This window comes from Gossypium raimondii, chromosome 12, assembly GCF_025698545.1.
Source record: "Gossypium raimondii isolate GPD5lz chromosome 12, ASM2569854v1, whole genome shotgun sequence".
Taxonomy (NCBI): Eukaryota; Viridiplantae; Streptophyta; class Magnoliopsida; order Malvales; family Malvaceae; genus Gossypium; species Gossypium raimondii.
The window spans coordinates 45446252-45518340 of record NC_068576.1 but is presented as its reverse complement, the minus strand read 5'-3'; the positions used below and the strand labels follow the sequence as shown (position 1 = coordinate 45518340).

Here is a 72089-nt window from a genome sequence, read left to right as displayed (position 1 = left end):
GTCTTTGCCTCCACCAGAGAAACAAACCAAAGCCAAGAACAAGTAGGCAGATGCAACCTAGGCTGGATCCGAAGGCTAAAACAATTTTGTGGCTCTTGGGTCTACCAGAGGGTTGCGAGTCTAACAAGAACAGAAAATTATTTCAGTAATCTTAAAGCAGGCTATAGCATAAACTTATAGAAATCGTAAATTCTACATGCTGACTCAAATAATGAATTTTACAGTAAAATCAAAAGGAAGGTGACCAATAGTTAGAAAAGTAACATTGAAGAGGGGAGAACTGTTCCAGAAATGTGTACGACGTAGCTGTGTCCGAAATTTTTCATATTTTCTATGCATTTAGAGGGTCAATCAATTAATCAACAAAAAAATTTCTAACTCAACAATACCACACCGGATAAAGGGACTTCTAGTGAACAAAAGGAACACTTGCAGTAGCTGAGTATATATTATGTCTTCCCATCATTTGTCAAATTGGGTCTTTACTTTTCATTGTTTAGCTCCATGAATTTACTATTATTAATCAGCAAAAGAAATTACCAAGTAGGGTTTGATGGGGATTAAAAGGCGAATTCACCAAATGATCCAAAAATGAAAAAGTTAAGCCCAAAATGAGTAGGAAATAGTTGTTCCTTTTTTTTCACTACTTAATTATGTTTTAATGGAGGACCTACAATTTTTGAACAACTGGTACACCAAAATGACCAAAGTCCTGGTTTTGTCCCTTAAAAGGCAAAAATGAAAGACATGATAAAGCTTCCAAATTTGGTCACACTCACACACTCTAATCTAACCCTACCTTGTCCCTTAAATTTCTCACTTTAGACCATTCATTTCTTTCAATTTAGTACTTTCAAATATATATATTTTTTATTTAATAAAATATGTAATTAAAAAGTGATTATTATTATAAAAATAAAAATATTTCGCATCATAATTTAAGTAACCCTACAATATTGAATAATTAAGTGTATTAATTGCATTTGCTTCTCTTGATTATTAGTTGGTTTTTTGCTTGTATTTTCATCTATTATTCATAAAAATATTATTTATAATTATAATACAATAATCTTGACTGAAATATCATAATACTCAAGATCCAAGAAGTTAATAGCAACAGGAGTAACACTTAACATAATTGGTCTGATTAAAAGATTTAATTGAAACTACAATTATTTCAATAAATAATAATCTTTTCTTTTTATTTTTAAAATATCCAAATTACCCTACATACTCAAAATAAATCTTAAAAATGTTTATATTCAAAAAGAAACTTAAAAATAGTACGTTATAAAAATAATTATTGAATTTAAAATTAAAACATTGATAATCCATTTTTTATTGAAATATTTTGAAATTAAATTTTACGTATAAGATTTAAAATTTTCATTTCCTAAAGAAATAATATTGAAAAACTAAAATTAAAATGGATCTCTTAAATTATATAATAATGTTTGTTAATGCTTATCGTACAATCTTAATTATTCTAATGTTACTATCAGCATTTAATATAAAATTTGTTGAATTAAATATGTAATAATAACATTATTAAGAAGGATAAAATATACTCAACTAACTTCCTAAAATACATCAAATTATCTCAATTTAATAAAAAAGTAGTTGAGGGTTTGATTCTCGTTTAAATATAAAGTAACTTTAAAACTTGTGACTAACGTTTACCTCTTAATAGATCTACTCATTGTACTTGCCCCAATGAATATATTAGACAACAACAAAAATTAATAAAAATATATTTGTCGGAATAGTCAACTAAACAATCACAACAAATAGCAATAAATATTAAATTTGGGCATTAATTGTCGGTTTAAATGCCTAACTAAAACATTGAATAAATATCCAATTTAGATATTTCCAAATAAAATATATTTTCGATATTCATGAGAATGTATCATATAGAATAATATTGCAATAAACAAATGATAATTAAATAGTGATTTTAAAATTTAATGCATGCAAGTAAAATTTTAAAACAAAGCATATTATAATTATATTATTTTAACAAATTATTTATTAAAACACGTAAATAAAATTTAAGTTTATTTGTATTTAGATTATCTAATTTCTCATCCTCATTGATCTCACAAAACATGACTTATATATATCAAATATCCCAAAAAATTCTACAAGAAGCCTAGAAAATATAGCTAGTAAAACGTGTTATCTATTTTATGAATACTTAACCAAAGATGAATATTACTATTTAATATCATTCAAATAAATAGGGCTTTTCTGTCTATCGAAGTTGCACGAGTTGTAAGCTTTCTATTAAAAAATTAGGGTTTTGTTTTGAAGGAAGGTAAAAGATCTCGTCGAAATGGCAACAATGGAAGAGGAATTGGCAAATCTCAACATTGTCGATGAAGAAGAAGAACCAGTACAAACACTAGAAGATGGGGACACAATAGAAGAAGAGTATAATCTCTGTCTAGTAGGAAGGGTATTAACGGATAGCGTAGTACACTTTCCTTCAATGAGAAACATACTAGCAAAATTATGGCATCCATTAGAAGGGATATCCATCATGGAGATTGAAGAAAAGAGAATTCTATTCCGATTTTACAATAAGATTGATCTGAAAAGGGTGTGGGATGGCGTGTCGTGGTTCTTTAACAGACATGTTATTGTTTTGCACCAATTGATAAAAGGTGAGGATCATGTGCAAGTTTCTCTTTTTCATACCACATTTTGGGTGCAAATTCATAATCTATCGTTAGGTCTCATGTATATAGGAGGGAATGGCGAGGCAATTTGGGAATTTCTTTGGGCAATTCATAGAATATGCCGTTGCATTAATAGCGAAGGGGGTTAGAAAATTCATGTGAATAAAAGTTTGGCTAGATGTTCGATTACCACTAAAGAGGAAGAAACATATTATATACGGGCAGGATAAATCTACATATACGTACTTCCAATATGAAAAACTATCATTATTTTGTTTTCTATGTGAAAGATTGGGGAATGGGGAAAGTTTCTGTCCAATCCAATTAACTTTGGGTTCACAGGAAGCGGTGTTTGGGTGGGATCTTTCCTTGAAAGCCCCACCACTGAGGGCAACGTCGGTTGCTAGTAAGTGGTTACGTGAGGATCCTATGGAAGGATGAAGGACAAAAATGGACTGGGATAAAGATGGGAGAGAGGGGAAGTTTGGAGATGCCCAATGTGATCAAAACTACCAAAGAAGGGAAGGGGGTTGAAGGGAGATCCAAACATAAGGATTAGAAACATGGGCCAGATAAGTAAAAGGTTGAGGCAGGGAGTAGAATGTAAGAGATGTGCTAAAAATAAGTTCTGTGAAATAAATAAGTTCTGTACGCAAATTCCAAAATAACATGTAATAGATTTGCTAAAAATTAATATTTTCAAATCACGTGATTACTAAAGTTAGAGAGAAATTTTTGAAAGTTTTCATTATTTTATAAGTAAATTATAACAACTCGATAGTCAAGGGTGTCGGAAAGTGCATTTTCGGGACTCCGTTTTCATAAATTAGACTTTTAGTCATGTAGCTAATTAGGTTTTGGTTAAGTGAATTTGCATAAATTAAGAGTAATTAGGTATAAGGACTAAATTGCATATAGGATGAAAGTTGAATTATAGATTAAAGAATAATTAAAGGGACTAAAGAAGCAATTATTCCATTGTTCTTTAATGAGGCCACATTAGGTAAGATATTTGTAAATTTAATATATATTATAATATAAAATCTTAAGTATTAAGTATATATATTATATCATTATAATAAAACAAGTAATAAAAAAGAAAAAAAAGAAAGAAAGAAGCCAAACGAAACAAAAAGAAAGAAAGAAGAAATGCAAGGCTTAAGGGTTTCAAATTTCCAAGTTCAATTGGTTAGTCAATTTAGTCCATTTTTCTTGTAATTTTTATGTTTTTGGAATCCTGGTGTTAAGTACTACCCGACCCATGTCAAAATTTTAGCAATTATTAAGTTTTTAAGTGTTGTTAATGTTGAATAATTTTAGTATTAGGGATTAAATTGATAGATTTTTAAGTTAGAAATGAAAAAGGTTTAAATTGTAGAATGAATTGTAAATTTTGAGTAATAGGGACTAAATTGTGAAAAATTCAAAATTTAGGGATTTAAGTGAAAATAGGGAGTTAAATTTAGTTTAAAGTGGAAATTGTATGAAAACATAGAATTAATTGTGAAGAATAAAAATTAGTCTCGGTTTAGGGACTAAATTGGAATTTAGGAAAATATTGAATAAAATTGAAATATTCGATATGAAATTGAATCGTGTTGTATTGATGAATTTTAATTGTTTTAATTCCGTAGCTAACGTCGTACCAGAATCCTCAACTAAAAAGGGGAAAGATAAAGTTAACGTGGAATAGCTCGGAATTCCTGGTTTGTATTTTTATAATCCAAAACTAGTTATTAATTGTTGTATTTTTTATTTAATGCATATGGTAAGTGTTGAGGTGAGTATTTGGCACTTTGACATTGAATTGAATTAAAAGTTGATTGAATGGATTGAATTGATATATATTTTGAATTTATTGATTATTTGAATTGAAATTAATATATATGTGCAAATATGATAATTGAATATTGGTTGTATTTGGAAAGTGAAATTAAACCCTATTAACTGTATCGGGCTGAGTAGGATATAGATGGCATGCCATAGGATTGGAAGAGTTCAGGGATTTCTTCGACTTCGAGTCGATGAGGCACTGGTTGCCAATTTACTTCGGTTTAACCGATGAGACGCTGGGTGTCAAATTTATATAGCGTTGGGCGCAGTTATTACTTCGGATTTATCCGATGAGGCACTGGGTGCCAAACTGGTGTGTTGGTTGGATCCGTGTATCCGTCCGAGTCTGAGTCATGTTAATAGGTGTAATTAAATAAAATAGTACTATGATTGATATTGGATGATATTGTATGTGAATGAAAATGGGATAGTGAATTGAAACATTAAAATGAGACACATGAATTACGTATTCATGAATTGGATATGGATTGAATAATATTATTGTTTAAATGATATATATATTAAATTGTGAAAAGCTATTATATAACAAGTGATGAGATTTGAGAATGGTATAAAATGATGTATTTATGAATTGAATATTGAATGGCTAATGCCATTGTATGAATAAATGTGGTCTTAAATATTCAAATGTGCTTATAATTAAAATATGCATATTATATTATCTTGCCTTTAAATATTCGGATTATAGAAATACCACTGAGTTTTACTCAGCGTATGGTTTTCTTTTCCGCGCGCGGATTAGGTACTTCAATTTTGATCGCCGATTCATCATCCAACAACGCTCCTGAACTCAAACGTGGTGATGGTTACTCTTTTGTGTCGACATGTACCTAGGGTGTCTAAATAATAGTTATTTTGTGAATTGAAAGTAAATGAGATTATAAGTTTAATATCGGTTGATTTTATACATATAAATATGTGCTTGTTTTTGAAGTCATATTATGGCATGGTAAATTGAACTAAATCTAGATAGGTGCACATGAATTTAATTATATGTTTAAGTGCTCATGAACTAGGAAAATTGATTTGGATTTGGTATGTTTATAATTTGGATTAAAATGATGCTTTGATGACTTGTTTTAATGATATGAAATGTTTGAGAATTCTACCTGTTTGATCGATAAACTTTGGTAATGCTTCGAAACCCTATATCGAAGACGCATATGGGTAAGGGGTGTTACAAAATTTTTAAGAGATTGTGTTGTGAAATAGATGTTGTCAAACTTGATGATTTTCATGAAACCCGTTTAAGCTTAGCTAAATTAAGATTTTGGATCATACGATTTCTAAGCTAGATTTTAAATTAGTGTATCTTTTTTATATGAGTTGAAGTAGCTTCTCCAGATTCGGCCATAATGTCTAGACTGGGTTTAGGGTATTACACAAAATCTTTCAATAAAACTAAAACAATTAAATTTTATTGAATTGCATTCATTATGAATTTAAGTTGGAGCAATTAAATGATAAAAATGTATATAATATTTTAACTGTATAGTATACATTATTTTTAAAAGTAAAATTTAAAATTGAATAACTAAAAATTGTTTTACCTTAAATTGGATATATAATACATAATCGAATTTAAATCAAAGTAAGAAATGATAGAAAATATATAGTAACTAAAGCTTACTAAATACATTAATTTGGAAATAAAATTTAAAATTAAATTAATCAAACAGGATTTGAAATATGTAAAACATTTTTCTTTTATAAAATCCTATTTTCACCTTTAATTTTTTTTCTAAAATATCAAATCTATCCTATTTTACTTCTAATAACTTCAAAAGGAGTTGGTTATATATATTGAGTATTTGGTACACTAACCGTATATATTTTATTTCACAAGCAGTCTTAAAAATTTGTATGTGCTTATTTTTAAAATTGTTTAAAATATTTTACTATACCCCTACTGAACACTTGTCAATCCCTTAACATTGTTTGTGGAGTTTAAAAACTCCAGTGGTTGTGTATCAAATAATATATATATGGTCAGATTTGGTACATGGATAGTGTATCTTTTTTTCTAAATATTTTTTAATATTATACTATACTCTTGTGGGATACTTATCAACCCCTAACCTGACTTGTAGAGTCTAAAAACTCTACTGACAATATACCAAATATTTTCTATAATGAAAAAAGTTCCTTGAAAGTTTTTTGTCTAATTATAATTTTATTCTTCCTATTATATTGAATATTTGAGAATTAATCTCTTTGTTTTAATTTTATATAAATTTGGTCTACTATTGTTAAAGTGATGAGGACTTGTTTTTTAAAACAATTTCAAGCATTTATTTGATACACATATTTATCTTCTTCCTTTTAGAACTTCACTTCGTGTAAACTAAGGCTTCCTTTGGTTTGGCTCTAAAAGCCAGTGAGGTGCAGTTGGGGGGGGGAAATGGTACCAATCTCACTGCTATGTTGTTTGGTTCAGCAAATCAGTGCAGTAAGATTGCATCTCCACCACACTGCTCAGCTGAAAATCAACTGGAGATTTTAGCTGCAATTGAAATCAACTAAACTGTTGGTATTTTTAGCAGACAAAAATACCCTGCTGCAACTAGAACCATGTCAATGGATAAGCTATCAAAATGGAGATAAAAGAGACAAAAAAAATATATACCCTAAAAAATGGTGACCCTTTCAACTCCACTCTCCCATAACTCTTTATGCTCTCCAGAATTATCAACGAAACGCCATGGTTGTCCTCTTCATCAACCCATGTACCTCTCAGAGTCACCTGTTCTTCTTCTGGTATGGGCCTTGCTTTTTTTTCTTTCTTTATTTCTTAAACTGCTTCCAAATTCTTTTTCCTTTTTTCCTCTTTTTGAATGTTTGGGATATGGATTCAAGCTTGAAAGTAATTCCCATTATGTGGGTAAATCTCAATTGTCGGTGATGTCTTCAGTTCAAGTCATGTTTTGGGGTTTATGTTGTTGAGTTATTGTCTGGAACTTTAATGGGGGAAGCCATGTTTAGCTTTGTGTTTTCTCTTTAATTACTACCGCTGATATGTTTTCTTCCATCGAAGCGACTAGCAAACGTGTTCCCAAATCGAGGAAAGCTCGTCTCCTTTAAGGAACCGAGGACGTAGCTTGTGGCCTTCTTCTTTGTATGCACCGTTGCCTTGCCTACTTTGTAATTCTTGCCAATCGGGTTGAAAACCTTCACCACTCCTTCTGGGTTAAGAATTGCCAAGAACACATAAATTGTTGCACGGTAGCTGTTTGTATCTTAGCCTGAAAGAAGAAATAATGGAATTCATACGTAAATTAGCCTAGTTAATTCAATCAAACTGTCTATCCAAGTTACCTTAGGTCATTTAGTAACTGGCTTGCTCGGGTAAGGATGACTATTGGGATTGGGGAATAAATGTTCCCATATCCATCTGACGATTCAAATTAACACTGTCAAAAGGCTACTAAAAAGGTCTAATTACTAAAGCATTGTCATGCAGAGGCTTCCTCCGTTGTCAACGGAGCTGAACCGATGCGAGCGTGCATTCGTTGGTAACACCATAGGTCAGGCAAATGGTGTGTACGATAAGCCGCTCAATCTACGCTTCTGCGATTACACTAACGAGAAATCGAACCTGAAGGGGAAATCTGTTGCGACTGCACTTATGTTGGATGCTAAGTTTGATGGTGCAGACATGTCTGAAGCTGTGATGTCAAAGGCTTATGCTGTTGGAGCTAGCTTCAAAGGTAAATCTTCTTTATGTTTTGCATTTTCTGCAATCATACATCTTATCGTAACTCAGTGTTTTTGAGACAATTATAATTTTGTGCAAATTATCTATTTGATAAACTTGGCACAATTACTCGTATATATTTAGATACAAATATATGAGTATGATCCTCAAAATACATGAAAACATTTAGAAAAAATTAAGCATACACGTACCGAGTACATGTGTGTATTCAACATACATCCAAGTTGAGTATTGGAAATCATGGTGAATAAGTTTAGCATAAAAATGGGAAATGATCCAAAATATAATGAACACAGGTACAGACTTCTCGAATGCGGTTTTGGATCGAGTTAATTTCGGAAAAGCGAATCTGCAAGGAGCTATATTCAAGAACACAGTGTTATCTGGTTCAACATTCGATAATGCGCAGCTTGAAGATGCAGTTTTCGAAGATACCATCATCGGTTACATTGATCTTCAGAAGCTTTGTACCAACACAAGCATCAGTGCTAAAGGAAGAGTTGAGTTGGGTTGCCGATGACTGATTTATATACACATATATATTCTATGTTCTTACTTTCTTTTTCTTTTTTAATTTTCATGTTGAGATTAAAAATGGTACTGGAAAACAGTTATTTCTGGTTTTGCTGTATCTTTTATCTGCTTTGGGCCTCAAATGAAACAGATCAAAAATTTGTGGAAAGGAATTTGGGTCAATCGGCGCTCAGGCTGATGTCTGATTTGAAAGCTTGCTTTATTATTTAAAGGCATAATGGCTATTTAAAAGAAATTTTCTATTTTTCATTTTTACTCCCTTAAACTTGCATTATTTGGTAAAATTTCAAAATTGATAGAAAATTTTACTTTTGTTGATGTGGCATGTACGTGGATGTAATACCAGTAATTAATTAAATTTTTAAATTTAAAAAATTCAAAACTATATTTAAAAAAATAAATACATTAAAAATTATAAAAAAAATATTTAATTACATTGAATCAAAGTTTATGTATTAAATTGCACATTGGATCAAAATTCGTGTATAAATTTGAAATTTATACCTATATAAACTATAGCAAATATAGCAATTTATACTTGCATCTTAGGAAATTTTGAGAAAAGGGATTAAAAGCCATCTAAAATAAACAAGTCGATTAAGGCATTATTGGCGTTAACTGCATAGGCTCCCTTTGGATAGGCGGTGCGTTTATCTAATAAATAATTTAAATTGATTATATAATTCATTAAAATATTAGAAGATACATTTCAAATATTTTATTAAATGAATTTATAAATTCACATATTTTAATAATTTTAAAAAAGTAAAATAATTTTAAAAAATTATATTATATATCAATTCTAATATGATGTCCTTAATAGTCATTTTTTATTCTCATCTCACCGTTACAGCTGCGTTTGAATCCAAACACACACTCCACCATTGTTTCTAATCTCACCGATACAGTATCTAATCTCACTGCTACAGTAACTAATCTCACCACCACCACTGTTTTTAACCTCACCGGAGGTAAACACAACGCTCATCCAAACTCACCCTAAGCCTACCTTATCCATACCATATTCTGGACGTTAGACTTTTCTGTCGCCAACTAATTATAGCAAAGAAAATTAATTGAAATACAGCTATGTTTTCAAGTTTTCAATTAACTTGCATTAATTTCATCAACCAAAACGATATAATTATAATGTAAATATTTTTAAATATTTTAAATAATAAAATAAAATCTTACACTCAAACAAATCTATACTAATATTTTTTTTAATTTAAATTGAGTTGACACTAACATTTTTTTAACCAAAATATTTTTCATAATTATTTTTATTAAGTTTTTTGAATTTGTAATTACTCTTCTCAAACTTCCAAAGAATATATATAGTCTTTAGTCGAAGGACTTAGTAATGGCAACTAACTAATTGGCAACTGATGGTTGAGTGGGGCATGAGCCACAAGGTTTTTCTTCATCTAGACTTAAATTTTTGCGACCATTTGTTTTGGTTACATTAGTTACGAATTACTGTAGTAGTTGACTCTGAGTTTCCCACTCCTACATATATAGTACTAGTTTTTACATTGATATAGTTCAGTTTTCCATTTGTAGAAGAGAAGTCTTAGCTGCAAATTGGACCTAAATTTATCAAATATTATAATTTGACAGATTAAGTTTGTATTATCAATTTCAGAGTTCTAGCATAGAAATGTTTCTTCTTTCAATTAAGTTTCTGATCGTTGCATTTTTCCTCTCCCAAAACATCCTACAAACTTGTCAACAACTTCCTATTTCAAAAAATTTCTTTCAAATCCAACTCACTCAAGCCACTGGTCCAGAAAGCATCGCTTTTGATTGTAAAAATGAAGGACCGTATGTTGGTGTATCTGACGGTAGAATACTCAAATGGCAGGGATCAAATCTTGGTTGGAAAGAGTTTGCAATTACTTCTCCAAACAGGTACTCTAATTACCCCTACGTTTCTTAAGCTCAGAGCAAGTGTTTACATCATAAAAGTGAAAATTCGACTAAATAGGTACTCAAATATTCATGTTAATTAATATATATAACAATTTTTTTTAAAAATGAAAAATTAGAGTAAATAGGTCTTATCTATCCCATGCATGAAATTTGTAAATTCTAGTTTTAACAAAAACAAACTCTCCATGTTTCTCCTTAAATGCATGCATCTACCTAAGCTTATCATTTGCTAGACGTCTCTTTCCTTAGTAAGTGGCAGTTTTAATAGTAGAACGCGAAACGTGAAATTTGGTCAGACTCTGATCGGTGGTCTCGGTTTGCCTTTATAAATGCAATTGTTAATTGTGAGGGCCATTGCTTCGGTGGATGATGTAAGATTTGTTAGCTCTTGTATAACAAAAATAATAATAATAATAATATTGAGTTTTAGTTCAAATGTAGGAGAATATAAATTTAAGTTTTTTGAAGCATATTATCTTTTTATTTATGGACTATGCATAATTTTAAGTATTTTATTAAAAACAAATATAATTAAAATTTATAATGAAATTATTAAAAATTTAATAAATAATAATCAACATACATATTATATAATATTCTATCAAAAATTATGCCAATATAAAGTAATCTAAAAATATTTATAGGACAACCAATATATACGCGGTTGGTACTATTACAATGATACTTTTGTTTTTTTAAAATAATAAAATATTATTCATTTCAAAATAATAATAAAATAAGATTTGAACCTGTATCATTAACATCCGTAGAATTTATTATTATTATTCCAATCAAAATTTTATTTTGATATTTTTATGCATTTTAATATTATTATACAAATTATTTCACCCATGATATTTGTCTATATTGATACATTGTTGATTGAGTTGGTGTCACAAATCAACTCGATACTAACTCAAGAAAATGACAATCTCATGAAAAATAATTGGAATGCATTTAATATTCTTAATTTGATGTATTTAGTTATTTAAATTTCATTTACTCACAACTAAAAATATTTTTATTTTAATTTCGTACATATTGCATACGTGTTATTATTAAATTTTATGTTTCATTATTTTTGTATTTTACTTGTGATTTTTTGTAAAAACACTTGTGATTTAAATACATAGTTTTCATATGCATACGCGTATAATATAATTTTAATATTTTAATAAATTTTTATTTAATATATATTCTATGATACCAAATATATATATTCTGTTTTCCAATAATTGCCATCCAACCATTAGTTAGTTAGAAACGCTTGTGCTTTTGTTTCACAAGAAAAATTGGATGAAAAAAATGAGAATTAATAATTTTAAAGACTCATACTAGTGTAACAAATATTTATCTATGAAGGAAACTAAAGAAAAGGATATTGTAGCACCATAAAGTAATATACCCACTCTACCAAATAGAAATCAACCAATTAACTGTTGCGGAACGTGTGACTAGGTCAGGACAGGTTGAACCAAAATTTTAGGCCTGCTTGTTAGACTTATGTTCGGTTTGGCCTAAAAAATGAGCTTAAAATTTTGTCCAAATTTGGCCCGAATAAAAATGTTAAAATTCGAGCCCGACCTGACCCGGTCCGTATTAATTTTTTATATTATTTAAAATATATATAATACATCAAAAATACTAAAAATATTAAAATAAATATTTCCCAACAAATTGAAAATAAATTTAAAAAGAATATGTATACTTAATTAACACTAAGATAAGTGCAACTACAAGACTATACATTTTCTTAATATTTTTATAAATACTAATTCATAATTTTATGTGTTTATTTTTAAATTTATTAGATAATATATTTTACAAACTTTTAAAAATATATGTGATAATTAAATGAGAATTGGTCTAATTTATAACAAAAATTTATTGAAAAACAGTTGAGAGAATAAAATAATATTTTAAAAGTAATGAAAATAAAATGGAAAATAATCAATGGTAAAATATTAAGAACTTAAATAAAATCATTTGTAGTACAAATTTCACCTACAAAGAATCATTACTTTAATATTTTATTGTCTTTGACATAATATTTCACAACATGATGGTAAACAACATTCACAATTATGTAAAAACTATTAAAATCAAATAATAATAATAATAATCATACTTTTTTTATGAAAACAAACCCTATTAAATAATGTTAGAATGTTATTTTTCCAACAATTCTTTATATATTATTTTGAATGAAAATGTCTTGCTAATAGATATATTTATAATACTGAATATTAACGTTAATTGGTATATAATTGTAACGTTAATTAAGAATTAATCTAAAATAAGTGTAATTTAATATGGATCTAAAATTTAATTAAGTGATAACAATTATTATATTGGTAATGAAAATATTATTAATAAATAAATTTATACATTATAAATTAAATTATCAATATATTGATATTATCCTTTTATATATAATGTTAATCTCATATCTTTAATTTTATTAATTATAAGAAAACAATTTAATATTATTAATTATTATCATAATTTAAAAAAAACAAAGATGAAATGTCTTTTAGTTTCTTAGAAAGAAGGAACAACCAATAAGCTTCTATGAGAAACTAACATTTAAAGGAATAAAATTAACATGTTTGTGATTTATTTTTATCACACAACCCAATTAAGTTATAAATAAAATTACAAAAAATTTAATATTTTGAGAAACTTAATTATATTTAATATATAATAAAAAGAATTACAGTTAATGGGGACCAATATAATTTATTTAAAATGTAAATATATAAAAATACAGATACTAAAAAAGGATATTCAAAATTGTTAACTAATATTTTGTTTGTGTTGTTAGGGATAGGAAGGTGTGTGATGGGTCAACAAATCCGGAATTTGAACCAACATGTGGAAGACCTTTGGGTTTAAAATTTAATTCTAAAACATGTGATCTTTACATTGCTGATGCTTATTTCGGTTTATTAGTAGTAGGTAGGAATGGAGGTAAAGCTCAACAACTTGCTACTTCCGCGGATGGAATCCCATTCAAATTAACAAATGCTTTAGACATTGATCCTAATACAGGGATGATTTATTTTACTGATAGTAGTAGAACTTTTCAAAGAAGGTACTTAATTTTAAAATTTAAATTTTCATTTTAGTTTCTCTTCTTCAATTCCTTCCCATGATGTTATGGTAGTAGTAAAAAGAAGTAACCAGCATTTTGGATTTGTTGTAGGCAGATATTGTTTTCTGCCATTACTTTTGACAGAAGTGGAAGGCTACTTAAATATGATCCTCGGACCAAGGAAGTAAGTGTGATGTACAAAGGGTTAGCATTTCCTAACGGAGTAGCTTTAAGCAAAGACCATTCGTTCCTTCTAGTTGCAGAATCGATTAAAATGAGAATATTGAAGTTCAAGGTGCAAGACGGAGGAAGGGGTTATGTTCCAGAACAGTTAGTGCAGTTATCAAGAATCCCGGATAATATCAAAAGCAATGAGAAAGGAGAATTTTGGGTTGCACTAAACACGGGAAGAGAAAGCATTCAAACTGATTGGCTTGGGTTTAGCATTGATCCCATTGGGGTAAAGTACGATCAAGATGGGAAGGTTTTGAAGCAGTTGGACGGGAATGGTGGGCTCACTTTTAATTCCGTAAGCGAAATTCTGGAATTCAATGGAACACTATACCTAGGTTCTGTGGTGAAACCTTATCTTGGGATATTTCATGCATAATTTATATTTCAATTTTTGTTGAAGAAAATACAAGTGTGCTTATTTTTTTTGTAACACCTTAACCCGTATGTTGACACCATTTTTTTGATGAAAAAAAAAGGGGTCGACTTGGGTTTAGAAAAATGAAAACAAAAACGGGAGCCGCCACCAATCTTTTTTATGAGGTGTGATTGGATCACCTCGAAGAGTGATTGTTTTTAATAAACGATTTGATTTTATTAAAACAACGGTTTTGGTCCACGAAATTCAGAAAAACAGGTTCGGGAGTCGATTACGTACGAGGAAGGATTAGCACCCTCGTAACGCCCAAAATTGGTACATAGTTGATTAGTTAATGTCTTAATGTCGAAAATTGAAAACTTTGAAGAATTTTAAAAAATACGATCATTGTATTGAAATGTTGAAAATTTTTGAGAAAAGGGGCATGTTTCATGTTAATCGAGAAAAAAGCATCATACCCAGTAAGTTAGGACACAATGTCTCAGATTCCCGATACGCGAATGAATGCCAAAATTTTACTTATTTAAAAGACATTTTAGCCATCTCGGACTTAAAAATGAGATCACGACCAATAAGTTAGGACGTGATTTTTTTTTTAAATCCCGAGATCATTTAAAATTTGAGTTTGAAAAGATTCGTGCATTTAGATTTATCGTGAAAATCGAAACCCAGTAAGTTAGGGTACGATCTTCTCGAATCTAAACACGAAATGCCATTTTTTTAAAAACAAATTTTGTTATTTCGAGTAAAATAAAACACAAAGTCATAGTAAAGAATGTGAAAACTAATTACATTGTTGATATGCATGGCAATATCATAACGAATACGAAAGTATAAAAATAATACAGCAATAATAACTAAAATAAAATAAAGAAAAATATAGATCGATAACATGCAAAATAATGAACCGTAACACATAAATAAGATGCATAAATACGTTTAAATATCATATCTAAAAATATATATATAAAAATGTACATGTGAGTTATAAAAAAGATAAATATATATATAGATATAGATATAAAAGAAACCGTATAAAATATATATATATAAATATGTATACATATATTCGTGAGAAAAAAAAGAAAAAGTTATATAGATATACATATAAAAGGTATTTATATATATTAAATAAGTCTTAAAAAAAGAAATAATGATATTATACATGTATGTATATTTAAACTATCGTATAATAATATGATAAATAAAATAATATAATAATAATAATAATAGAAATAGTAATAATAATAATAATAATAATAATAATAATAAATGATAATATATTAAAATAATGAAGAAAATAATGAAAATACTAAAAAGGGGACTAAATCAAAGTAAAAACCAAAAAGGGGGCGAAATCGAAATAAAAAACAAAAGGGACTAAATTATAACGTGCGCTGAAAGAGGGGGGACTAACAGGGTAAATAACCAAAGCCCCGAAACGCTGCGCTGAAATGGACCAAATTAAAACGAAAACAAAATTATGGGGCTAAATTAAAAATAAAAGAAAATAATGAAAAATGACCGAATTGTAACGCACCGAAAATAGGAGGGATTGCGCGTGCAAATAACCCATTTCATGAAAACGCGCGGACCCCCTGGAGCGGGTCGGATCGCGCGCGGATCGTGGGGGCTAAAACGGCGCCGTTTGGTAAAGGCTATAAAAGCCAAGTTTTTTTTAAAAAACCCATCATTTTTCTTTTCTCAGAAAAAAAAAACTAAAAACTCTTAAACCCCCTCCCCTTTTCTCTCAAATCTCTGGCCATGGTCCGGCCAGATGCGCCACCGTCGGCCCCGCCATGCGCGGTGGTCGGAGACGCCGAAAACGGGCTTTTCAGCCCTTTCCTCACGGTGTATCAAATGGTCAAACCCCTTTACTCCAGACGCCGAAAGAAATAAATGGAAAAGAAAAACTTTAGCTCCCTTTTCGAACCCAAATCCGACAACGGCGAAAGGGCCACTGCCGGTGATGGTGCGAGGCGATTCAGGTGAGGTTCTATCTCCTTTTTCCCTTTTTTATTTTCGTATATAAAAACAAGAAAATAAAATAAAAGTGAAATTTAAAATGAGACTATCAAGATAATCACATTGAAATTTTTATTTATTTCTATTGATTTGTTTTTGTGTTACAAAGTTTCGCTCAAAAAAAAGAAAAAAAATCCCATTTCTTCTCTGCTATGATCGGCTTTTATAGTCGAAAGAAAAAAGAAATCCCCCCTTCCTTGCTTTGGTCTGTTTCTGTTTGTCATATGTTTGCAGGTGACGGCGCAAGTGGGCGTGGCGGTGATGGACGCAGATGGGACGTCCAGCGGCGGTGGTGGCGACTGGTAGAAGGCCAAGAGTCAGCATATACGGCGCTAGGGTTTCAGACTATCTAAAACCCAAGTTTGGCCGTTAGCTTGCTGGGCTAAGACACTGGGCTTCGGGTTTGGGTTTGTTAGGTATTTGGGCCCCGGGTTTTGGGCCGGTGTTTAGGTTTAATTTGGGTTTGTTTAAGGTCTGTTTTGTTTTGTTTCTTGGGCCCGGGCAAATGGGCTTATACAGTAACCATCGCCAGAACAAGGTTACGAAGGTTACGGAACACTATCGGATAATCAGAATATTAAATCATTCAAATCATATATTAATACAAACATAATTAAATTTCATACAAATTCATTCATAATATCCCTTAATTGAGTCCTCGCTGCCCTAAAAATACTATAGAAACAGTTCGAGACTAAATCAGAAACATTAGAAAGTTTTTAGAAAAAAGTTGAAAATTTTGAGTTGCAGGAGTCACACGGTCATGTGGCCAGGCCATGTGGACATTCAAAATAGGGACACACGGCCGTGTCCTAGCCTGTATCCATACCTATATAACTCACTAACTTCGGGCATACGGCCAAGCCACGCGCCTGTGTGCCAGGTCGTGTAACAGCCTGGCTTGTCTGCTTTAAACCTACAAGGGACACACGGCTATGTCGCACAACTGTATGCTGTACACGGCTAAGGCACACGCCCATGTCTCAGGCCGTGTGGCCCCAAAATGAACCTTAAAATCCAAGTTTACCATTTCATAATTTCTTAGATATTAAGAACTCAAATACCAATCAAAAATATCAATTCAAAATGACAATAATCGAGCCTTAAACACGTCAAACCAACCTAAATAGTGTTAAACCAATGTACCCTCAATGGTATGTAACATTTTCACAACAAAACAAACATCATTTCATTTCATCAACTCTTCCAAACAATACCTAATCAAATTACCTAACAAAGTTACCAAAATTCACCACAATTCAATTACATATATATATCACTCATACTAACATCACAAATATACCCCATTCTCATACCAATATGTAAGTTAGTTATATAAACAAAATATCATTCATAATATTTACATAAGTCAAACTTTGACCAAAACGACACAAAAGCCTATACATGCCATTAAACCATATTGAACATTTCAAAAACTACTGAGATAAACTGGATAGTGTGACTTGAATGCCAATCTGATCGTCCAACTTTCCAAAAATCTACAATGACATTAAACAGCACAAATAAGTTTAATGAAGCCTAGTAAGTTCGACAACTCTCTGTCATTCACAACTTCAATCGATAAATATATTTGTATTCAAATCAATACAAAAATAAATAACATGTCTTTCAAATCCATTAAATAAATCACCTTACCGAGATTTTTCCATTCGAAGAACGACTTACGGATAAGAGTACATCATCAACAGAAGCTCATAAAAGCTAGTGCTCCCGAATACACCAACAGAAGCTCAAAAGCTGAACAGAAGCTCATAAGAGCTGAACAGAAGCTCATAAGAGCTGAATAGAAGCTCGTAAGAGTTAATCCACCCAATTACGCCAAACAGAAAGTAAAACACAAGAGTTCGCAACAAATGTTGAACCCTGATTTACTTGGGAAAAATGTCGATATCTCCCTCCAATACCATCTCCACTCCAAACCCCCGTCAAACACCAAATCACAAATGTACTCAAATCTCGCGTTCAATTCAAATCGAATATCTAATTCAATATTATAATTCAAACAATAAGTCATTTCCAAAAATATATTATATACATAATTCTAATAATCAATTTATACAAATGTTAAATTTTAACCGTACGAACTTACTTGGACTAAATTGTAGTAATTGTAGAAGTTCAGGGACTATTCTGTTATTTTCCCTTTTTCACTAGTATCTACAAGATCTTGATCTAGAATATAAAATTACTCATTTATTAGCATATATTTTATTTCCAAACTATTTTACAATGAATACCCTTTTATTTTTTGAATTTATACAATTACCTAAACTTTTACATTTTTGCAATTTAATCCCTTAATTAGTTAATCTATCAATTTAACTAATTTTCTCAAATAAATAACCTTTCCAAACATTCTAGGCCCTCATACAGTCCCTAACAAACTTAAAATTCACTATCAAACCCTAATATTTTAACATTTTCATAATTTAATCCTAAAATTAATATTTAACAAAAATCACTTTACAAAATTATCACACAACACAATAAAAACTCCAAATCAATGTTATTCATCAAAAACATCTAATATTTATCAATGAAAACTTCTAAATTTTTTAACAGAATCTAAAATGGAGGTACGAGTTAACTAGACTTAGTTGCAACGATTTTAAAAACATAAGAGTTACAAGAAACGAGTAAGAATTTAACTCACATCAAACAAAAATGAAGAAACCGACTTAAAGCTCCCGCCTATGGTGGTTTTGGCCGAAAATTGAAGAAGAATGCATAGGAAGCTTTAAAATTTCAATTTGTTTTGTTTTAATTTCATGTAATTTACAATTTTACCATCTAATTACTTTATTTTATTATGTTACCTTAACATGCGGTCCCACTACATTAATTTAGGTATATTTATTACTTAAGTTCTTCCTTCAATATTAATAAACCATTTCATCATCTATTTGCTTTAATTTGTAAGTTTTGCACTTTTTTCTAATTTAGCCCTTTTATCTTTAATTAACTAACTAAACATTAATATTTCTTAACCAAATTTTAATACGATTATAATGACTCTATAAATATTCTAATAATAATTACGAGTCGACACAACAGAAATTTGTAGTCCCGAAACTACTGTTCCGTTACCAGTGAAAGTCAGGCTGTTACATTTTTCCTCTTATAATTTGTTGAGTTAGTTGGTATCGTTATTATTACAACGATGGAAAAAATGTAAATGCAAATGTACTTGTTTTTTTTTTCTAAGAAAATTATGGATAAAAATAAGAATTATATGAAATAAACTTATTTCAACATTTTAAGATCATACAAATAATATTATTATAAATTTAAAATATAATTATCGACGAATTTAATTTGAAAAAAAAAGGGTCATAGTTAATGTTAGAACTTTATGACGTTGAAATTAATAAAAATAAAACTTCTACCACGCATTTAAAAACCCATAATTTATATTAGTAATTAGATTTGAGTGCAACTGTTTGCAATTATACATTTGTGATATATTTGGGCAACCACCGTAATTAGTGGATGCAGTTTAATTGCATGTAAGTAGAGCACCTCAATTATACTCTAAAATTTTAAAAGTAGGATGAAAATTGAAGTAATTGTACAAGTAATTACAAACAATTACATTTAAATTAAATTGCCCGACTTTCCAAACATTTATGGACATTATTAAAGTTTTAAAAGTTATTTATACAATAATAATAGTATTTTAATTGGGGTGAGTATTTGGTGCATTGACAAGTGTATTTTTTAGTTCACAACCTTAAAAATTGACATGAATCTCTTTTTTAAAATATTTATTTTTGATATTTGTCAATTCTTAATCTTATTTGTGGAGTCTAAAATTTCACTATACCAAATAATTTCCTTTTTAATTTTAGAATATATTTTATTTAAATTATAATTATATATATCATTTTACTCTGTTCCATGCGTTTAGAGAGGAGAATAAAACTGCAGATGGGATGGCAGCTATGACTTTCAATGGAAATTTTGGGTTTTTTAAATGTAATGCATGATGATTGTAGTGGAGTGGCTATGCCATGGGTAGTTTGAGTGTTGTTTTTTCTTTACATTACCAAAAAATTACATAGTATTTATTTTAATTTTTATATTTGGTTAAGGATTAATCAATGATGACAAAAAGTAAATGTTTAATGTTAGAGACAATAACTTAATAAATATGAGTAATTAGATAAAACAATGTTCATTTTTCTTATTAATTTTATTAGTAATTGTATTGTCGAATATTTTTTCACTAATGTATTATATAAAATTATTTGATTTTAAGTTTTCTTATTTGTTTAGAAATTTTTTCTCAAATATTAACAATAGTTTTATAATGATTAATATTTTTAAATTTTAAAATTACATAATTATATAATTAAGTTTATATTACCAAACATGACATAAAAAAGTACAGGGTAATTACATTTTATAAGTCGAACATGTTTAGGGAAATAAAATTTCTTATAATTACAAAAGAGTATAATTACCTTTCATCTAATTATTTTGTGGTGTCCAAATCAACTAGTAAGTAGAGTGGAATCCACAAGGCTTTATTCACGATTTGGCCACTCAATTGTACTTGTTTTCTCAATTTAGTATCTAAAATTTTGGGGCTTAAACTTGACCACTTTTCACACATTGGAGGCTGAACTTTTTTTTGTCTAAGTTATACCTTGAATTTAGTAATTGTTCCCACATTGGGGTTGACTTTTTTTTGTCTAAATTAATCCTTCAAAGCCCTAGAGTTGAAGCCCTAATGTGAGAACAATTGTCAAATTCAAGCCCCAATAGAGGAACAATTGCCAAGTTCATAGATTAACAAAAAAAGTTCAAACCCTAATGTGAAAATAGTTGCCTAGTTCAAACCCTAATGTAGAAACAATTGCCAAGTTTAGGCCTAATCTAAACCTCAAAAAATTACCAAATTCAAACCCAAAATAAAATTTTAACCCTAAACTTTTTTTTCTCATTTTGATACCTAAACTATTACTGCATTATACTTTAATAATGAAAAATTCAACCAATCAAAACACGCCATGTGTCCACCATTGAATGATTACGTGCCCATTGACAAATGATGTGGCTATTGACCGGAAAAAATTTATTCAAAACGGAAAATAAATCAAATTGTAAAACAAATCTGATTAACCCAATGGACGATCCTTGCTATTGAAAATTATATATTTGAATGGACAAACCCAAAACATCCGATGGGCCCTTTAACTGCCCAGAAAGCAAAATCAAAATCATCCCATAGCTTTTAGATTTACTCAACCTTAACCAATTCTCATATCACAATAAGTTTTAATAATTATTTACAATTATTTAATAATTTGTTAATATTTACATTTTTTATAATTTTTGCATTTTTTAATAAGTTGTTACAATGTTATAATTTTTAAATTTTTTATTGTTTTTAATATTTTTTTTCCAATCAACTACCACGTCATTGGTCAATAGTGGACACATGGCACATTTTGATTAGTTGAGCTTTTTTAACACCAGTAAAATTTTGGATCAAAAAGTATAATGGGCAGTAGTTTAGGTAACAAAATGAGACAAAAAAAAGTTTAGATACTAAATTGAGAAAATAAGCATCTTCAAGAGCAAATTTGTGAATAAAACCAATCCACAAGTTGTCAAAGACTGGTAATAATTTTTTAGCAATACAAGCAGTTAAGAATAAAAGGGTTTAAAATTAAAATTAAGGTTTTTAAGTTTTAATGTGTTCACACTATAAAATTTTGACATTTTGTAATAATAATAAAAAGCATTTGTGGAGGGAAATTACAACATAAACCCTCCTTACTTTTTATATAATTTTTATGGTAATAAATCCTTTCAATTTGCTTATATTTAATAATTCAACTTACAATTGTAGCTACTTTTTATTTTTGTTTTATAATAAGTCCTCCAACATGTTTAAAAATTATATAATATATTCAATATTTCATAACTAAGTCCTTCAACATGTTTTTAGTATTTAATTTTTTTTCTTTAAGCTGTGGCACTTCTTTACAAAAATTTTGCTACATTTTTTAATTTTTTAGTTCGTTATAATACCTTTTATTTACTTATTGTAATTTATGTGAGTTTTCTATCAATAAATAAAAAAATTCAAATGAACTGAAATTTATGACATTTTGTTACACTATTTCTTTTCTTTTCTTTAATTTACACATAGGTTAGTAAAGTAAAACATAAGAATTTTATTAAAATTATTTTACAATAAATTTATGAAAATATTATAAAAGTAATTTTATATTTTGCTTTAATTTTATAACATGGATTTACAAATAACCAATTTAACATTCCATAGACGTTAATTCATAAATTATTTGATCTTTATCTTCAAAAAGGTATACGTTACTTTTAATCAATATTACAGTTTATGCACATATAATCATTTCCTATATAAGTTTTTAGATAAATATGTTTGCAAATTGAAAAATATTTACATAATATTTTTAAAAAATTTAAAATAAAATATTGAAAACGGTTGCTTAAAACAACTTTATTTTTTCAAATGTTATAAAAGTTTATGTAAATGTTAAAAACGTACGTTACGATTTGTTAATTAAATGTGTATACAAATTAAATATATATTTTTATTGTACTTTATTTAAATAAAAATAAAAATTCATTTAGTAAATTTTAAAATTATTAAATATATACTTTAATTCATACACAACTAACCCCGCAGAAAAAACTTTTAATATTATAATATAAACTTAATACGCTATATTTTTGGTAATTATATATTAATTAGTGATGATCCAAAGCCGGCCTTGTAGATTAAACCAGGACATCATTGGTTAGTCTGACATCATCCTAATTCAGGTTTTGGTTGTGAATAAAATTGTTTCATACGTCTCTATCAACAAGATTATCCATATACCCTAGCATATCAGAACAGTTCATTTCCATCAGAAAATTCTAGGAATAAAATGCCAAACAAGTTTGGCATTCAATCTTCGTCGGGACCCATGCAATTGGATGTGCTGCTATAACATAAGTCTTTTTGGATTTAGATCCAAATATGATTTTTACACAAGTTTTTAAACCGTATTAGGGGTAAGGGATGGGAGTAATAAGGTTTGAGCCCATGTTAAATAGATATTTCGACAATAACTTTAATCACCGTTTCATTCAAATCAAGACGATGAAAGTACATTTTATTTCTTATTAACAACATTTATTGATAATAAATATTTTATATAATAGAGTTTTTATTTATTTGAACTTTAAAATTGATTTGAATATGGATATTAACATGTTAACCATCACAATTCGATTGTTCTATTATGGTTCCACAAACCTCGTAAATTGTTTGTCATTTAACTACATTTCTAGATATTCAAGCTTACATCACAATAAGCATGCGAGTACACTCTTATCGTAATAAATATCAATTGATTTGCATAGTGCACTCATATTTGAGTTGCGACATGAGTTAAAACATTTAAATGTGCATTTAAATGAAACAAAATCTTCCAGGATTTGTGGGCTCAAAAAAATAATTTCAATTTATGTTCTCACGACACAACTCATGTCGTGTGAGCTAAGCTAGACCATGACATTAACAATAATTAATATTAATTATTATTAATAAATGAAATCATATTAATACTATTTTTTTAAAAAGTTATTAAATTAAGTAATACATAATTACTCATCGATGCAATATTAGACATTTTGAGCAAGAGTTTTTATTTATATTAAATTACAATGATGATTTTAAATTAATTATCACTTAATTAGTTATCATTATACACCAATTAAAATTAAAATTTAACACTATAAATAACATCCAACACTTGGGTGTTATTAATATTCATAAGTTAGAAATATCTTAATGATTTTTCGATAAGAAAATATCAAGTCACATTCAAATAATAATTACATTAGAAAAAAATAAAAGATGGATGATAGAGACATAGATGTACTCATTGGAAAAATGATACATTAGACTGAACCCAAGTTAAATTGATTTTGAATTTGTTTTTGAATTAATTCACTTGTAACGTTCATGGTGTGATTTTCTTAAATCTTGAGTTAGCCACTGACCATGCGTATTAACTCATGTTCTTTGATATACGTGGAGGCTTATGACGTAAAGAGGATCAAACCCATAGCCGGTATGTTGGGTACATGACTTGTGTATGGCATGACTTTACTATCAACAATGGAATTCATAGCTCAATTAAAAAGTTAACGATATCCTTTCATTGGCATTGTGTGAATTGATAAATATGGAACGTGGCCACAGGTTACTTATTCTCGAAAAAGTAATTTATCACATTATTTGTTGATAGTGATCATATTAATCATTAAGAAGACACAATGGTGACAATGAGATAAAATAGGATTGTATTAAATGAATGGATTTAACTCAAAGGAACCATGAATATCATATGAGGGTAACACACACATGACGAGGTCATTGGACAAAGCAATTTGATGAACTGCTTTCGTAAAGAGTATACAATAAGGAGTTTTCAATCATGGTACTTCTTGTGGACTGACTCTATAATTAAGTGAATTGCGAATTATCGGAACGATATTTCTGGACATAATTGCAATAACTTGAGTCTAATTATATATGTACGACTGGTCCTTTCGCTAGCTCAATAAAAGCTTGATTGGACTGCATTTGAATCAAAAGAAAATTTACGACTTTAAAATAATTTATTTTAATTGATTTATTCGATGTGGAATTAAATTGGACTGTCGTGAGAATTGTTCAACTAGGGAATTTGATTAAAGAATTTTCTTGAAAAATTAATTTGAAAAATCTAAATGATTTTTTGGAAAATTAATTTGGAAATTAATTTTCAAGTTAATAATTGGCCCAATGGGTAATTGAACTTGAAATTGGACCTAAGATCGATAATTGGACCCGAGAACCCAAAATCGAGATTGAGACCCAAAAATGGGTCGAATCAGGCCTGATAGGTGAAACCGGGCTGACGATTCAATTGGTGGCAAGACCGGACTGATCGGGCGGTCACTGACCCGGATCGAATCGGCTACAACCGAATCAACTTGGGGTGCTATGAGGGTGTGGATGAATCACACTCCTACCCGGACTCTATCGAATTATTTAATTTCAGACTAGAGGTGCTCATGGGCCGGGTGGCCCGGCCCGTCCCGACGGCCCGCCCGAAATATGGGAGGGTTTGGGTAAAAATATAGGCCCGAAATATGGGCTTGGGCAAAAAAACGAGGCCCGTTTAGAAAACGGGTCGGGCCTCGGGCACCACTTTTTTGGCCCGGGCCCGGCCCGATATAATAAATATATTTATTTTTTTAATTTTAAAATATTTTTTACATACTTTTTTAATTTTTTAAAAATTTTAAAATATTTTTAAAATACTTTTTTTAAATTTTTTTAATTTTAAAATATTTTTAAAATACTTTTTTTAATTTTTTAATTTTAAAATATTTTAAAAATACTTTTTTTAATTTTTTAAAATTTTTAAAATGAAAATGGGCCGGGCCGGGCCGGGCCTGGGCAAAATCTTAGGCCCATATTTCGGGCCGACCCGGGCCAAAATTTTTATGGGCCCGGCCCGAACCCGACCCAGCCCGGCCCATGAGCACCTCTATTTCAGACTAATTATTCCAAAAATAATATTATTTTAAAAAATTTAATTTAATACTTATCCTAATAGTATTTTTTTAATTTAACATTAAAGTGATTATCTTAATATCAAAATTAATTTAATATTTATCTTGTAGATAAATATTCTATTAATTTAATAAGATTTAATATTAAATTTAACATAATATTTATCTTGATAAGTATTATATTAATTTAATATTAAAGTTATTAAGTTTAATCATAGTTGAACTCTCTAAACTCTCTTTATATAAAAGAGTTTTCGTCATTATTTTTCACAGACTTAAATTCAAGAGAAAGTTGCAGAGAGAAAATTTGCAGAAGAAATTATTTTAGAAAATTTCTAGATATATATTTTTATTTAAAACTTGGCTAAAAAATTTAGAGAAATTGTGAAATTACCTTACTGGTAATTTTGTGAAAATTTTTCTAATTTGAAGCAAACCGGCTTACATGAGTTTAAGGATAGCGGAGAAAACTACTTAGTCGTACTTTAGATATCATAACCAAGTTTTAGTTTTTGAAAAAAAATTATAGCTCTAGTTTTTTCCTTAAATTTATTTCTCGTTACGTTTTCCAAACCCGATTTTCCAAGAACTTTAGTGAATGGTTTATTTCACAATCGGTCCAAAAATCTATAGGCCAAAGCCCAAACTACTCTTACATAAGAAGTAATTGCAGTCCCAATACATAACTCCGACTTGTTACAACCACTCACCCCAAGTAACCTATCAAAAATTAACAACTCTCCTATAAGGCTTATCAAAAGATATTAAAATAATGTAAAGTATAATCTCAAGCTAACAACAAATATACAAGAAAATGCCGTAGAGGCACTACCAAAAGATGCATCTAACTATGTACTATCAAAATCACTTTTCTAAAGTAATTATTAAAAGTAATGTTAAACTAGCCATTAGTTTATATCCTTTGATAAATATTTTTCGGGTTAAAAGAAAATTCAGTTTTAAGAGAATGGTATAATTTTTACAACAAAAGACTATACGTTGACAAAATCAATAAATGTGTTGAAAACTGGTATACCAAAATATACCTCCGACACAAACATTAAACATAAATACGAGAAAATGGAAAAAAAAAAAAAAAAAGATAGCAAATAAGATAAGGTGGGTTTCATGAACCGTGGCAGAGTTGCCAAAGAAGGTTGAGCAAGTTAACTTTCTATCAATCCAATAATAGAAGAAAAATGAAGAAACATTGAGTAGAGAGTGGGTGTCAGTTAGCATTTAACATGGAAAAAAAGTCAATACAAAAGAAAGACGATGGAGAAAAATCCAGGGGAAAAGAAAGTTGACAAAAACACGTAATAGATTGATGGATTTGAACCATATAATGAATGATTCAAATGACTTTTCTTTCAAGGTGGGACTCTAAAGACCTAAATGAAGCTCTACCCCATGCATCCCACAGGGTAAAATCAAAGCTATCAGATATCTATATTTATTGTAATAATATTTGTTAAATTGTCCAGGGGACCGCAAATGAAATAATTAACCATTTGTATTAAGTCTTCAATGGATATTAATTTCTATTTCTTTAAACAATCCTACCCTTATAAAAAAAAAGCATTGCTTGCTTTGCTTCCTTGATGAGTTGTATATGCCCATTAAAGCAAAGCATTTGGATCTTTATACTTCTTTAGATTTATGAGTTTTCTGTTCAATTTGTCTGATAAGCACTTCTTCCTATAAGCCAGTCCTTCCGAGTTTTGAGAATTTGATGATGAAGATAAGCCATGAAAGAGGGAAAGCAGTGGAAGTGTACAACAACATTGATATTTTCCATGATTATAATAGAACTTCATCGAATGTTCTATGTAAGGAACATCCGCAACTATCTTCAGCTGGTGTATGTGCTTATTGTCTCAGAGATCGTTTGATCAATTTGGTTTGCTCAGATTGTGGTGTTCAGCGTTTCTCGTCTTGTTCATGCGCTGGTCGCGGCGGTGAGGCAGCCGGCATTGGGCGTGTCTCGTTCTTGATTGAGAATGAAAACAAGGAGCAAGTTCCGAATGCCAAGCCTAGAAGGAGTACTAGTGCTGGAAACAAATCAGAAGAGATCTTCTTAATCAAGAGAAGCAATAGTGGCTGCGCTGAGATCAAGAAAAAGAATGGGTTTTGGGGGATTGGAAGATTGTTCGGGAAAAAAAGAGACAAAGATTGTAATGATTGTGCTAAGAGTGAAGGTGGAGTTGATGAGAAAAGCGATTTGTTGGTCGTTGATTGCACTGGCGTATCAAGGTCAAGGTCTCTTTGTAGTTTCAGGGGTGGTGGGTTTTTTGGATCGGAAGATAGAGGCGATTTGACGAAATTTTCAGGTGCTAGGAGCTCCATTTCAGCTGCTCGGAGTTCTGGTTTCAATGGCGGTTTGGGTTTCGATGCTGAAAGGAAAAGTGGGCTTAGTGAATTAGGAGAACCGAGGAAAAGCGGTTCTGATAGTGCAGCAGGTTTTAAAGCTACGAGAAAAGCTGGTGGTGGGGGTTTCATGGAAGTTGATGGTGGTGCAAACAGGCGGGTGCAAAGGTATTTTAATGGTGGGGATGATGATTCAGGCTTCATTGACTTAAAATTTGGTTTTCAAGCAGAGACTAAGGGTGCTTTGTCAGCTTTTGGCAGCATGAGAAATGGTTGCTCCATTGAAAATGCAAGTTCATGTCAGATAACAGTGGCTGAAAGAGAGATCAAACAAAGCAGAAAAAGTTTCAAGGGATGGCGATGGATTTTCAAATCACCAGAAAAATGAAATTCTTATAGCCCCAATCTTTCAAATTTTTAATCTCTGTTTTTTACTTTGTATTCATGTCTAAGATCGAGTGGCTTGTTTGGATAGAGAAATGTATTCATTGTTGGTATACAGCCTTTTTAAATAAAAGAGAAGATGTTCATAAGGTAGCACCAATGTGAATCTCAACCAAATTAATTTCTTTTGCTTTCCAGATAGTTGGATGTAGAAAGAGTATCTTTCAATTCCAAAACCTTATTGGATATTCATAACAAGGTTGAAACTGGAATTATATTATCTTCCTAAGTTAGAAAAAAAAAAAAAACATCAAAGCTCACTGACATGAACCATATCTTAATCCAATATAGCTGAAGCATTTCTCTCTAAAAAAAAGTGTAGCAGATGACTTGCTGAGACCAACGAGATTCGAGGTTTGTTATCCAAGCCTAACAAAAGTGGTTGTCCAAGTGAGAGTGTGTAAAACCAGTGATGATCGTGAGTGTAACACGGGATTAAGCCAAGAAATGCAAGATATTAAGAAACAGAGAATGGGAGGTGCAGCAAAGAAAGCATAGAATTTCTAAGAAGCTTGAAAGAAACAGAGTTCTGAATTAATGAAGCAAAAAAAAAAAAAAAAACCTGACTTTACAATTCTCGCCCTGCTTCTTCTTTTCTCTGGTTTAGAAACTGATTTGCAGTAAACACGCAAAGTTTCTCCCTCAAGGAAACAAACGACTCTACAGACACTGGCTTGGTCAGAACATCAGCTACTTGCAAGTGAGCTGGTACATAATTAACTTGAAGGAAAGCCCTATCTACTTTTTCGTGCAAATCATGATTGCCATGCTTAGTTTTAGCATGCAGAACAGGGTTAGCAGCCGTTTTACTGTATTGGTGTTGTCACACTAAATTTTTGGAGTATCAACAATGTCCACTCCAATATCCCCGAGACAGCCTATACCCACATTACTTCTGATGCTACATGAGCAAGGCTCCTATATTCTGCCTCGGTAGTGGACCAAGACACCAACGTTGCTTCGAGCTCCATGTAATTAACTTTGATCCAAGGAACACACAATACCTTGATGTGGAGCACCTATCATCCACATCACTTCCCCAAATCTGCATATGAGAATGCTGCAGCATGCAAAACTTTCATGGAAGAGAAATATGCCCATGATATATGGTTCCTTTGAGGCTTTTTTTTATATAATGACCCTAAAATTTTGATTAATTACGTAAATGATCTCCTATTCTGATTATATACGTAAATGACCTAAAATGAACAATAAAAGTTGGTGGAGCCAAAGAGAACGGTACCACCAACATGCCATGCCAGCCACCTGAATAAAAAAAATTAAATTTTTGGTAGTGTCAAAGAGAATTATGTCATCTATATAAATATCAAGGAAATACTTCAATTAAAAAGCATTTGGAGACTTCTAAAAAACAATTCATTTTTTGGTGGAGTCATTAAGAATGGGCAACCACTTTTTTACATGAGAGGCTTTTTTTATTTTGGTTTTTTTTAATTTTAAAAAAATGTTATTTTATTGGAGGCTTCATTTAGAATGGTGCCATCAGAGTCAACTGTGCCCTTTTTTTAATGTTTTTTTTTTAATTTAAATATAAAAAGTAATATTTTATTTGGTAGAGTCATTCTTTTTTGTGTAATCAAATAGGTATATATAACCCGCAGTAACAAATCAATTTAAGTTGAATAATTTTTTTCAATTAAATTTTGTTAAAGATGAATGGAAGAGAGATGATGAACTTTTTTTTTTATGTATTTGTGTTTTTATTAATTTAGTAATTTTTTAAATTTGAAGGTATGTTTTGTTTAACAATAATCCGATGGAGCTTTGACACTGGTAAGTCTAATGGTTATTTTCGGATGCTAATTATTTATTTGGTAACGGATTTAAATTGGTTATGCAGCCAACAGATAGATTATTTAGGATTTCCTGGTTCATCGAGATGTTTGAAGGTTTTAAGAAATCCCAAATTGAACTGCACGGGTGAGATCATCAATATCGTCAACATTCGAACTACAATTTAATAGCACTGAGAAACTTGCTCGTGTTACGATTAAACATTGTATTTTTCAATTTGTAAGACACAATGTTGTCAGTCTTGAACAAAATTATTTAATTATGTTTTATTTGTAAGACATAATGTTGTAGGTCTTGAACAAAATCGTTTAAATATGTTTTTATTAGTCTTGAGAAAGTTGCTTGTATTGTAAAGTTATATATTGTAAGTTAAGTGGAATTATTTTGGAATGTTGCAAATGGAAAATTATATTTTGTAAAATATAATTTGTGAATTATGTAAATTTATAGTTATTTGAAATGTTGGCAATTTAAAATAATTTTAATGTAAATCATGTCTGTGATTAAATCATTTGATAAGGGGTTTTTTAAAGAAATCAAGAAATAGAGGATCGATGGTCTAAGTGGAGCTACTCAATAAAATCAATTTTTTAAATTTTAAAAAACCAAAAAAAAAAAATAGAGAGGCTTTACATGCGAAAAAGTGGTGGCGTCATTCTTAATGATTCCACCAAAAAATGGATTATTTTTTTAAATCCCACCAAATGATTTTCACTTGAAGTATTTTCCTGGTATTTATACAGGTGGCGCCATTCTCCTTGGCACCACCAACTTTTACTGTTCATTTTAGGTCATTTATGTAATTAAGCAAAATTTTAAGATCATTTTTATAAAGAAGCGTTCCTTTGAGATACCTCAAGATTCGCTTGAAGTAGTCAAATGTACATCACTAGGCTCATGCATATATTGAGCAACATTGTTTAGGGGTGTTCAATCAGTTAACCGAGCCGAACTAGCATTAACTGAATTAACCAAAATTTTGAAACCCTTAACCGTTAATCAAATCGAATTTTTTTCAAAACAAATTAACCGAACCGAACTATTGTCTGTTAACCGAATTAACCAATTTTTTTATGTTTTTTTTTTGTTAAAACAAGTATAATACATATCAAAAAATAAATTGGTAATGTTCATTTAACCGAATTAACTGAAATTAACCAAAATTAACCGAATTGGTAATATATAATATTGGTTTTTTGAAAGTTTAGCTAATTCGGTTAATTACTCGATTTCGAACCGAATTAATCGATAACCGAACTTTCAAAAAATTATTAACCTATCTTCGACCGAATTAGATCAGTTAACCAATCGATTAACCGAATTAGTTCGATCCGGTCGATTAATTCGGTTTTAACAGAAATTTGAACACTCCTAACCTTGTTAACACTAAAACTAATGTCAGGGCGTGTATGACAAATGTATTGGAGAGCACCAACCACACTTCTATAGTCTTAAACATCCTCAATAAGGCAACCAACGACCTTTGACAACTTTTGAGACACTGTCATAGGTGTGTTGACAACATGAGCTTCATGTATATTGGTTTCATGAAACAACTTCATTATATACTTCATGTATATTTCTTAGCAATTTGATTTATAATAAGATATTATTATGGATATTATCTTGTAGCAATTTGATTCATACGTAACTACTATTTAAGGGATTACTCTATTCTTGGCATGGCATCTGAGCAAGGTTTTTGACAAAAAAAAAGTTATTTCATCATCCTAAATGGCTGGCGATGAGTATTCTCCTCCTCCATCACCATCAAGTCTAGGGGGCGACACTTCCTAGTTTTACCGTTGAGCAATGACAGTCTCTTCTGGCGGTGTTCGGTAATAAACAATCAACTTCCACTTGATTGAATGGTAAGTCCAATAATAATTGGATTACTAATACAGAGTGTTCAAATCATGTTATGGGTGGTCTTATGTGTTTAACAAATGTGAGAGATGTTGTATCATGTTTCGCGAGACTCTCTTATGGCCAAACAGTGGTGGCTACCTAAGAAGGAATGGTTAAATTGACGGGCAAAATTTAATTAAAACACGATCTTTACGTTTCTAAATTAAACTGCAATTTAATTTCGATTTCCTATTTGAATGATGATATGAACTGTTTTGTCCAATTTTATACTAACATATGTACTATTCAGGACCTTCATTCGAGGGAGCTAATTGGAGCGAGTGAGAAATGGGATGAACTTTACTACTTCCAGTAGATTTCGACGGTCAAAGCAGTTTTGGTTGAAGCTTCATCCTCTTTGGAACTTTGGCATAAAAGATTGGGTCACCCTTCCGATAAAATAGTAAAGTTACTTCCTTATGTTAGTAACTCTAGAGATCATCTAAATAAAACATGTGAAATTTGTCATCGTGCTAAGCAGACTAGAAATAACTTTCCAATTAGTTAACAGAAAGTCACTCGTATTTTTGAGTTAATTCATTATGATTTATGAGGGTTTTATGATACTCATTCATCTTGTGGATCTCATTACTTTTTGACATTGGTTGATGATTTCTCTCGTGTTGTTTGGGTATATCTATTGGTTAATAAAAAAGAGATTTTCAAAGTTTTCATGTCATTCATTTCTATGGTTTATCGTCAATTTTCTCAACAAATAAAGTGTGTTAGAAGTGAGAATGGGACGAAATTTAATTGTCTCCAGGATTATTTTCTTATAAATGACATTATTTTTCAAACATCTTATGTTGGTACTCCTCAACAAAATGGGAGAGTGGAGAGAAAACATCAACATATTTTTAATATAGCTCGTGCTTTGCGTTTCCAGGGAAATTTGCCTATATCTTTTTGGGGGAGTGTGTGTGAAGCTTCGGGATTTTGACATTCATATCGTAATAAAGAAAAATTCATCTCCTACCTCACCTGCTTTAGAGCCTTCCTCAGTTACTCCATTTCCTATAGCTCATTATTTTAATTGTAATAAATTTACTGTGAAACACTAAAATTTTATCGCAACTATTACTGAAAGGGTCGAACCACAGTCTTTTAAAAAGGTAGTGAAGGATGTAGGATGGCGTGATGCTATACAAAAGGAGATTTGTGCTCTGGAGGATAATGATATTTGGTCTATAGAAACACTTTCTCCTGGAAAGAAAGCACTAGGTAGTAAGTGGATGTACAAGATTAAATATAACTTTGATGAAAGTATTGAGAGGCTTAAAGCTCGTCTTGTTGTTTTTGATAATCACCAGGTAGTAGGTATTAACTATGATGAAACTTTCGCACCTAAGGCGAAAATGGTGACTATTCGAGTTTCTTAGCTATTACAACTTCGAAAAATTGAGAATTACATCAGATTGATGTCTATAATGCCTTTCTGCATAGTGATATTGATGAAGAGGTTTACATGAAGCTTCTTCCAGTTTTTGCTCCTGATAAGAGTGGAATGGTTTGTCGTTTGTGCAAGTCTTTGTATAGGTTGAAACAAGCTCCTCGGTATTGGTTTGCAAAGCTTGTTACTGCACTGAAAGGGCATGGATTTCTTCAATCATATTCTGATTATTCTCTCTTTACATACAGTAAGGGATTTGTACACATTAATGTGCTAATTTATGTTGATGATTTTTTTTTTGGAACGATTCTGCTGCTTTGAAAAGTTTTAAAGGGCATCTCAGTTCTTGCTTCCATATAAGGATCTTGGTGTTTTGAAATATTTTTTGGGGATAGAGGTAGCTCGTAACTATTTGGGGTTATTCCGTTGTTAAAGAAAATATGCACTTGATATAATTTCCGAGGTGTGTCTTTTGGTAACAAATCCCGTAGGATCATCAATAGAGCAATACCATAAATTAACGCATATTATAGGGTTTTGTCTGATCTTGATCCGTACAGAGAGTTAATGGGTTGTTTTGATTTATTTGGCAGTAACCAAGCCTGATTTGGCATACTCGGTTCATGTCTTATCCCAATTTATGCATGAGTCAAGGCAAGATCATTAGGATGTGATGTTGTGTGTTGTCCGTTACTTGAAAGGCTCTTTTAGCCAATGGATTCTTTTGAGATCTGATAGTGATTTGCCCTTGAAAGGGTGGTGTGTTTCGGATTGGGATACTTGTTCGTTAACCTGGCATTCGCTTACTAACTAACTTGTCTTTCTGGGACAATCTCCTATTTCCTAGAAAACTAAGAAACAACATACTGTTTCTTGTTCTTCTGTTAAGGCTAAGTATAGGTCTATGGCTCCCGTCACTTGTGAGCTCAAGTGGATGAAGGCCTTGCTATTGAGCTTAGGTGTTTATCATCTTAAAACAATTCATTTATTTTGTGATAGTCAATATGCGTTCCATATTGCAAGAATCTCGTATTTCATGAGTGTACCAAACATATTGAAGTGGATTGACACTTTGTTAGGGATGTAATCCAAGATGGGTTGATTGCACCTTCTTATGTTTTGACTTCTATTCAGTTGGCTGACATATTTGCAAAGGCATTTGGTAAATTGAAAATTGAATATCTTCTCAACAAGTTGGGCATTTATGATCTGCATGGTCCAACTTGAGGGGGGTGTTAGGATATTATTATGGGATATTATCTTTTAGCAATTTGATTCCTAATAAAATATTATGAGATATTATTTATTAGCAATTTGATTTCTAATAGGATATTATAGGATATTATTATGACATATTATCTTTTAGCAAATTGATTCCTACGTAACTACTATTGTATAGATATATATATGCCTCTGAGGTATATCAATAAAATTCAAGAGATTACCCTATTCTTGTCAGTATCGAATGCCTAACAAGAGTATTTGAATGGATGATTATCTCCAGTGCGGTGCATTTAGTTTTTTTTGTCTCATGTTACAATGTTGTTATAGTATCTAATCTCACCGTCACCGCTGTTTTTACACTAATCGCAAGTAAACGCACCGCTCATCTAAAGAGGTCCTTAGTGTAAATCTAACAATCAAAATTGATGGCAAAAAATAATCTAGCAGTCAGAAAAGAAAAATCAAAATGTCATGAGACAATCAGTCTTTATTACAACATAAACCCAAGGAAAAAGTATCAAACTAAAATACAATAATATTAATTGACAAATTATGCTTATTTCATTTGCTTCTTATTTTTTTATATAAAAAAAGAATGGGTAAAATAAAGAAGTAAAAGAAAAAAGGAAAGAAAAAGGAAACTTGAAAGAAGAAAAAAATATAAATAAATTGCTTAAAAAGAAAAAGTTATAAAAAGTACATGTGCAATTTGACCTAAAATTTTTGTTTGAACTGGTAATTTAATGGGTCACGTTCGTTTTTCATTACCGCGATTAATGACTCAATGGTTAAAATGTTACAAATCGGTAATATTAGTTACAATTTCGTAACAAATTAAAGTTTGATAACTAAAACATAATTTAAACCATACATAAACGACTATTTCTAAAAGGGATAAATCTCAAAACTATACATGGACTATGGTTTAAAGTGCAATTGTATCCATGAAATTTTGATTTGATCCAATTATTGTAAATTATTAACACAATTATTGATATGACATCATTTTATATTTATATATTACATACATAAGTAATTATATTTATCCAATATAAAAATAAATTGATATATTTATTTCTTTAAATGTTTAAATGTGTATGATTAAATCAAAATTAAAACTTCAAGTATACATTTGAACCAAAATTAGAGTTTCATCTATATAATTGCACCAAATTAAAATTCATGTATACAATTATTAAATTAATGTTAATGTATAATTGGATCAAACTTAAATTGCAACCGAATTTAGGCCCAAATAGGTTGGACACTATTGGACTGTAGCCCAAGAGTATTTATATTCTTGAAATATGGGCTAGGCCTGGGGATAGCAAACAAAATATAATTGTTTTTTCAATTTTAAAAAAAAGAAAACCCAAACCCTAAAATATCTCTGCGGGAGAGCATCAAACATGGAAAGAATTTTCAATTTTGCCACTATTCGTACCTGAGTCAGTGTTTTTTCCTGTCTTCTTTTCATCTCTTTGTTTCAAAGAGCGGGAAACGAAGACTAGGAGCTCAAAAAACATCAGAAAAGCGTAAAGTTAGGGGTTTTGTGTTTTTTTCTTCGAGTGATGGCGAATGTAGCAGTGGATAAAGATCAACAATGGCTAACGAATTGCTTATCTGCTTCTCTGGACCCTAACCAGGAGGTTCGTTCTTTCGCTGAAGCATCCCTTGATCAAGCCTCTCTTCAACCAGGTTCCTCTCATTCTCTCTTTACAATTTCCTTCTTTCTTTTTCTAAATTATTTTCCTTTGAATTGTTAGTCTGATACTCGCCTGCTTTGATCGTAATTTTAAAACTTACTAATGGTAACTAGTTGGTCTGCTGTACGCGTTTAGATTAACAAGAGAAACAATGTTTTTGAAGTATTATTAAAGAAACATTGATAGATAACAAATTGCATGATATTACTTTTAGTGTTACATTTTGAATTTTTTGTTCATTTTAATCAATCGTAACTTTGTTTTAGGTTTACTTTATAGCGAGATTTTAAGAAGCAAAAGTATCGAGGAAATGGAAACTTAATTGTCAAACTTGTTGAAAAATAAATAATTCATAAAAAGTGTATTTAAATAGTAATTTTAACATAATTCATAAAATTTTCAATAAAAACATTCCAGACGAATCGACACTAGAAAGCTACTTCTAACAAAAGTAACTGACAACTAGTAATCTTTATTTGTATGATTATTATTTTGTTTTTCTTTCCTCTAAATATAAGTTGAAAGGGGTTGAGAATATTGTGCAGTCACTCAAAGATTTCAAAGACACAAATAGATATTGAAGAGAAATTTCTTTAAACAAATGAAGTAACCACAATGCTTTCATGCTCAAGCAATGAAGGCTCTGATTTCGTTCGTGCTTTTGTTTATTTTTCTTTAATAGAAAGTGAAAAGCAAAAAATAAAAAATTAACTGCAAAACAAAGAATAAACGGCAAAAAGAATAAATGATAACTTGTTTTTTGTAAAGCCTCTCCTCCATATATCTAAGCAAACATCCTTGTAAGAAAAAAAAGCAACCTTGGATAAGAGGAACAACGACAAGCATTTTTTCATTTTGCTTTTAGAATCAGAGAAAGATCAGCTGAATATTTGAGAGCTGGAGAGGATTATGGTTAGGAACAGAAAATGACAACACTTTGTTTCTATATACACTTTTATTAGCATTTGACTTGAAACTAAGTTGTTTTTAAGTCCTGCTTCTTTAATGACACTGCAATAGCTTGGTTTATGTAAAAATTTCTATTTCTGCCCCTCAAAGTGACAGCTAAGGTGTCAGGTTTACATATATGTGCGCCTATGTGTGTTTAATTCTTCTTTGCTATACTCTTTTTTAGAAAATCAAGTGTACATTAGCAGCCTAGCAGCTTTGATTTGTTTTTAATCTAGAGAGTAATGCAATGTTTTATAGAGATGAAATAATAGTCATAGATGGTAATATCAAATCCTTTTTAGTTTCCCCTTTTAATCATATTATTTCACTTGTGTCTTATATGGTTATCATCCCCATCTTTTCTTGTCTTCTTCTGAAGGCTTTGGCAGGGGATTATCACAGGTTGCCGCAAACAGAGACCTTCCATTTGGATTGCGTCAGATATCCTTTTCTGAAAGTTGATTCACTTAATTCATTCTTAATTTCCTGTTGTATTATTTGTTAATGAGTTCCAATGACATTCCCATTTGATTTCCTGTTGATAGATTCACTTATGGCTCATCTATTACTCAGAAAGAATCTGTCAAATGTTTCTTTAGTCTCTTGAATTTTATTATTCTTTCTTATTGTTTTATTTGAAGAAAAGCAATCCTCTGTCTGCATGTTATATTTATGAACATCTTATTTCCTTCATACTATTAGAAGAAACAGAGAAAAAAGGTGTTTTGCTGTTTCCATCTTTTTGCTGATTACTTGAAAGAAAAACTTTCTTGGCCATCACTGGATTGTCTTGTATATTAATACAATGTGAGGCTTTTAGTTTTGTGAAGCTTTAACGTCTTCTACCTAGCTGCTCTCATTTTGAAGCAGTTTATCAGAAAACATTGGCAGGAGGGTGATGAATCATTTCAATCTCCTGCTGTTTCAAGCGACGAGAAGGTACATAATGAAATATGACACTGTAATAGTTCAATTTTATTTCCTACTCTGTAAACTTTTTCTTTGCATATTTAAAATTCATATGGGCCTCTTTTTTCTCTTTGTAGTTGTATGCTTTTTGTGTACTTTACTGCTGTATCTTTACATATTTTTAGGCCTCATTTGGTTGGCAAATTATAACCTCTTCATGAAATTTTTGTGGAAAGCATTTTCCTCAAAAATAATCTATACATGTGTGTTTTAGACCTATTTCTTTGCATTTTTAAAGGAATATGAATTTTTTCTAGCTCTACATTTGTTGCGTACTTCATAATTTTGTTTTTGATTCTAGGCCCCATTTGGTTGGTCTAAGGAAGCTTTTTGATGGAATTCCTTTTGTGGCAAACAATTTCCTCGAATGTGGCTTGCAAGCTAGTTGAAAAACATATTGTACTCTTTAGTTAGTGGGTCAATCTAATTAGATAACTTCATAATAGGAAAATCATTTGCGAAGTTCTATTTTAAATTTTGTATTTTACTTCACTGGAAAAATCATTTTATATTATCAAATTTTCTTTGTGCTTACTAGACAATGGGAATTATCTTCCAGGTAACAGTTTTTTGTGGATAAAGGCTTCTAATCTTCATCAGTTGTTTGATAAGAGGTTTTCATGATATTTCTTGCTAATAGAATTCATTTTTTGGTTTTTGGCCTTTTCTTTTACATATAAATCTTTGACCTAAGCTACAAAACTTTAGCTAGGGTTTTCTTGATAGTAGATAAACCAGTAAAGTATTGAGAATTAAACTTTTGAATGATTTGATCTATTGATCTTTTAGTTTGTCTTTAAGATTGTGATACCTCTTAATAGAATATGGTTTTAAATCCTTTTATTTTTATTGACTCTATCACCTCTATAATAATCAAAATTTTATTTCATCATGTTACTGTTATTTGATTACAAAATCTGTAAAATTTCACACACACACACACACACACACACACACACACACATATATATGTATGTATTGTAAAATTTCTCATATAATTTACGAGTTTGTCTTCTGTAAAACTGCATTAAAATCTGTTCACTATTTAATTTAGCAAAATTTTCATCAGTTTTAAATGCAAAGTCAAAGCTTTGAGTTTTTCCTTTTTTAAGTAAACACCTAATTTTGGTGGCGATTATGATGAAATTAGCTAACTGTTTGCTTGAAATTCATTACAATAAAAGCTGTGCCTTGCTGAATAGTTGCTGAAGTACATGCATATCTAATAAATATTAGGAAGCTTTGGCTTGAGGGCATTTGACAGCTTCTTTCTGTGCTACTTTTGTTGGCTTTTAATTCATTCTTGTTGTATACTTCTGGCATTGGTTACTGTATAAAGCCTCAATGCTTCTTTGCATAGTTCTAAATATGCCTTTGCATGTTTTTGTTTTTCTGCAGTTCTACTTCTATTGAACAGTTATGGCTTGGCTGAAACATTTATCCAGCTTTTTATTGGTTCCTTATCTATACATGTTTACCAAAAAGTGTTAAAAAAATATTTTTCCTCTTGTTATTACCTGCTATTGAGCTGATCTAGACACAAACATACACATATCTTTTGGCTTTCTTTCTCTATCTTAATTTTCACTTTAAATTTTGAGATGAAACATATGAATGGGTTTTCCACCTCTAAATGTAGCTAGTAATCAACAAGTTGTAAACATCTTGTATTTAATGTACCCTGTCCACCTCCATATAAAATGAATCATGATTTTATTGTCAGGCAGTTATCCGCGGACTACTTTTATCAACTTTGGATGATCCTAATAGAAAACTTTGCACAGCTATCAGTATGGCTATAGCAGCTATTGCAGTCTACGACTGGCCAGAAAGTTGGCCAGACTTGTTGCCGTTCCTCCTAAAGTTGATTGGTGATCAAACTAGCATGAATGGAGGTAAGAAATAGAGCATTTGTGCTCTAATTAATACTATTGCTTTTTGTTTCCTGATCTTGAACATTTTCTTTTCATGTTTCGGTGGTTTGATAGCCATCCTAGATGGCTTACGTAGATGCCTTTTCTTGTAATAACTTAGTTTTGAATGATTGATGGCTATTCTTTCTGACCTTTTCCATAAAGTTCTATTTGTCTTTAAGTGTGTTATTATTAGTACACTCTAAGAATTTGGTGTCTGGTGAAGGATTCATTGCTTATTTATGTTTTAGTTGTTATTAAGGAGGTTTGTGTAGATATAAATCTTCTCATCTGGTTATCTATTTTTTTTCCCTTATATATTTTTTTCTTTTTTAACTCTTTTATATCAAAGTTCCTTTGTGGTAGGAACCTTTTTCCTTCTATTTTCCTGGGTCCTTAATTTATTTGTGTTGATTCTTTTGTGGCCTATCATCATTAATTTATTTGTGTTGATTCTTTTGTGGCCTATCATCATGCCTTGATACATTCTTATTTCTCATGGTTATCCATATTAGTAAAGTATTGAATATTTTTAGTTGCCTTTAAGCTTTTTGCCATTGTAAATTTTATCCTTTGGATTCATTGGATTAAAGCATTCCCAATTTTTTCAGTGCATGGTGGTCTTAGGTGCTTAGCACTTCTCTCTGGGGATCTAGACGACACGATGATTCCAACATTAGTACCTGTCCTCTTCCCTTGCTTGTATACCATTGTGTCATCTTCTCAGGTCAGTTTTCTTTTGCTTTGATATAGCTTTAAGTAGGTCTGTCTTTGTTGGCGGTGTTGGTGTGTGTGTGTTTAATTTCATATGATTTTGAATCTTATTTTCTGGAGATGATGATTTTGGGATGTGTGGTATTGGTGTAGCTGTGCATGTGCTCATGTATGACTGCACATGATGCAGATGCTGTCTGAAGAAAGCTTTATATGTGTAATCTAACCAAAAATTTAAGTACTTAAAAATTTTCAAGCCTGTAATTTTATTGTATTTGCCCAAAATTAGTGATTTGGGCAGTCTCCAAATTCCTTTGTTATGAGTGTCACACAAATAAAATCGAAACTCCTAACATGTTGATAAGACTTTCTTTTGCAGACCTATAACAAATATTTGCGCACAAAAGCTCTCTCTGTTGTTTATGCTTGCACTTCCATGTTGGGGGCTATGAGTGGTGTATATCAGGTACTCTCATGCGACCTATTTTTTATTGTGCTGGATCTTGATATGTTGTCAGTTTAATTTTGTTGTTAATTAACAGAACTAAGATATTCATGTTCAGGTAGAAACTAATGTATTGATGGAACCAATGCTTAAACCATGGTTAGATCAGTTCTCTTTTATCTTGGAACATCCTGTACAGCCTGAAGATACCGATGATTGGAGCATTAGAATGGAGGTTGGTATTATGCTTTCATCTCTTTCCATTGCCATGTTTTGTACTCTTTGCTTACAACTCAAATTTCCCAGGTTTTAAAATGCTTAAATCAGTTTGTTCAGAACTTTCCTAGCTTCAATGAGAGCCTATTTATGGGTTAGTTGGCCTTATCTCTGTATATGTTTCTTTGAGCATATTTTCTGAATTTTAGTTTTGATGTCTTATTACTAATGGTGCCTTCCTGAGGTTCCATTTTTGCAGTTATTGTGGGGCCACTATGGCAGACATTTGTATCATCTCTGAGTGTATATACTCGATCATCAATAGAGGGTACAGAGGATCCCTATGAGGGCAGTTATGACTCTGATGGTGCAGAGAAAAGCCTTGATTCCTTTGTTATTCAGGTAATATTAGTGGGCAAAAGAAAAAGGTAAATTTAAATTTAAGTACCAAAATGCTTGTTTATTTGATACACAACAATATAGGTAGAAGTAGATCCTGATCTTTTTTCTAATTTGGTTTTTCTCCAAGAGTAGGACTGACATGTGCACATTCAGATGCTTTCTAATCAACTTTTGGTGATAAACTTGGAAGTGTTTAATCTATAAAAGGTTGAGATAAAAGGGTTTGCTACAGATTATAAATCAATTTATATAATTAGAGTTGGGTTCTGAGTTGATTGAATGCTATGGTATTTGTACAAAGTTGGGAGAAGCTGAATGTAAAGTAGCCATCTTCTTATGGTTAGGTTAGGGTGTCAACAGGTTAATTTTTCTTGAAGTTATTCCAAAAACATTTGGAAAGTGAAAATGAATTATCCCTGGTTTGGTTGGCAATAAGGAGGTAGATGGCTGTGATAGAAAGCTGCAGTGAATGTTTTAAACTTCAATTGTTGATTTTATTTGAAGAAAGTGGTAGCAGGCTTGTTTTTGTATATAGTTTTGGGTTCTCCTAAAACAGTGGTTTTCTGTCAAGTGCACAAATATCAGTTGTTTCTCGTTTAATTGATCTTTCCTCTCCATTTTTTGTGTTTGACTTTGAACTTGCAGTTGTTTGAGTTCCTTTTGACTATTGTCGGTAGCACGAAATTTGTACAGGTGAAGTTAGAAGACTCTATATCATTTTTAATTACTATTTCTATTTTATAATGATTTATTATAATTTATTATAAAATTGATCATGTAGGTTGTTGCAAATAATATTGCAGACTTGGTATATTACACTATTGCTTTTCTGCAAGTGACAGAACAACAGGTAACTATTCGTTATTTGATGTCAGAGTGGACTTTGACGTATATCTTATTTGGCTGCCATCTTGAGAACTGAGAACATAGGGGTTTTATGCATCTTAACTGAATCCAATTCCTTGCACAATTTTAAAGTAACCCTTCATTGTGCTTCCTTTGCCACTCTTTTATCTTTGAAGCTAAATAAAATGGAGTTTTACCTGCAGCATTTTGTTAATCATCTCAACAATGCTGTCATAGTCGTTTACATATTCAACATGACTGATGTGCCTATTAAGTCTTCCTTTTCTTGGAATGTATATTCCAATCCAATCTGTGCATTCCCTCTCCTGCATTACATCCTGATATCACTACTTTTCTCACTCTCTATGAAACTAGTGGACATTCATGCCCACTGATCATTCAGTGTTGGTAAAATTAATTAAACCATTGTGGTGAGTTACTTTGAAAAATTATATGAATCACTTGCCTGACATTTTAACTGCTGCAAACTTATTACTCACACTAGTCATTGACCTCATGCCATTGAGTGCAGTTCATCATGGTGGTTCATCTTTAAATAACTGTACAATAGCTTAGCTCTTGCAGAGGAGAATTATATACAGTCAAAACATTGTACAAGAACTTCAAACTTAATTTTATCTAGTTAACTATCTTAAAATATGCTCGAGTTTCATCATTGTGATTTCTTGTGGCAAAGATTGATTCGTAATAGCAGTTGAATCTCTTCATTCAATCATCAATTACAACCAAAGAAAGCTCCTCTTATCATAACCCTTCATTTCCTTCCTTATGTTTCAGAGGACCTAGACATGCAATTTTTTTCTGCCTATTTCTCATTTTTGCAGTAAAAACTTTAAATCTTTTGGATGCTCCTCTTATCATAACCTTTGATTCCCTTTAAATTTATTTCTTCTAAGATTCATTTTCCACACTTTCCCCCTTTCTTATGTTTATGTTTGAATCCTTTCTAGGTACATACGTGGTCAATGGATGCTAATCAATTTGTAGCTGATGAGGATGATGTCACTTATAGCTGCCGTGTGTCTGGTAAGTAGCTTGTACATTGGTAACTTGTGATCGGATATTTCTATTGGCACCCAGATTAATTGGAATTCCTTAGTGCTGTTATATATGGATGTTGTGTTTCTCTTGAAGCATGTATTCCATGCATCTATGTGTTGACTAGGTCATTCTTTTGGTCATGGTGGAAACCGATAGCTTGTCCTTTTTCCATATTAAGTGAAAATGCTTCAAATGATGACAGCACCTTTAGAATATCTGTTGCAAAGAACCTGACTCCAGGAAATTCATCATGCAAACTATGTGATAGGAGCTGCAACTATGGAAAAGAACAACTGAAAAATGGAAAAGAATTAAGAAGTTTTATTGGCTGAAAATAGCTCAAGAATCTCAAACTTATGGAAGCTACAAAACTCCTAGACAAGTACTCAAAATATTCAAATAGGATCTAGACAATTTCTAGCTGGACATATATATATATACTGAGAACCCTGTGTGTTATTCAGAAACAATTAAACAAACTTCAAAGACATAGAACTGGTGGAGGTAATATAGAGGTGAAGTGGGTCTAGTGCACTAGAAATTTATGGGGAAGTAGGTGCAGGCCTCCATTGACTGCTTCATCCACAGTGTCACAGGTGCTAGACGGTTGAGACATCTGTATTAAGCCAAGATGCTGGTCATCCATTTTCTTGCATGCCCTCTTTCCAGAATAAGCCAATAGAGGCGGTGGCAGTGGATTCTTATCACTATGTTTGCTATACAAATTAAAGATAAAACGGAGTTGTAAAAACTATTGATTTTGTCTCAAATTGATATGCTTGATTAAGATTAAGAGACAGAAAGGCCTTTGGTCACTAATAATCTCAACTTAGGTTTTCTTATGCTTCCTGATGAAACTTCAAAGAAGGAATCAACAGTCCATTGAATCCTAGTTGGTTTGTTCATGAGGTGCAATTATCATATTAGTTGTCAACAGACAGCAGTCTGTAGTTCCAAAACATCATTCTCTGTCTATGTTCATCTATCCTCTTTCTTGTTCTCAAGCTCAACCCAGCTTCAACCCAGTTGCCTTTGTCTCTGACAAATCTTTGATTGCGTTTGCATAATGCTGCCATTTTAAGTCTTCAAATCTGTTTATGGATCTGATAGCGTCTCCTTCTTACATTTGCCCATCTCGAAGAAATCAAGACTTCCTTGACCTTATGAAAAAGTAATTTCCTATAAAAATTTACTTTCTGTAGGCGCCCTTTTACTAGAGGAGGTGGCAACTTGTTGTGGGGGAGATGGCATCGATGCTATTATAAATGCTGCGAGCAAAAGATTCAGCGAGTCTCAACAAGAAAAAGCTGCTGGTTCTGTGGTTTGGTGGAGGGTAAGTAGAATTTCCTCTTGTGGCCTACCATTTATGAAGGATTTGTCTTTTGGGCTCTAAGTTTTCTTTAAATGTCTTCCTCTCTCTGTGCATAACTTGTTTAGTGAGCTTGGTTTTTTCATAATCATGTGGAAGAACCTGTTCTAAATCATTTTAATGGAATACCTTTTTCTTCATGCAATCTCTCTTTTTGTTTTCTTTATTTATTTTTTTAAGACCTCCTCAAAACTCATTTTTGAATGGTAAATTTTATAGATGAAAGAGGCTACTTTGTTTGCTTTGGCTTCCTTGTCTGAGCAATTACTTGAGGCAGAGGTTTGTTCTTTCCATGATAATTTTCAATTATGAGTAATCACTTTCTCCTTAGGCCTGAGGCACGATGTCCAAGGACTTATCACAGGTTTCAACTTTAATGTTGTATTGAATTTATGGTAGCAGGTTTCGGGACTTACAAAAGTGAGCATAGGGAACCTTTTAGAGCAAATGATTACTGAAGATATGGGAATTGGTATTCGCTTGGTTTTTTATTTTATTGTGTTTTATAGTTATATTATATCGTTGATTCAGTGGACACATCTTGTCAATTATGATAAATTGGATCAGATTTTGCCCTTTTTTTTCTTCTGCAGTACCTAAACGTGACATGAGCCTGAAAGTCTTGCCATTTTTGTTTTTCAGGTGTACATGAATATCCCTTTCTTTATGCTCGTATGTTCATATCAGTTGCTAAGTTTTCCTCTGTGGTAAGGATGTCCTCTCCCTATTTTTGAGGTTATCTTATGGTTATGTCCTTTCAGAAAGATCTAATTCAATTTTTAAAATGTTGTTCAGATGAGCGGTGGAATTCTTGAACACTTTCTTCTTGCTGCTATGAAGACAATTGGCATGGACGTGTAAGTCTACCTACCGCATTTTGATATCTCCACCAGGTAATTGATAGCATAAAATCTTATGTTTTCTATTGGCAGCCCTCCAGCTGTGAAAGTAGGCGCCTGTCGAGCACTTTCACAGCTGCTTCCTGAAGCAAAGAAGAATACCATTGAGCCTCAGATGATGGGATTATTGTCATCACTGACTGATCTTCTTCATCGGGTAATGTAAAACTGTGTAATTCTTGAAAGCAGTTGTTGAAGTGACAATACCTCTAATGGCTGTATTCTGATTCTGATTTCAGGCTTCTGATGAGACATTACACCTGGTACTTGAAACACTGCAAGCGGCAATTAAAGCTGGTGAGTTTAGATATAGTTGGATATATAATTCATGAATTATTTTCATCTCCATGATATATTTAGGTGTTTTCTTTAACATTACAGTACTTCTATGTTTCATTTTTATTTGCTGTAGGTCATGAGTCATCAGCGTCTGCAGAGCCTATTATTTCTCCTATAATCCTCAATATGTGGGTCTTGCACATTTCGGATCCTTTCATTTGTATTGATGCAATTGAGGTTCTAGAGGTAGTAATGCAAATGCTGTTAACAGTATATAATAAGCAGTAACTTAGTGTCTTTTTGTTCTTAATAGTCCATTTTTTAATTTTTAGAATTGTCCACTTTATACTTGGCTTCCATTCCTCAAGTCTGGTTATTTAGTTTATATGTGTTAGGAGAGATTATATTTTCATGTGTCAATTTGCGATGGTAATATATCCTTTGATCTCACGTTGATTAAAATTATAGTACTTAAACAGAGATTAAATATTTCATTTCATAATTGTAGGCAGAAAATCCAAATTAGAATTCTAGTTTAAGGAGAATAAAGAGACTCATGAGGAAGAACAATAGGGATCAAAACTCATTTAAATGGCTCACTCCTGGTTTCTTACTCTAAGGTCAGGGAGTAGATAGATTCTTTCTTGAATGTTATTGCCAATAAAATTGAGCCACGTTGAAGAGGAGTACTTTATGTTACTAAACAGAGTACAAAACTATATGAAAATAAGTCTAGCTTTCAAAATTATTCTTGGTCCGAACTGTACTAATAATTGAAGAGGAGCACAAAAACCTATAATATAAAAGTTTCTGTAGTAATTATCCAAAAAGAAAAAGGCATAATGATAAATTTAGCCCCTAATGTTTGCTTCTTTGTCTCTTTAGCTATGATTCTTTTATTTTTTATGGATCACTTGGCCTTTCAGCCTTCAAAATTTAGTCAAATTGCTTTTTTTTTAGATGGAAAAGTTAATTGTGGCAGCTCATGTGAAAGTCCATTTATACTTCAAAAAAGTTATTAAAAAATCATAATTTTTTTTAGAAAATTGTCCACATGAATAATAAAGTACATGTAGACTGCCACGCCGGCTGTCAGATCTATGCCATTAAAATTTTAACATTTTAGTCAGGTTTTTATCGGAAACAAAGCTATTTGACTAAATTTTGAAGTTTGAGGGACAGTGAAAAAAAAAAAGAATTATGATAAATTTTAACATTTTGTCACTTTGACAAAATGCATAAACGTTAGGGGCTAAATTTGTCTTTATGCCAAAGAAAAACTACCATAGCAATGTGGATGGTAGAAGTAGGGTTGCCTCACAGTACCACTATGATATACTGCATAGTAACTAATTAATTTGTTGTTATTTTGCTCTTGCACTGTGGCAGCTAAGATCTTCATAATTCGCTTTTGCAACTTGTTTTAGTGACCATTGTTTTTAAATGCATATATGTCCTTTTATTTTTTAACATGATAACTTTGAGATATAAGATACCTGATATGCCTGCTGTTAATTGTCTTTCATATCTTTTAGGTTTTGAATACTTCCGGTTGCTAGAACTTTTGAAGTATTCATTCATGTCTACAGAAAAAAATTATGAAACCCTTGTAAAGCATTGCTAATACTATCTGAGCACCTTCAAAATTTGCAGTTTATACCCAAGTACCTCTAGAAAGCTTATATACATGGTTTTACAGAATTTTACTTGAATTGCAACTCTTAAGGCCTAGCAGAATAGTGCTATGAGTATAAACAGTTTGAGAATGTTTTGCTTTAAAATTATATTGTTAACAACTTTTGCAAGTTTGAACATCATTATATGTTGCTAGGTGCCAGACACATCTGAATCCAGGTATCATTAGGCTATGTTATAATGTCATTTTTCATTGAGTAAAAGAGTCATGGGACTGTGTTGATTGAAAGTTTAATATCTTGTTTTGAAAGCTAGTGATAGCCTGAATTTCTGCCTTCATTCTTGGGCAAATAGTTTTGTGGAAATATGTTACTGTACATTATCTAACCTTAATTCCCTTGATAATTTTTACATTATTTAACCTTAATTCCCTTGATAATTTTTACATTATTTAACCTTAATTCCCTTGATAATTTTTACATCATTGAACCTTAATTCCCTTGATAATTTTTACATCATTGAACCTTAATTCCTTGATAATTTTTACTTTGTTATTATTATGAATTTTTATTGGACTAATTTATGGGATTGAATTATGCACGTTTTTTCATCTATAATCATCTGAGATGTATAGTTTTCCTTTTTATACTTTTCCGGGCATTCTTAATTAGTTCTGTGTTTCTTTAATATTTTTTGGGATGTAAATTTAGTTCTGATATTTCTATTTTGAAAATTTCACTCAGGCAATCAAAAATACTCCGGGTTGTTTTCTTCCTTTGGCTTCCCGAATTTTACCATATATTGGTCCAGTATTGAACAAAGTATGACTTTTCAAGTTACTTTCTTGGTAATGGATATTTGAAATAAAGTTAAAATGATTTGTTATTAATGCATCTTTTGATGGCAAATTTCCAGCCCCAACAACAGCCTAATGGACTAGTGGCCGGGTCATTGGATCTGCTAACTATGCTATTGAAGGCAAGTGGTACTTGGATGGAAAATGTCATATGTACCTCTTTTGTTGAGTTTAGATTTTTTTTTTTTAATTTCAAAAATGTTATAATTGTATTATATGTTTTGCTAATTACAGTTTGTGATAGCATTGTACAGAATGCTCCTACTGATGTGGTAAAAGCAGCATATGATGTTTGTTTTGATGCTATTATCCGGATAGTTCTTGAAAGTGATGACCACAGTGAAATGCAGGTATAATGTTCACTTATGTTTCTTTTTCTTTAATGGTAATTGGCTATCTATAATCTGAACATAAGTGCCGCTTTCTGCTACATTGATCAGAATGCAACAGAATGTTTGGCATCTTTTGTATCTGGTGGAAGACAAGAACTTCTTTTTTGGGGTAGTGATTCCGGATTTACAATGCGGAGTTTGCTTGATGCAGCTTCAAGGTTACTTATTCTTGTCTTGATTCTTTACTTCCTGCACCCACACAGCCCAACCTTTTTTCCTCCTTCCAAGCTCTTTTTTATCTTTGCTTTTGTTTTTACTGCGTGGGAATTTGTGAGTTAGTAAGGTGTTTATGGTTCCGCTACGAATACCAATAACTAAAAGAAAAGTAATTTTACATTTATTCTTTCAATGTACCCAAGGTTCTCTTGTTAAGCTTTATCAACAGCTCTCAAATTGAACTGGGATCATGGTACAAGGATTGCATGTTTGATGATAGCCAATTGATTTGCTTCTCAGTGTTAGTTAAATTGTTGCATATTCATAGTAAAGTGCCAAAATATATTTGAAAGCTTGTTCAAAGTATCGATACACCAAAAAAATTTTCTGAGGGCTTAGGGGGGTGTTTCTTGTATAATCTACTGATTTGGAAATAACTTTATCAAATACAAGATACGTGCAGTGAATTCAAATTTCTGCAAATTGTTCTAGCTAAACTCTAGTACTAAAGTTTTCTCATGTCCATGTTTTTGGATGCTTATTTTGTGCAATCTGATTTGCAGGCTTCTTGACCCTGATCTAGAAAGCTCTGGGTCTCTTTTTGTTGGCAGCTATATCCTTCAACTTATATTGCATCTTCCCTCACAAATGGGGCAGCACATTCAAAACTTGATTGTTGCTCTTGTTCGACGTATGCAATCGGCTTCAATAGAAGGATTGAGAAGCTCATTGCTCCTTATTTTTGCTAGATTGGTATTGTGTCTACATTTCAACTTCATCTTGATTAATCTAATTCCTTGTCAACTTTTATGCTCTGTTTGGGAATATGGATTTCAAATTTTGGATTTGGATTTCATTTATTATGTAAATGGTAAGAATAGGATGCATATATTATGAGCAAATTAGTTGAGATTCCAATGCAATATATGTTAGAAAAGGTTAAAAACATGGATTTGTTAAATCCAAAAATATTTTAAGAATTTCAAATTTATTACTGAATAGGCACCTAACAAATCCATGGGTTTGAGAAAGTATCATGAGTGTTATATTTCTAAATAGTTTATTACTCTATTTACACTATTTTTGAAATTCAAATCTAAATTCTAAAATCCTAGTTCCAAACGCTACCTTATAGATTCAACAGAGTAAAATTTTAACGTCTTCTGGATTGTTAAGCAGAACAATTACAATTTCTTTTTATGAAAATGAAAACAAGAAGCTAACTATTAAAGTAGGATTGACAAGTTTTATTGCTTATATTTGTAACTTTTGATTAATATGGTTTTTAAGTTATTATTTCAAAACAATCTGAGGCTTTCCAAAACATATATTGCATAGAAGAACCTTTATTCTGAAAAGCAAGAATGTATTTCAGCTAACCTAGAACTTGTTTCCATCTTTTATTTCTGGAACAGAACAGTAATCCTTATTATAGTTCTTATTACTTTAAGTCCTAATGTTCTGCTATCTTCGCTCTGTTTTCCCAGTTCTTACAGGTTTATGGTTAGATGCCAGTCTCCCCTCTTCTTCTTTTTCATGGATAACCATTGCATTTCTTTATATGCAGATTCATTTGAGTGCTCCAAATGTTGAACAATTTATTAATCTGCTGATGACTATCCCGGCTGAAGGCTATCAAAATGCCTTTGTTTATGTTATGTCAGAGTGGACCAAACAACAAGGCAAGTTTCTGTATGCATTCCTACTTTTAAGCAAAGGAAAAAAGTAATGTAAAGTGGTAATATGTTATGTCAATGTCTGTTTGGGTGCTCATTTGATGCAAACAAATCAATTGGTTGTGAAATTTCACGGTATTTAGTGCATTTTCTTTGGACCTAGCACCTATGAATGCTGGAAGCAGTAACTAGTGTTCGTAAGCTGTCCTAGGACTGGTTCTAATTCAATTCAACAAGATAAAACATAAAAACAAAATTAAAGGAGCTTGCCCTTCCAGTCTAATTTGGCATGTCTAAATTCTAATATGAGGGGTTGAATAGATTGTCTTAGACAAAATTGTGACCTAATTTTATTTCTCTTTAGTATAAGTTTCATGATTTGTTTTCTCTTAACAATATCTTTGCTGGACTATATTGTCTAATGGTGGCAAGCTCTTTTGCTTCTGCAATTTCCATGATTTACAGTGTATGAGAAGGATGTGTAATCTTTTGTCTCTTGTTAATTATTTGTGATTATTAACCAAATCCAATATTTATGAAAGAGAAAATGAACTGTTCATTCTTGCAAGAAAGTAAGCTTGCATTTGATATTTCTTCTCATACATCCTTTGGAGTGCAGGGGAGATTCAGGGGGCATATCAAATCAAAGTTACCACCAGTGCTTTGGCCCTACTGCTATCCACTAGGCATCCTGAATTAACAAATATTAATGTCCAAGGCCATCTAATTAAGGTTGATATTTTCTTAAATGGTTGAACATCATTGTCTCTTGGTTATGCTTACGAGGAAGTAACTTGATATTTTTTCTTTTCTTGTTTTTTTTTTTTCCTTAAAAAAGTCTATCTCAGGAATAACCACTCGTTCGAAAGCTAAATCTGCCCCAGATCAGTGGACTATAGTGCCACTTCCAGCAAAGGTATTTCTAGGTTATTCCGAAATACAACTGAGAGTGGGATTAACATGCGAATATTGAACACAAAAAATAAGTCTGACTAGCTTAGTACTGCAGATATTGGCTTTACTGGCGGATGCATTGATTGAAATACAAGAACAAGTTCGGGATGCCGAGGATGAGGTAGTTTTTGTCCTTTTCTATTATTTCTTACGTTCTTGAGGGGTATTTCCAGTTCCTGTCCTGAAGTCCAGGTTTCCTGTATTGCCAGTGGGTTAATCCCCAAGTTTAATAGTCCCACTTCCCCAAATAATGATAGAATTGACTGACGATGGATGTTTAGGCTCTGAACCTTGTTTTTTTTTTTTGGCAGGATAGTGATTGGGAAGAGATTCATGGAGACATGGACTCTGACAAAGATTTGTTATCCTCAGCTGCTGCCACACCATTTGGCAGGTCCGGATATGAACATCTTGAAGCAATGGCAAAAGCATATAACGAGGTTTGATTGAATAGAAATAACAATGAATTCTCTCTTCTTCTGTGGTTTCTTTTTATTCGGCATTATTAATCTTAACTCTTGATCATGAATTTGAAGAATCAAGAGGACGAGTATGAAGACAACATATTAAGTGTTACAGATCCCCTTAACGAGGTGAAGTTTTTTACCACTAAACTTATTTACATGCTCAACATTTTAAAATTCTATATAAACTTAAAATTCTACCGATCAATTTTGCAGCTCAACTTGGCAAATTATCTTGCTGACTTCTTATCGAAGTTCTCTCAAAGTGACCAACAACTATTTGAAAATCTTTGTCAGGTTTGGTTTCTTGTCAAGCATTTAAATCCAGTACCTGCAAAGTAATTGATATGTGTGTGTCTGTGCATGCGCTTAATCTCTTTCCGGACAATAACTTTGAAGGAATGCATATTCTTTTTCATGAAAATTGCAGTGTTTGACACGGGCTCAGCAAGATGCTATTAAGATTGCTTTAAATCGATGAGGTACTTATCTGGTTTTACTTCTCGATTGTTGATGTCAAGTACGGTAAGTCCATTAATCATCGAGCTTTAAAGCTAAAAGTTCGTCTTCTTTGTTCATAGTACCGTATGAAAAGATATATTGAAATTGGGGTTGGTTTTTCTATTATAGGAGCCTTTTTTTGTCGGTTGATTTGTGTGAAGCAGAGCTCCAAATCCGAGTTTGTTATATATATATTTTTGCCCTCAAATCTGATTGAAATATGAGTTGATATATCTTAAAATGTGATAACTTTTATTGTATAAAAGAAATTACAACGAATTAAACTATTAGAGGATAGAATTATTTTTAACTGGGAAACAAAATAAAATGATTTCGCCTACCAACTCGTTGTTTTAGTGACCAAACTTTATTGTCGATTTGAAGTCTGGTTGACAACAGCTTTAAGGTTCGAATAATCCCTTTTCCTTGCCAAAAAGCAACAAAAATAGATTTCACATAAAGAAGAAAATAGTGAGTTTTCACCTTAGGCGGATTTTGGTAATAATAAAAGGAGTAATGAAATTCAAAGTGTAGTTCGAAATAGTTGAAATGCATGGATGAAGTTGGTGTGGCAAAATCAAACATAAAAAATGAGTAACACGAGATGACCATATTGTTCATACTGTTATAAATATTTATACAGACTTAGATGAAAATTGGCTCTCGAATTAGTGTTTTTTTTCACATACATAGAAGGTGTTTTTTCCAAAATATGCCTAGAATATGATTTTTTTTACATAAAACATTTCAATCCTGTGCTCTATTAAAATTTCTTTCATTCTAATTATATTGTAGCATGTGGCATTTAAAAAAATTAAGTATATAATTATTATTAAATTGCATTAGTTATAAAAATTATAATTAATTATAAAAATGCTTCTCTCTTTATTTTTGTTATCTATTTATTTTATTCCTTTTTAAATTTGTTCACTTTTAGTTCAGTCATGATCGATGCCCGCATCTTCATGGGAACGGATGACATTGAATTAAATGACTGATTGATGCCCGCGTCTTCATGGGAATGGATGACATTGAGTTAAAAAGGAAGGTGAAAAGTAAATGAGAGATTGTATTTACTCGTCGATTTCTCTGATTGGCGAATAGAGAGGAAGAGAGAATAAAGTTGGGACATCAAATTATAGTTTAAATACTATTTTTGACAAAAACAAGAACTTACCTAAGTGAGAAAAAGTTATAGCTTGAGAGTTAAATTTGCATTTAACCCATTTCTTTAATGTAAATTATAAAAGTAAAACTTGTATACATATTACATATTTCACACATAATTATAACATGTAAAAGTGTACATATATACACCTTGAATGGGATGAGTGATGAACATAGATAATGGTCTGAGCTTAATCCCAATAAATCTTCATAATCAAACCAACGTAGCAAACATCCATATCAAAGCAAACTTAGCTTAGCAAATATAAGCAAGTTACCAATATTAAATTAAACTGTACGAGAAGATAATTTGCTTGAGAATGGTGGACTGATTTAATAATAGCACCTTATAATTAGATCCTTGAAAGACTTATCAAATACATGAGAAACTTGAACATAATTTAACATAAACCATGTTGGACACACTCATAACCTACCAGAGAGCAATAAAGAATGTACATCTTAAACTAATTTTATATTCTTTTGCAAGTCATATTCACATGGATATCCCTCGACGACATGCCTCAATGAATCCCAAATGTGTTTTCACCACTGTAAGTCATATAAAGGAAACCATCTTCATCATGGTTTTCATCATATATGGCAGACATCATAGCGGCTGCACCAACATTGTCGATACACCATTTGTTAAAAAAAACTGTTAATACAGAAAATGCAACAAAAGTGGGTTGTAAGATCTAAAGCGTTAATCTCACCAGTTGGTGGTAGAATGTTCTTCACAAAAATGAATATAGCCTTCTCAGGACCAAGCTTGATCCTCTTCCGGACAACATAAACGAATTGACCAACAGTTAGATCAGCAGGAACCAGATATCTGCATTAGAAGAACCTTTAGCTTCAAAAGAAGTGAAATTCAGGATAGGAATAGGAACAGAGAACTATGTTGCTCCGGCTCTTCATTTTTGACACCTGTGATTGGATACACAGATACGACCTTCCAAATAATGAAGCATACCTGTTCGGACATATACTCATATTCTATGCTTGGACCAAAATCCGAATAAAATAGAAAGAAACCAGTGCTAAAAAATTTAATATCATGTTTCAACAGGAACAACCAAGTATCATACTAGAAACACCATCTCACCTAACAAACAGAATAATGTCAACTCAGATTAAAAATTACCTAACAAACATCAATAACATATTTATATTCAGTGGCTGCCCTAAGTAACAGAATATATTTAAACTTCCTACTCATGCTGGGGCAATATCCAACATGCACGAATATTAATTCAAGAAAATTAGACCAGGGAAATACATCACAGTGAAAGCATACAAGTTCATGCTCCTAATAAGTTCTTACTATGATACCTTTCCTTCCAGAGCAACCCCATCTCCAAATGGTTAGACCTAGGGCATATAGTCGAGCCAAGTCAAAACTCATGCTGTAAAAAGCTTGAGCTCAACTTGAGAAATTTGAGGTTAAAAACTTAGCTCAAGCTCAATTTGAGATAAAGATCAAACTATTTAAGCTCACTGAGTTAGGCTTGATTAAGCTCGTTTATCTAGTAAAAATGATTTTGATCCTCATGCTCAACTTCAAGCTCAATTATTTGTACTCAAGCTGAGTTAAAATTGAAAAAATTCAAAATTAATTAAAAATAAATATATATCTCTCTTACATTCTTGTTTTTTTTTTTAAAAAAAGAGATGGATTACACTTGCAACCTACTAGAATCTAGCATTAGGACATCTAAGTTGGCTTGCTCGAGCTCGACTTGATAATCATGAATAACAAGCCAAACCTAAGTTAGCTTGCAAGAACATGTCTTGTATACACTGCTAGTTATATAACCATTTTAACTAGGAAATATTTATCCACATTAGTTAGAACCCACGCCCACATAAGAACAAGTAGAGAAAGAATAACTGACTTTTTCTTATCAATATCAGGCACATCGCTCTTATCGGCCCTTTCAACAATAACCTACACCGAACAATCAAACACCAATGTTAATTATCTCAAAATTTATATCACACAAATTATTATTAGTGTATTGAAAGTGATAGAAATATAAAATACCAAGTCTAAAGTTGCATTCAAATACATATAAATCAAATATGACATACTGGGATTCTGTCCGGATACTTTTCCCTAATGCGTGCAGCTTCAGCTTGCCTCCTTTCTGGCACAAAACAAACAACAAACACTTCAACATTATAAATATAACATGATAAATTGTTCCTTTGTCTGATTATTATATCTCTAAATTGGGTGTTCCAAAATTGAATCTATCACTGGGAAATATTGCAACATCGGATAAAAGAAGATGATGAAGACGAACCGAGAGGGTGTTCCAACTTAAAGGAGCTCTTGGCCATAGAAACAAAATCTACAAAACAAAAACAAAAAGCAAAAGCAAAAGAAAATTTCAATCAATAAATCGATCAAAACTAATTAATATGATTCGTTAAAAAGGAAAGAGGAAATATAGAGAGACGGAGAATGTTACATACCGATCGGAAGGGGGAGAGAGTGGTCTAAGGGATTGAAGAAAACAATAGAAATATCTTTTGATTTATTATGAAAGAAGTTGTTTCCTTTACACGTGTGAGGGCCGCTCGTCCAAAACCAATTTTGGCTCAAAAATAACATGACACATTCTACCCAGGGTAGGGGCTCGCAGGTAGTCGTAGTACCCTAAAATCGAAAATTTTTCAGTTAATTTTTTTAAAATTTTAAATTAATAAAATAAAATCGTACTTTGATTCTCTCTAAAAGTAATAAAAATTTTATTTAATCTTTTAAAAATTATAAAAATATAAACTATTATAATTTTGGCTCCCGCCTTAATTGTACTCTTACTCGCTTAAATTTTAGATACAACATTATTAAAATAACAATTATGAATACGTTGAGTTTTTGAAAATTTTAAAAATACATTTATAAATTAACTATTTTTAATTTATTATTATTTAAATCGTCGATATGTGAATTTTATTCAATGTACCAATTGAATAAACTTTTATTATTATTTTTTGTTTTCATTTCATTTTAGCAATCAACGTTTGACAGTAAAAGGTTTAGCTTTAAATATTGACCAAATTAAGTTGTTTTTTAATAATTCACTATGATGTCAAACTAAATGTAGCTAATTTATTTCATCGATATGGAAAACTCTTATCATTGCCTATTTTTATGTTGAGAATAGAAATTTTTAGAGTTTTAATCACAAGGTATAACAACAACAACAACAAAATTTAACTTTCAAATTTTAGCGGGGACAAAAAACGGTTGGAGGTTGAAATGTGAATGGTTAAAGTAAGTCTGTAGAAGGAGAGGTTGAAAAAGAGAAATAAAAAGATTTGCTCATATATGGTTAAAGAGGTATTTATAAGTGAAAGTGACTCTCTTAACTTGGGCTCTAGTCATGCCTATGGCATAGGTCATATCATGGTTGGCCACTTGAGCGACACTTTAAAATTCTAAGTGGGTGATGATGGGATGGGGACAGGCTAGACGAGGTCCCTCATGTGAGACTTATTGGAAAAGGCTTAACACCTAACCTTGGCAAGGTAGGATAAAGGAGCTCCATGTGTTAAGCATATTGTTTGTTCATGGAGCTTGACCTTGACAAAGTGTTGCCCTTGACGAGGTCTAAGTGTTCACAATTGTTATGACATGAGGTTGTGGCAACGAAGTCTATAGGTGAGGTACCTATAACAATTGCCTCCAGTCGAGGGTAAGGTTATAATAAAGTGACCTTTTCTGAGACAATTTAGCTTCTGCGGTAGGTAAAAGTGATCATGTGTGTGATACATGCCCGGTAGGAAGGTAGCGCGTATGTAGATGAAGACATGTTACTGTTTTATTTCAATTTGAAAAAGGCGTCTGTTGATATTTCGCCAACAAATGGGGAGGACATGCATTTGCTTGAGATAGGAAGGGGAGTCAACATGTCATAATTGTGCATGACGTGGCATAATGGTATTGGTCCTTGGAAGTTGTTTCATTTTAAACTTCCTTCATACGCTTTACTAGAGTTGTTCAAATAGTTGTTTTAGTTATTATTTGAACCGAACTGTCATTACTTGAATTAATCAAAGTTTTAAACCTCTTTACTGTTAATTGAATTGATTTTTTTTAAACTCAATAACTGAACCGGATTAATTTTGATTAACGACAAGGTTTGTTTTCTTTATTTTAGTTCAAATAAGTTTAAAATAAGATAAAACAATAAATAACAATGACAATACTAAGTTAAAACTGTAACCATATTGTTGTGGTGTTGGAAAAGTTAGCTATGGACCAAAAATTTTAAGTTGAGATGAGGAAGTTATAGGTTAAACAAGGGAATAGAAAGTGGAATTAGTTAATAATTAAATTGATTGAGTTAGTAAAAATAGTATGAGGATTAAATTGCAAAGTGATTAAAAGGATAGAAAAATAATTAGAAAATTTCACAAGTCCTTAGAAATAATTATTCCGTATTAAAAATAAGAAAGTGGGAATCGATGACTTTCTTTATCATTGTCTATCAATTAGCATTAAATAATAATACTTATAATTAGTCATGGATTAAGACCAGATTAATTAAATTATTTTATTAATCATGCTAAGCCATTTTAGTGGGGAGAGAAGGTGGAAAACATCTTCTCCATCTTTCTACAGTACCGTTTACAAATTTTAGAGAAATATGACATTAGTAGCTAAATTATGCGGTAGAAATAGTGAATTAAGCTGGTTGAAATTAGGAATCAAATTGAATAAATTAAGATTATACTATAAATTAAAAGTACAACATTACTAGTGAATAAATATAAAATCAAATTTTGATTAAATGTTAAATATCAAAAGATAAAGCATTTCAGATATAAGAACTAAAATGAATAAAAATAAATTATGTTAAATTGTTGTGTTTTTATGTGTTTGTGTGAAACTAATATTATTTTTATTATCGTATTTATCATACATAACTAAAGACAACATTGGATCATCTCAAAATAAAGGAAAGATGAAAGTCATAGACAAATAGTCTATTCTTATTTGTGCTTTCATGATTTGATGTCAATATATATATAGTTTGATGAGTGTTAAATTGACCAAGGTAATGCTTATATGCTTTCTCATGACTTCGTATGTATAAATATATATATGATGATATGGATATGATGTTTTGATGCAAAGATTTGAGTAGAAAATGAATGTCACAAATAGTATGACAAGGCATGATAATGTTATGTGATTTTATGTAATGGTATATAATGATTTGAGTGTGATCTGAAATTGTTACATAATGTCTTTTAACATGAGAATTATATATGTTTTGAACATTGAATATTTTATTAACAGTCTTGAATAGAATTAGGTATAATTGGTATGTCATAGGATTTGTGTATGGGGTTTACTTCGGTTTATATCGATGAAGTGTGAAGTGCACATTATATTTCGGACATATTGATGAGGTGCTAGGCATATTTATATATATTACTTCGGTTTATACCAATGAGGCGCGGAGCACAATACACTTTAGACGTTCCGATGATGCACTAAGTGCTAGTTATATTGGTGTGATGGTTGGTTGATTCGTGTATCCATCTTGAATCTGTGTCCGGTTAATAGAAATTATAAAACATGCAAATTGGTTAATGATATTAAAATATTGAATGATGAATTCTAAATTGTATATAAACATCAATGATAGCATGTAAAAGACCATACAATTCAGTTATTACGAGTCTTGAGGACCGATATGAATATAAATGAATCAATGGATTCAAGAATGAAATGAGAAAATGAATTGTCCATATGATATGCTTTAATGTACATGTAATTGAGATGGCATTGTAGATTATTTCAAATATTGATATGTGACGTGAAAGTGAGCATGAAAACATGATATTAAAAGTATGGGAGAAAAAAATGTAAACATGATTTAAGTTATCGTTGAAATTCATATTAAACGTACATGCTATTTTGGTTATAATTTATTATTATTTTGAATCATGTTAGCACCACTAAACCCTATTACTTAGCATATTATTTTGTTTGTTTCTGTCCGTAGGCCTCAGATAAGAGCTTAGTAGACTTGAGGTCAAGCATCCAATTTCTCACACTCAATTTAGAAGAAATCTTGTTACTATTTTGTATGTATATACGTGTTTTAGGTCGTATGATATGTATCTAAGTCGGTTGGTATGTTCTTAAGTTAATATTTGGTACGTTTGGTATTATGACCTATAAAGTTTAAAAGGTTAAGTTTTATCTTTTGATTTGTGACTATTTATGTTTGTTTTATATAAGTTTGAATGTGTTAATTAATAGGTTAAACCTTAATGCATTGATACTAGGATTTGATGTTGGTTGATTGTGTTTACATGTGTTAATGTGGTGATTTAGCATTGGGTTAATAATTTAAGTATGTTTTAGGTACAATTAGGTAAGGTTTGAATGATTGAAAATGTGTTTTTTAGGTCATTTGACCATTAAGTCTCGAGACAACAAGAGCATATTTCGGGATCGTTATAACAAAAGCTTACCTTATCATGCATTCAATCGCTTAATGTCTCAAGACATGTCAATTTGGTCTCGAAACAAACTCATCTAAGTCTCAAGACTAATGGCCTATGTCTCGAGACAAGGGCATATCGAAACTAAATAATTTTTTCCCTGCTCCAGGTCTCGAGACAAGAACCCCTTAGCTCGAGACATGCAAACATCGAAGCTAAAATAGGAAGACAATGGAGGCTTGTCTCGAGACTCAACCTCCAAACTTGAGAACCATTGTTTTGAGACATGAACTTCATTGTCTCGTGACATGTAAACATCGAAGCAAAATTTTAAAAATTTATGATGAGGCTTGTCTCGAGACATGTTGTTAAAACTTGACAAAAAGAGTTTGTATTTGATTCACAATCTCGTATTAAACCTCATTTAAACCCGAAATGATTAAATTGTGCTTCATATCTATTTGTGGTTTAATTATATGGAATGACATGTATGTTTAGTATGAGTTGTTTCGGCAATGAGTGTGACATTTCATACTCAGATCTAACGATCGAATCATATGAGGTGTTACAAAAATATTACAGTAAAAACAATATTCATGGGAACACTGAATTAAAATATTGCATTAATATTACTTTTCATAGTATTTTTTTTCTACGGCTCATTATATCAATAGTTATAAGTCATTGGGTTTATATATATATATCATATATTATTAATTTCAGGTAATCAATTAATTATCGGCTTTTGAATGGAATTAATTGATAACCAAACTTTTACAAAACTTTTAATCAATTTCTAATCGAATTAATTTTGATGACGGACCGATTAATTGAATTGATTTGGTTTTGACCGAAGTATGCACACCCTTACACTTTACCCTTTCTTCTATAAATTGCTTTACTTTTGAAGGACTTTGGTTGTTCTAGTGTTTCAAAGAAGATAGAAGTTGTGAAGAGATCTACTCTCCGGAGTTTTTTCTAGCCGTCAATCGTTTGGTAAGTAAACCGAATGAAAAATAATAAAACAAGTTTTCTTCGAAAATAAGAAAACCTCGACAATAAGGATTTTTGAACCTTCAATAAACCTTAAACGAATTAAAAATCAAGAATTTTCATAACTAAATAAAAGAAACAAAGATGGAAGAATGGAATGATAAAATCGAAGGCAGAAGATGAGAGGTGAAAGGCGACAACATAAATAGATAAGTCGCCTACCCTTCTCTGACGAACTTGCACCAATAAAGAATTACAATACTTTTAATCAGCCCTCCCAATTTACTTGAATATGGCTTTGGCTTCTTCAAGATTTCTTTTCAATTCTGTATTCTTCTTTGATTCTGGTTTCTTGGTTCATACTTGAGCTACATTTTCTAGACACACCAAAATACCAGTTGAGAAAAATACCTCGGGTAAGGATAATTGTTTTTCACCATTTAACCCTTCTTAGCAGCATTAGAAACAATTGTTGATGGTTGCCGCAAAAAAGGGGATGCTAAAATGGTGGCTGGTCTAGGAGCTTGGGCGACAGTGCACAAGGCTAAGGATTGGTGGAAAACGACTGGATGGTGGACATGAGGTTGAAGGTGTTTTAAGGGAGGAGAAGGCAAAAGAATTTTTATATAATGCAAAAATATAAGTTTGGTAATTAATTAACGGTTAGAAAGTAAATATTATTATATAATTTTTATATAACAATCTAATCAATATATAAAATTATTATCATAAATATATAAGTTTAATTATTATTTAATATAAAATAATTTAAATATATTTTATTTTGAATATAATTTAAAAATATTTAAATTTTATAAAATATAGTTTTAATTTATGTTATATTATTTAATATAAATATAAATTTAATTCTTTATTGTATTATAAATACATTATAAACTAATTTCTATAATGATCATCTTTTATTTTAATATTACCTCACCATAACGTTTGAAGCTAAACATATACATCACCGTTATCAGTAATCAATCTCACTATCGTAATTATTTTTATTTGAGCTCAAATTTATACTAATTAATAAAAAATATATATATAGTAAAAAATGTTGCAATAAATTTACGAATTTAACTTCTTCAATTGGTGGAGTTCGTTCAAGCACATTTAAACTTATTTTAGTTAAGTCGTAATGTTGAGCTCAAAAGCCTATAAACCGGTGTAGCCCACAAGTGCAACAGAAAAAAGAAGGAAAAAAAAAAAAAGAAACCTAAGCAGCGGAAAAACCCTAAAAGAGGAGAAGAAGGATGAAGATTAACGCTATATTCTTCCAATGAAATTATTAAAGTAAGTAAATTCTCTCTTTTGATTTCTATTGATTAAGAGACAAGAAATATGGATTTGGGTCTGAATCCTACCGAGATTTTATATATATGAAATTTCATTTAAGTCTAGTTTTAAATATTCAAAATTTCAAGTTGGTATGATTAATTCAGTGAATCTTATGCAAGTTGGGTAAGCTATTATCTATAAGGATTTGAGTTACTTTGGGTGATTAGTTTATAGAACGCCTATTTATATGATTTTGAATAAGTTGTTTTGGTAATCTAAAGTTGTTGGAAAGAAGGAATTTCAGAAAAATAATTTTGATTTTGGGTTTCAGTTCAAGTAAGTGGTTTGATATCCCTTTGATGTTTTAACAGGTTAAAAATCAATTTAATATTTCTTAGATTTTGTGTGTGTGTATATGTTTTGGTATTTGGTTTCATAAATTAGATTAAGCATCCAAATTATGTATGTGATATATTCTTATATGAAATTTTAGAATGTAGTTCCTTTTAAAATTGAGTTTTCAAATATGTCATTAATTCATTCAAAAATAATTTGTTATGAACTTTACAACATGAATATTTAATTTTTAAATGTCGTTTCTATTCAGTTATAAGTAAATTGTTTATATAAAATTGATTTTCTATGTAATTTGATTTGAAAGAGAACATGAAATGCGATTGAATTTTGGAATAAAATGTTACCATTTCTTTGTATTGTCAATATTTTAGATATTTAGAGAGGTATACCTACAAAAACATTTGAGATTTAGATCATGTTAATGGTATTATTAATTAGTTAGATTTAAATCAAATATTTAATAAAATTTGATTAATATATTTTTATACAAAATTTAAAACATTTTATTGAAATAATATTTATTATTTTTATTTCGCTTGGAATAGATTCAATTTTACTAAAATTTGATATAATAGGTTGTTATAGAGAGATGAGTTATAAAAGGTAAAACTAAAATATAAAAAATCGAGTCTGCAACAAACTTGACTGTTATAATGAAATATTATTATAAAGATGGCTGACCATCTATGTTTTATTTTGTCTCATAGTATGACTATGTTGTGACCGTGGCCCTACTAGCGGAGGTTAAATGTTGGTCATATATGCATGTTGTGATAAAAGTCAATTTACTGTGCGACTGGTTTATATTTATAATAGTGGTTTGTAGTGGGGTTAACTCAACGAAATTTGAGTTAATTGTGGTTTTCAACCCATGCCATTCGGGTTGAATGTTTTAATCTTTGATTTTATGAAATTGGGTTTAATTTTGGTATTTGAAAATTTTGAACCCGAGTAAATAAGTTTATTGAATATGAGATTCTCCGAATTATGTTTTTTGAGTAATTAATTACTATTTTGACTTAACCATTTTGTGGCATACTCAATAGTCAGTTAATTATTGGAGCTCCTTTCTCATGGATGAATACCGTGTAGCTCATTCACTCCTACCAAAAGGCTTAATTTCATTGTTCTTCTTTCAGGAGATCAAACCAGTACTTGCATACCTTGTTGAAACTAGTTCTACAATCCACAACCAAAAGAAAAACAACTTAAAAGTGCTTCAACTTTCTCTTATCTACATTCAAAACAAATGAAGGTATGGAATATTTATAACCTCTCTCCCGGAAGTGATACGGTTTCCCAAAAGCCGATGTTCCTATCAGAACTCCCTATTACCCAAATATAAGATTTGGACTCATTACACTCAACAAGAGTTGCTAAAATATGGACATAACCGCAAGCAAAAGGACATCATTTATGTAATAATCGACTTCAACTAATGGTGAATGGCATCACCAGAAACTTGCCACAATCTGAAAAAGCATGGATGTCAATGCATACCATACTGTCTCGAAAGGTTTCAGTAAATACTACTTTGGTTAAGCACATCACTTTAATACTTTTGTATATTAAAAGCAAGTTCTCCCTTGATGTTTCGGTTAAAATGTGATTTCCAAAAGTTTCTTTTTTTAAATGCTTTTTAAAAGTTTTATGAAAATATAGTTTGCTAAATTTTAATATTTTCCATTGTTGCTAAAAATTGCGGTTGGAAGTTAAAGTATCTTTTTAAACATGATAGTGGAAAGTTAAAAATTAATTAAGTTATATGATATTTAAATAATTTGATATAATAGTAATTTAACTAATTATTATAAATTATTTGTAAAATTAATAATACAAAAATTATTTTAAAAACTTAAATAATTTAAGGGTAAATTACAAAAATAGTCACTTTTGTTTGTTCCAGGTTACATTTTAGTCATTTATATATGAAATGTTACGTTTTAGTCACTTACGTTATTGTTTTGTTACGAAGTGGTCACTCTACCGTTAAACTCTGTTACCTCCCTAACGACAGTCCAAATAAGTTTTAAATGCCAACTTGGATATCCTGTTGCTGGGATAAAAATAAATTTTTAATTAAATAAATTTAATTTGAACTGCATCGTAGAATATCCAAGCTGACCTTTAAAACTCATTTGCACTGCTGTGTAAGACTATCGTTAGGGAGGTAACAGAATTTAATGGTAAAGTGACCACTTTATAACAAAACGTTAACGCAAGTGACTACTAAAATGTAACAATTCAAATATAAGTGACTAAAATATAATTTGAGGCAAACAAAAGTGACTATTTTTATAATTTACCCATAATTTAATATAATAAATTATAAATTAATCTCATCTTTTAGATACTTTTGTATAGTTAATAGCAATAAAAATTAAAAACACCTATATCCTCTACTTCTGGGTGCGAGTAGAAAATCACTTTTCTACAGCAATTTTAAACCCAAAGTCAATTGTTCATATTTGGCTAAGCCAACTCGCGTACTTCCAGTGAAAATCTGGTTTTAATCCTGCAAATGATAAGCGGAAACTCAGATTTGATTTCCTAAACCATATCAGAAAGCTGTCTAAAATTGCAAATAACAGATTCAAAAGGGAAAATTGAAAATTGATTACAGCTATTATTAATTTAACTTCTCAATCATTAAACAAGAGAAGTGTAACTGACTCTACAAGCCTAGGGCAAATGAAAGAGCTCAAATTCACAGATTAAACTAGTTTCATTCACTAGTTAACAAATCCACAACCGGATCTGGCAAATCCAGAGCTGACTGTGTTGAACTCAGAAATAGCATTCCCTTGGTCGCGATTAGCTTCTTCCTCTGGGGACAACGGGGCCCGTAGACTGTCGGTGTTGGCACAAAGCAAGGAAAGCCGTCCATGGCTGTGGAGAAAGGCTGACCGCCGTTAGAAGGCTGAAAGGACGGAGAGATCTGAAAGAGGGAGGTGGAGCGGTGCGATCTGGCGCTGATTCGCGAGTCCCGTAGGCGAGCTAGGGCGCCTGGTTTGAGGAATTTCAGGAAGGGTTCGGATCGAGGCAGGGGATGCCTGGCTAAGGACCGACTCCTACGATTCATGATTGGAGACGGAGGGTTAAGAGATAGCGAAAACGGAGGGTGTTGGCATGGCGACTGTTGTTGAGGAGAGGGAGATAGGGTTTGGCCGTTTGGAAAGATTAGGGTGGGTGGGTGGGTGGATTGATTGATTATTAAGGAATGAGAGAGCGGGAAAATAAGGGAGGGAACGGGGTTTTGAAAGAGATGGTCCACAGGCGCCACTTTAGGGCTTAGCTAAGAGGCCTGAGGCCTAAGGCCTAAGGCCAATGGACCGGCGAGGCCTGCTTCGGCTACTCCCATCCGCTGGTTCTAGACCACTCCCGGAGCAAGTTGTGTTTAGTTGAAAGAAATTTATAAATTTTGTAGGAACCATATTTTCATAGAATTAGCTTCTAGGAGGCTTCTATTAGAAACCTATAACTAAAAAGACAACAAGTTAAGAATTTAAATATTGGATTTAGAGTTACGATTGCAATACTTTTTAAATACTATTATTCAATTATTAATATTTTAAAAATCAGAATTTATTGAGAGAAATTTATTAAAATCATGTTAAAAAATTAGATGAATTTTAAATTATATACAAAAAAAAAAAATAGTGTCGCACATCCCAAGAACTATACCATCCAAATTAATTATTATCAATAAGTGTGGCGCACCAAGAACAGGCGACACCCTCCATATCTATACCTTTCCAATTCTATACGATTTTGAAATATTTATTATTTAGGTCCCTTAATTTTAAAATTTATTTTAATTTTAACCTTAGTTCATAGTTTTAATATTTTTTATTTTGTCCTTTCTTTTAATATTTTTGAATTTAGTTTACATCTTGTATAGTTTTTTAATAATTAATCCCTATATGGTGAAGATTCAATTTGCCTTATATGTATTTTTAGTTATGCCTTTTATTTGTCTCTTTTAATATAGATTAATTGTACATGTTAATAATTTAAAAATATTATGTAAACTAGATTAAAAAATTAAAAATAAGGACTAAATAAAAATTAAAACTACAAAGTAATGTTGGAATTAAAATAAAGTTTAAAATTGAGGGACCTAAATAACAAATATCTCTAATTTATATATGATTTCCCTCCTCGCCCACGTGAATTGTAAGGGTTTGGAGGGTGTCCCCTCCTTGGTGCTATTTATTGTACAAACATACCATTTTCGTATGTAATTTAGAATCATTTCATTTCTTAAATTGTTTTTTAGTATTATTTTGATAAAATTTCTCATGATTTGATTTAACCCTTGGCCGTGAGTATATATATATATATATATAAAGTACAAAACTACTTTAAATTATTCTTAAAAATTATACCAAATATATTTTATAATTTTAGGCTTAATTTACGATTTAACCTTTGAGGTATATTCATTTTCTCCTTTTAATATTTAATTTTCTTTTTGTCTCAAATCGGCATCTAAAGTATCAATTTCTTCTACTTTGGTCAATTTTGTAACGGACATTAAACAAAATCTGTTAGGCAACCCTGACCAACGGAAAAGTACCACGTGGCATGTTTTGGCCAATGAAGAAAATGCCACATGGCAATTAGTGTCGAAACCGTTTTTTGAAAACAAAAATTTAGTTGTCGACTTTAAAAACAAAAACTGGAGTCGCCACCGATCCTTTATTAAGGTGTGATCGGCTCACCTTAAAAATTATTTTGGTCTACGTTGTTTTGAGAAAACGAGTTCGGGAGTCAATTACGCACGATGAAGGGTTAGCACCCTCGTAACGCCCAAAATCGGTACCAAATTGATTATTTGATGTCTTTTGTGTCGAAAGTTAAAAAGATTTTAAAATAAGCTTGAATGATGAAATTTGCAAAAGGATATCCAATTGTTCAAGTCATGCACAGAAATCGAGTCCCAATACGTTAGGGTACAATTCCTCATAATTCCCCAAACTTGAATATCACTTTTATTTTATACGAAAATCTTCATTTCGAGAAAGTAACATGCCACACCCAATACGTTAGGGCACAACAAGTTAAGTTCCCAAAAATGACTTTTATGCATTTTGAACAAAAATGTTCTCAGTCATTTAAGATTGACAAAGAAAATCGAACCCAATACGTTAGGGCTCAATTTTCCTTGAAAATCCCAAACTTCCAAAAATACTTTTATTCAAAAAAACTTTAAATCAAGAAAATAATTTTGATGAATGGTAAAACCAAAATATTTTCAAAAAAGGGTATGTTAAAAGTTAATGTATAATATAAAGCAAAACTTTAATTTAGAACGTATATGAATACATATTTGCAAACATATACAAATACAATATAACGGTAGAGTCAAAACACGAGCATGCATACATTTATTACTCATATACAAACACACATACGTAAAAAAAACAAATGAAACATGTAAGGCAACAGACTTATAATAATCTCAAAACTATGCATGAATATATGAATATATGAAAATAAGACAAAAGCATAAAACACATATGTGCATCTATTTACAAAAAAAGGAACAATAATATATATATATATATATATATATAAATGCGTATACATATTTACAAATGTAAAGAAAAATATTTGAAACTCAAAATATAAAAGTATACATGTAGAAGTCGAAAAACATGTGAAAAGTATATAGGAAGGCACGTAATGTAAAACATGCATATATATATGTATATATATTATGTAAAGAAAATAATATGTGAATTCTATATAAGGAACATGCATATATATATTATAAAAAATGTATGTGAATGAATATAGAGATAATGATAGTAACAAGGATAATATATAATATAATAAAATGTTATTTTTATAAAAAGAATAATAATGAAATAAGAGTTTTTTCAAAATGGATCCAATGAATCAAAAACGAGAAAACGGGCAAATTTTGAATAAAATTTAGAGTCAGACCACATGGAGTGCGACAACAATGGAGGACCAAAGGAAATTATTCCCACCTTCCAAAATGTCACAGCAGACAAGGACTAAATTGAAACAGACATCAAATATGCGGTCCAAATTTAAAATAAGTGAAAAGGGTTTAATTAGAGCGCTACAAAAGGAAGGGCCAAATGCGCAATTTCCTTCGAAGCCAGACGCGGATCCTTCCCTTGGTCCGTCACCGCACATGGTCGAAGTTAGGCAATACGGCGCCGCCACAGACCGCCTAAATGCTCATTCTGAAGCCCTAAACTCCATCAGTTTTTCCCTTAGCCGACTCTAGAAACCCCAATCCCTTCTCTACACCACCGCTACTAAACGACCCAAATGCTTGAATCCCTACGAAATCGGCTTGGATTCAAAGCGAAGGAGTCGCAGATCTCGACAGCGTATCCTTGAAGGTAATATTTTCTCCTTTTACTCCCTTTACAACAAAATGAAATAGAAATCAAAGAAAAGGAAAAACAAAACAAAACTCGATTCACCTTCAAAAGACTCAGATTCAGATGTCTTTCAACTTTTGAGTACTTCCCCTTTTACAAATTTTGATAGGCCTTTTATAGACCAAATAAATTAAATCTAAACTGTTTTTGTTGTTTTTTTTTTCGGACTCTTTGAGTCCGTTTTGCAGAAACCGTGAAGCAAATAAGCGGGGAAGGCCGAGACATGCGGCGATTAGGCGTCTCATGAGATCTTTGGGCTTGCAGTGACTCCCTTGCTATTTAGGGCTAGGGTTCTTTGTGTTTTTTTTTTATTTTGCTGAGTTGGGCTAGGCTAATTTGGGTCCGGGGTGTTTTGGTGTATTGGGCTTGTGTGCTACTAGATTTAGGGGTTATTGGGCCACTTTCTTTTTGTGTTTAAACCCAGGCCAATTGGGCCTTATTACAGCTGCCCCTCTTTGCTCATTAACGTGTAACGGGAATAGAGCAAAGACTACAAGGCCCAATTATGCCTGGACTTATTGAGCCTTAAACTTTTTCAATGTTTTTCTTCTTTAAGTAGCTTCATTCCTTCCTACTGCATCTTCAGAGGTATAGGAACTGGTGCTTCAATCCACTCCGCTGCAATGTCGGGGAGATAGGATTCGTATGTTGTAGCTTCTCAAAAGAACAACATCTGCTATCTTTAATCTGCTCCACTGCAACTTCAGGGAGATAAGACTCATAGCTTCAACTTGTTCTGGTACAACTTAAGGGTAAGTCTGATGCGATCTGCTCTACTGCAACTTCAGAGAGATGAGATCTGTGGTCTTAATCCACTCCATTGCAACTTCAAGGAGATTGGATTGGTTACTTCAGTCTGCTCCACTGCAACTTCAGAGAGATAAGACTTGTATCTTCGATCTACTTCACCACCAGTATGGGAAGACAAGATCTGCTTTCTTTGATCTACTTCACGCCAGTACATGAAGACAAGATCTGCTTTCTTCGATCTACTCCACCACCAGTATGGGGAGATAGAGTTGCTGGCTTCAATATACTCCACTGCAACTTCAGGGAGGTAAAATCCGCCATCTTCGATCTACTCCACTACTGCTTAGGGAGGTAAGATCTATAATCTTCAATTTGTTCAACTGCAATGTTAGGGAAACTAGATCCGCCGTCGTAGCTTCAATCTGTTCCACCGCACTGTCAGGAAAGTAAGATCTGCCGTTGTGGCTTCAATCTTTTCAATTGTAATATTAGGGAAACCAGATCCGCCGTCGTAGCTTCAATCTGTTCCACTGCACTACTAAGGAAGTAAAATCCGCTGTTGTGGCTTCAATCTTTTTAATTGCAATATCAGGGAAACCAGATCCGCCGTCGTAGCTTCAATCTGTTCCACTGCACTGCTAAGAAAGTAAGATCCGCCGCTGTGGCTTCAATATTTTAATTGCAATATCAGGGAAACCAGATCCGCCGTCGTAGCTTCAATCTGTTCCACTGCACTGCTAAGAAAGTAAGATCCGCCGTTGTGGCTTCAATCTTTTTACTTTTCAACCCGCTCCATTGTTACTCAGGGAGACAAGGCTTTATGATTTCACCGATCTGCTCTCTGTGGAACATGACTTGTATGACTCACTTTGTGAACCTAATTATGCCTGATGATTAGGATGTCATGATCTAATGCATCAAATGTTCCTAACTAGGCATGTATGAATGACATTTGAATATTATGTCATGAAAAATGAATATTGAATGTTTAAAGTCATTATTGCTCATTAAGGC

At 31.4% G+C, this 72089-nt stretch overlaps 5 protein-coding genes, 1 long non-coding RNA gene and 1 pseudogene across 11 annotated transcripts; 5 read left to right on the top strand and 2 right to left on the bottom strand.

Annotated features, from left to right (window-relative positions):
- The window catches only part of LOC105762218 (protein NSP-INTERACTING KINASE 2-like), a 1834-nt pseudogene extending 1692 nt beyond the window's left edge, over window positions 1–142 (bottom strand).
- Window positions 143–7974: 7832 nt separating this feature from the next.
- On the top strand, window positions 7975–8976 carry LOC105764434 (thylakoid lumenal 17.4 kDa protein, chloroplastic-like). The gene is made up of 2 exons (XM_052624863.1): window positions 7975–8242; window positions 8547–8976. The coding sequence occupies exons 1-2, from the start codon at window positions 7990–7992 to the stop codon at window positions 8768–8770; spliced, it is 477 nt and encodes a 158-aa protein (XP_052480823.1). The 5' UTR covers window positions 7975–7989; the 3' UTR covers window positions 8771–8976.
- A 1357-nt stretch (window positions 8977–10333) lies between these two features.
- Window positions 10334–14725, top strand: LOC105764432 (protein STRICTOSIDINE SYNTHASE-LIKE 10). The gene is made up of 3 exons (XM_012582990.2): window positions 10334–10695; window positions 13541–13810; window positions 13922–14725. The coding sequence occupies exons 1-3, from the start codon at window positions 10445–10447 to the stop codon at window positions 14418–14420; spliced, it is 1020 nt and encodes a 339-aa protein (XP_012438444.1). The 5' UTR covers window positions 10334–10444; the 3' UTR covers window positions 14421–14725.
- Window positions 14726–27807: 13082 nt separating this feature from the next.
- LOC105762216 (uncharacterized) lies at window positions 27808–28827 on the top strand. Its single transcript, XM_012580110.1, has one exon. The coding sequence runs from the start codon at window positions 27808–27810 to the stop codon at window positions 28825–28827; it is 1020 nt and encodes a 339-aa protein (XP_012435564.1).
- Window positions 28828–36614: 7787 nt separating this feature from the next.
- Window positions 36615–54847, top strand: LOC105764431 (uncharacterized). Of its 6 annotated transcripts, none has more exons than XM_052624948.1 (34): window positions 36615–36918; window positions 38257–38318; window positions 38724–38816; window positions 40570–40741; window positions 41371–41486; window positions 41853–41939; window positions 42037–42153; window positions 42225–42288; window positions 42394–42536; window positions 43182–43229; window positions 43318–43386; window positions 44354–44429; window positions 45647–45777; window positions 46033–46092; window positions 46216–46285; window positions 46456–46520; window positions 46609–46670; window positions 46746–46869; window positions 46952–47009; window positions 47125–47237; window positions 49370–49447; window positions 49542–49604; window positions 49737–49832; window positions 49923–50032; window positions 50594–50783; window positions 51598–51712; window positions 52326–52438; window positions 52545–52622; window positions 52716–52781; window positions 52972–53100; window positions 53197–53253; window positions 53341–53421; window positions 53555–53606; window positions 54568–54847. In XM_052624948.1, exons 1-33 carry the CDS (start codon window positions 36792–36794, stop codon window positions 53603–53605), a joined length of 3084 nt encoding a protein of 1027 aa, XP_052480908.1. In that variant the 5' UTR covers window positions 36615–36791; the 3' UTR covers window position 53606; window positions 54568–54847. The 6 variants fall into 6 exon arrangements, with proteins under 6 accessions (XP_052480908.1, XP_052480909.1, XP_012438443.1 ...); XM_052624949.1 differs by having other exon boundaries at window positions 54563–54847; XM_012582989.2 differs by having other exon boundaries at window positions 53555–53649.
- A 254-nt stretch (window positions 54848–55101) lies between these two features.
- LOC105764433 (autophagy-related protein 8C-like) lies at window positions 55102–57402 on the bottom strand. The gene is made up of 6 exons (XM_012582991.2): window positions 57274–57402; window positions 57102–57149; window positions 56887–56942; window positions 56691–56743; window positions 55509–55627; window positions 55102–55411 (listed from the first exon to the last, which is right to left on the bottom strand). Exons 2-6 carry the CDS (start codon window positions 57136–57138, stop codon window positions 55317–55319), a joined length of 360 nt encoding a protein of 119 aa, XP_012438445.1. The 5' UTR covers window positions 57139–57149; window positions 57274–57402; the 3' UTR covers window positions 55102–55316.
- A 6017-nt stretch (window positions 57403–63419) lies between these two features.
- LOC128035618 (uncharacterized) lies at window positions 63420–65450 on the top strand. The gene is made up of 2 exons (XR_008192144.1): window positions 63420–63558; window positions 65040–65450. It is a non-coding gene; the product is annotated as an uncharacterized LOC128035618 (long non-coding RNA).
- The last annotated feature ends 6639 nt before the right edge of the window (window positions 65451–72089 follow it).

What these genes read in the sequence shown, in the direction of transcription:
- LOC105764434 (XM_052624863.1), top strand. Translation starts at nt 7,990, where the DNA reads ATGCAGAGGCTTCCTCCGTTGTCAACGGAGCTGAACCGATGCGAGCGT. An exon ending in TGTTGGAGCTAGCTTCAAAG is followed by an intron (nt 8,243 to 8,546) that starts GTAAATCTTCTT and finishes TAATGAACACAG; the next exon opens with GTACAGACTTCTCGAATGCG.
- LOC105764432 (XM_012582990.2), top strand. Translation starts at nt 10,445, where the DNA reads ATGTTTCTTCTTTCAATTAAGTTTCTGATCGTTGCATTTTTCCTCTCC. An exon ending in GCAATTACTTCTCCAAACAG is followed by an intron (nt 10,696 to 13,540) that starts GTACTCTAATTA and finishes TTGTGTTGTTAG; the next exon opens with GGATAGGAAGGTGTGTGATG. An exon ending in AGTAGAACTTTTCAAAGAAG is followed by an intron (nt 13,811 to 13,921) that starts GTACTTAATTTT and finishes GATTTGTTGTAG; the next exon opens with GCAGATATTGTTTTCTGCCA.
- LOC105762216 (XM_012580110.1), top strand. Translation starts at nt 27,808, where the DNA reads ATGAAGATAAGCCATGAAAGAGGGAAAGCAGTGGAAGTGTACAACAAC.
- LOC105764431 (XM_052624948.1), top strand. Translation starts at nt 36,792, where the DNA reads ATGGCGAATGTAGCAGTGGATAAAGATCAACAATGGCTAACGAATTGC. An exon ending in TCAAGCCTCTCTTCAACCAG is followed by an intron (nt 36,919 to 38,256) that starts GTTCCTCTCATT and finishes CTTCTTCTGAAG; the next exon opens with GCTTTGGCAGGGGATTATCA. An exon ending in ATGACCACAGTGAAATGCAG is followed by an intron (nt 49,833 to 49,922) that starts GTATAATGTTCA and finishes TACATTGATCAG; the next exon opens with AATGCAACAGAATGTTTGGC.
- LOC105764433 (XM_012582991.2), bottom strand. Translation starts at nt 57,138, where the DNA reads ATGGCCAAGAGCTCCTTTAAGTTGGAACACCCTCTCG. An exon ending in AGTATCCGGACAGAATCCCA is followed by an intron (nt 56,744 to 56,886) that starts GTATGTCATATT and finishes TGTTCGGTGTAG; the next exon opens with GTTATTGTTGAAAGGGCCGA. An exon ending in CCTGATATTGATAAGAAAAA is followed by an intron (nt 55,628 to 56,690) that starts GTCAGTTATTCT and finishes CTTCTAATGCAG; the next exon opens with ATATCTGGTTCCTGCTGATC.